Source organism: Pantherophis guttatus, chromosome 9 (assembly GCF_059756535.1).
Source record: "Pantherophis guttatus breed Tessera chromosome 9, ASM5975653v1, whole genome shotgun sequence".
Lineage (NCBI taxonomy): Eukaryota > Metazoa > Chordata > Lepidosauria > Squamata > Colubridae > Pantherophis > Pantherophis guttatus.
In genome coordinates, this window is record NC_142071.1 from 30503447 (window position 1) to 30574825 (window position 71379).

At 44.8% G+C, this 71379-nt stretch overlaps 1 protein-coding gene and 1 long non-coding RNA gene across 2 annotated transcripts; one reads left to right on the forward strand and one right to left on the reverse strand.

The window, feature by feature from the left end:
- Positions 1–7831: 7831 nt before the first annotated feature.
- On the reverse strand, positions 7832–15861 carry LOC117670237 (placenta-expressed transcript 1 protein-like). The gene is made up of 5 exons (XM_087875984.1): positions 15709–15861; positions 13274–13673; positions 11332–11539; positions 10207–10265; positions 7832–9740 (listed from the first exon to the last, which is right to left on the reverse strand). Exons 2-5 carry the CDS (start codon positions 13440–13442, stop codon positions 9490–9492), a joined length of 687 nt encoding a protein of 228 aa, XP_087732110.1. The 5' UTR covers positions 13443–13673; positions 15709–15861; the 3' UTR covers positions 7832–9489.
- Positions 15862–30254: 14393 nt separating this feature from the next.
- Positions 30255–32219, forward strand: LOC132712665 (uncharacterized). Its single transcript, XR_009623330.2, has 2 exons — positions 30255–30621; positions 31453–32219. It is a non-coding gene; the product is annotated as an uncharacterized LOC132712665 (long non-coding RNA).
- Positions 32220–71379: the final 39160 nt, after the last annotated feature.

Consider the following 71379-nt stretch of genomic DNA (forward strand, 5'->3'; position numbering starts at 1 on the left):
CCTGGCAATGGGCAAAGTTAACCTGCAATACTGCATTCTAACCACTGCACCACCACGGCTGGAAGAGAACTGGACAGGTGCTACCATAGTGCAGTTTCCTCAAGCCACAGATTGGGGACGCCGAGGTGCTGGAGTTGGAAATAAGAAACCTTGGAAGTTTCATTTTTGGCTACGGTGACAGGTTATGAGTCAAGTAATAAACAGAGAGTTCCTTAGGCTGTCTTCTCTGCAGGCCTGGCAAGGTTCATTCTGGCCAGGAACCGGCTGTTGATTCTTCTTGGCCTTTGAAAGTAGACGCTTACAAAATAATCATTGCTCTAGCCAAGAGACTATGCAGAAGAATTTCATGCCGCTTGTTCTTTTTCCTGCCCTTGTTACAGTCTTGGACTTCATTTATTAATCACATTTGTATGGTTGCCCATCACAGAAAGTGATTTACAACACAAGCAGTGTCACAAGGGCCCAAGGACAGAGTGGATTGTGGAGTATTGGACTGCAGGATGGATTAAAAAACAAAACAAAACAACTTCTTTTAACATCAGCCAGAGGCCCACTTCATGAAGACACATGATTAAAAAAAACAGAAGGATGGATAGGGAGTTTTGTCTGGGTCTAGGACAGTGATGGCTAACCTTTTTGCCGTTGTGTGCCAAACGTGGGAGGAGCACGGGGGGGGGGTTGTGTGTGTGCATGCCCACACCCATAATTCAATGCCCCCCGCCCCCCCATGCATGTGTGCGCAATCCCCCCGTGGTCCCCCCACCACACGGTGGTGCCAGTTGGAACCTGGGGAGGGCAAAAACAGCCTTCCCCACCATCCCGAGGCCTTCCCGAGGCTGGAAACGGCCCCTTTCCCGACTTCCGGTGGGCCCAGAAGGCCCAAAAATTAATTGGCTAGCGCGTGCATGCATGCTGGAGCCGAGTTAGGGCAATGCTCGCGTTCCCACAGATATGGCTCCGTGTGCCACCTGTGGCACATGTTCCATAGGTTCACCATCACGGGTCTAGGACAACTCACCAGGGTGTGTGTGTGTGTGGACACTCACCGTGGAATGGGAGCTCTGCTAATATCAAAGAAGTGGAATAGAATCATTAAAAGAAAGGATGCCAAAGGAGGGACAAAACGAAATGTGAATGACAAAAATTAAAACAACCTTTCGATTATTTTAAATAATTACACTGAATTTTGAATTGTCCCACGGTGAGTTGCCCCATCCCATCCTGCCTTGCCTACCTTGGGAAGTCCCTGGCTTGAAAAAGCAGGAGAACTCGTTGTGCTAATGGGGAAAGAAGGAAATGTTGAGCAAGCACACCGGTCCCGTTCTCCAAGTCCTTTGGAGAACCTCCGGGATGAAGGTGTCGAGCCCCGTTTCAACCATTCGAGACAGCGATCCTCCTCAATTCCAAGGTGTAGTTAAAACTGAACAGGGTTTGGTTTCCAAATTTTTTTGCCCAAACATTTGGAAACAGAACCCCAAAACCTCATTGATTAAAGATTACATAGCGCAGTGATGGTGAACCTTTTTGCCACCGAGTGGCCAAACCGGCACGCGTGTGCATGTTATGTGCACCGGAAACCCAAAGATCAGCTGGCTGGCATGCACATGCCTGCTTTGGGGCTGTTTTTTGGGTGGTTTTCAGGCCATTTTTCAGGCCCTTTTTGACCCAAAAAACAGCCTGAAAAATGCCCCCCAAAACAGCTTAGAAATGGACAGAAAAACAGCCTGATTTTTGGCCTTTTTCAGGCTGTTTTCAGGTGCTCCAGTGCCTGCGAAGACTGCTGGAAACCAGAAGGGCAGCTGGTGATGGCATGCGTGCCCACAGAGAAGGTTCTGCGGGCCACCTCTGGCACGCGTGTCATAGGTTCGCCATCACGGATATAGCATCTACCGTCATGGACACATACCCAGAGTATGAAAACTCGGGGGAAGCCTAGTAGATGTTTGAACTAGGCCCGTGTTGGTGAACCTATGGAACAGGTGCCACAGGTGCCACGCGGAGCCATGTTGCCTGGCACGCCAGCTCAGCTCCGGCGTGCATGTGCGCACCAGCCAACTGATTTTCAGGCCTTCTGGGTCCACCAGAAGTAGGGAAACAGGCTGTTTCCTGCCTCCGGAGGGCCTGGGGGAAGGGTGTGGAAGGCCCGTTTTTCTTTCTCACTCCAGATCCTCCAGATCCTCTCTATGCATCTGGGGAGGGAGAAAACAGCCTTCCCCACCCCCTCGGAGGCCCTCCGGAGGCCTGAAACAGCCCGTTTTCCAACTCCCCAGATGCATAGACAGGATCTGGGGCCAGGTGAGAAAGAAACACGGGCCTATTGGGCTATCACATGCCAGGAGCATGGGAGGAGAGGGGGTCGCATGCACATGCATGGGGCACATAGAATTATGGGCGTGGGCATGCGTGCGCACGAACCTTCCCCGCTCCCCTCCCCTTCCTGGCACACGATAGCAAAAAGGTTAGCCATCACTTCCCAGCTTGGGAGCGCATTGCCACCCAGCTGAATACCAGTGATGTGTGTTTGTTGGGGTAGGAGTGATTGCTGGTGAACAGAGAGAGAGAAAGAGAGAGAGAGAGAGAGATCTTCATGATGGGAGGATGAGCGTGGAGGGAGGATGCCTTTGAAGCTGCGTTTGAGCAACACGGGAGGGGAAATTGAGCAAGGAGGAGAAGCAGCAAAGGAGGAGGATTGGCAGCTGGCAATCCCAGGATCCAGCCAATCTAGGGCCTCCGTGTGTGTTGGTGTTGACCTAGATTTTCGCAATACGGCTTCTTCGCTGTTTACCTTTCTGGTCACACTCCCTGTTGTGAGAAAGAGGCTGAACCTCTGGAGGGAAACTCGTTCATTCATTTGCTCCTTTGGCTCATTGGGGGTGGGTGGAATCTCTGCCCACCCACGCCTGAAATCGAGCAGCTTCCTGTGGTTTAAAAAGCAAGTCATGAACCCCCTTCTCATTCCCATCTGGCAGCAGTGAATTTTACGCTAGCACAAACTGGCAGCAGTGGGTAGGTGAGGGGACGAGCCTTGCCTGAAGGCACAGCCTGCAGATCGAGGGGCATCGCTGTAACCCCTGCCTGCCAGGAGGTAGCTTTGCAGGAGGCATCTCTGCGAAGGCAGAACTACAAGGATCAGTTGCAAAAAAAGGAAAAGAAGGGGGGGAAAAAAAGCTGGGAGCAATCCCTGGGTATGTTGAGCTGACTTTGTTGAGGTCCCATGTTGAGCTGACTTTAGAGACAGGAAAGGATGGAGGGAATCAGTAAAGGGAGAAATAGAGTAGAGTAGAGTAGAGTAGAGTAGAGTAGAGTAGAGTAGAGTAGAGTAGAGTGGGATGGGATGGGATGGGATGGGATGGGATGGGATGGGATGGGATGGGATGGGATGGGATGGGATGAGATGAGATGAGATGAGATGATGAGATGAGATGAGATGAGATGAGATGAGATGAGATGAGATGGGATGGGATGGGATGGGATGGGATGGGATGGGATGGGATGGGATGGGATGAGATGAGATGAGATGAGATGAGATGAGATGAGATGAGATGAGATGAGATGAGATGAGATGAGATGAGATGAGATGAGATGAGATGAGATGAGATGAGATGAGATGAGATGAGATGAGATGAGATGAGATGAGATGAGATGAGATGAGATGAGATGAGATGAGATGAGATGAGATGAGATGAGATGAGATGAGATGAGATGAGATGAGATGAGATGAGATGAGATGAGATGAGATGAGATGAGATGAGATGGGCTGGGATGGGATGGGATGCAGAATAGAATAGAATAGAATAGAATAGAATAGAATAGAATAGAATAGAATAGAATAGAATAGAATAATAGAATAGAAAATTAGAATAGAATAGAATCAAAACAAGAATTAGAATAGAATAAAATAAGGAATAGAATAGAAATAAAATAGAACAGAATAGAATAGTTGGAAGGGACACCTGACTAGATGGCTCAGTGGCCACCTAGAGAGTCTCAACATCTTTATATGGTGGTGACCAAACTTGGACAAGAGTTCATAGACTTGGGATGCAAGAGACAGAAATTCCCCATAACCCCGCCTCGGTTGGGTATAAATAGGACCAAGTGAAACTTGGCTAGGTGTTCAAAACGCTGTTATCCTTCCTTGCCCCAATGCAGAAGAGATTCCTGCCATCCTTGCTCTGCCAGTTCCTTGGCCTTCCCTGGTTTGAAGGGATGGCACAATCTTGGTAGCCTGTTCAAGTTTCTCTCTGCTTCACCTGCTACTAAACGAAATCAAGGCGGGGTTACTTCGACTTTCTTCCTTTCTCATTCTTAAGACTTATGGCTTACTACTCCTTCCTTGCTTCATCCCTGAAACTCTTCTAGAAATTATTCTTCTGTCTGCTCCAAAGCTGTGATTGCTCACTTCGTTGGAACTCGGAGCTGCAAGCATGCTGCCTCTGATTTTGATCTGCGAGCAGAAAGACAGGCATACACACACAAGAGAACCACAACTAACATGGGATGTGGCTTAAAGCCAGTGCGTGCTCACAAGCACCTTCTCTTACTTGGGTAAACAAATCGGAGCTTACTCTCTGTCCATCTCCTCCTTAAAAGGTGAAGGTTCCCCTTGCATATATGTGCTAGTCGTTCCCGACTCTAGGGGACGGTGCTCATCTTTGTTTCAAGGCCGAAGAGCCAGCGCTGTCCGAAGACGTCTCCGTGGTCATGTGGCCAGCATGACTCAATGCCAAAGGCGCACGGAACGCTGTTCCCTTCCCACCAAAGGTGGTCCCTATTTTTCTACTTGCATTTTTTTTTACGTGCTTTCGAACTGCTAGGTTGGCAGAAGCTGGGATGAGTTACGGGAGCTCACCCTGTTACGCGGCACTAGGGATTCGAACCGCTGAACTGCCGACCTTTCGATCGACAAGCTCAGCGTCTTAGCCACTCCTAAACTCCACTTGGGGCATGTTAAACTCTCTGAGCTGCGGACGGCCTCATCATCCCAATGGTGAAATTCAAATTTTTGTCATCCAAGATACATAACACCCCTGGCTAACTGGATTCGGTGCCTCCATTCCTGGTCGTGTGCGCTGAGCAGGGAAACCCAGCTCTCTTTCCATAATTCATGCCTGAACGTTGTAAATAGAAAAGGAAGGATTTAAACATTTATGTTCTTGCTTTCTGGGAAAAAGTCCCATTCACGAGCGCTCTCCCGGAGAAATATAAATCAGGGGGGAAAAAAAAGAGAAGAGCAAGGAAAGGAGAGCTAATGCCCGATCCTAAAACGGCATCCTGAGAAGAACGGCAAGCCTTTTGCGAATTCCACCCCTGGTGTCCTTTGCAGAGTTTTGTGACCGTGTATTTCTTCCGTGTCAGTTTCATAGAGTCTTTGAAAAGCGGGCTCTTCAATTCCAGCGCCCGCAGACGTTTTTCTAGCAAAGTGCCAACAAACAAAATATGGCGAGAGGAACAGGCCTGTTCGTGTTTTGTTATCTTGGCTGCTGCAGATTTTGGGCTCTTAGTGCCAGGGTGCTTGAAAAAAGCCACAATTTCTGATGTTCAGTTCACTGGCGAGTGACTAATTGGAGCCAGCTGACTACGACAGAGGTCTCCCAAATTAAACACGGGCGCTCCAGACAAAATGAGATGGTTGGGATGACTCAGCGCGGATTTGATCCCCGGACGAGATGTTTCCGACTTGCATATCACACAGAGACACACGGTTTAGAACAAAACGTCTTAGCCCAATCCGGGAGTCTTTTTGGCACGTTGAAAAGCGTTTCCCAGAATTCCCCAGCCAGCATGGCCATCGGGGGTTGAAGGATGATGGGAAATATGCTCTAGCGCAGTGTTTTTCAGACTTGGCCGCTTTAAGACGTGTGGACTTCAACTCCCAGAATTCCACAGCCAGCCGTTTCCCCATGCTGGCTGGGGAATCCTGGGAGTTGAAGTCCACATCAGAGGTGGGTTTCAGCAGGTTCTGACCAGTTCTGGAGAACCGGTAGTAAAAATTCTGACTGGCCCCGCCCCCATCTATTCTCTGCCTCCCAAGTCCCAGCTGATCGGGAGGAAATGGGGATTTTGCAGTCACCTTCCCCTGGAGTGGGGATGGAATGGAGATTTTACAGTATCCTTCCCCTGCCACGGCCACCAAGCCATGCCATGCCACGCCACGCCCACCAAGCCACACCCACAGAACCGGTAGTAAAAAAATTTGAAACCCATCACTGTCTTAAAAATAGCCAAGATTGAGAAATTTAGTGGTAGCTTCTGGGAGTGAGGCTCTACAGCCTCCTTGGCATCTATTGAAAAATGTTGCATATTAATTAATTAATTAATTAATTAATTAATTATATTTCTATACCGCCTTTCTCCCGTAGGACTCAAGGCGGTGTACAGTCAAGAAAAATATAGATACACAAACATACGAAAATTGGAAGCCAAACCGTCAACCATCTCCTCTAAACTCTACCTCTGCTGTTTCCAAATGTATTTCTCAAACTATTTACAAACCTTATCAATGTTTTGCAGAGCGGACCTTGGACAACGAACAGAAAAGGACAAAGGCAAATCTCAGCCAGCGAACAATTTCAACATTAGACTAGGAGCAAACAAGAAAACCGAAAAAGTTTCTCATTTCATTCAAAGACTTTTGGAGAGGTGGCCTCGTTTGCTAAAAGATTTATTAAAAGTTTTAAAAAACTCGGTTGGACAAATTTGTGGGCGAGGTGATTCAGCAGCTTGTCATCTGGGCAGGGATGGTCTGATTGTGGGAGGGGGCTATTGTCATGCTTTGTGGCAGGAGATGGTCAAAAACGGGACATTAGAGCCCCTGAGCCTGGAAAGAGGCCTTTGAACCACTTAAAGACTAACTTCAATGTACAATCGAGGACATCAGGTGCCAGAAAGGAGTGGTTTGTCATTTGCAAAAGCTGGGGAATTCTGGGACTTGAAGTCCACACCTCTAACAGTGGCCAACTTTGAGAAATCCTGATCTCAATCAAGCCTGCTGGTTTGAATGCTAGCGCTGTCCAAATCAAGGCAGTTGCTTCAAAGGAAACGATGCACAGGATGTGAGAATTAGGGGTCCTTGGTGCTCTCTGAGCTTGGTTGTTTTCTTGCTAACGTTTCTAGGACATCATCAGTCCTAGAAGGGAGTGGGGTTTGCTCTGAGTTTATATTCTAGTGGTTTGCCCTGTCTGTGATAATTGGGTGGTCATAGCGGTTCTTTGATTGGCTGTTTAATGTTGGCTTGTTTGGCAGTTTCTTGTTTGGGGTACTGGTTACTTGATTGTTGGTCTGATGTTAATCTTGGAGTTCATCTATGTTCATCTGGGCACTGATTGCTGGTGGAGAAGTGCTTTGGTCTTTCCCCCCCTCTTTTTGACTTATTGTCTTGTCTTGCATAGTAGATATCTTGCATATGTAGATATTGTTAATGTCTAGGAGTCTGTTGAAGGCTAATTGTCCAGAGTTCTTGGCTTCTAGACCAGTGTTTCTCAACCTTGGTAGCTTGAAGATGGGTGGACTTCAACTCCCAGAATCCCCCAGCCAGCAGCGCTTAAAGTCCACACACTTTAAGAGTTGCAAGGTTGAAAAACACGGCACTGGATTTTAAATAAGATGAGAATTTAAGCTTAGGAGGATCCAATGTTCAGCTAGAGAAGGTCCCAGGTTCTGGCTAACCATCTGTCTCCTTTGCTGGCCTGGGAATTCTGGGAGTTGAAGTCCACACAACTTCGAGTCACCACAGCTGAGAAACACCACCCTAGAGACAGAAGTTGGTCCTACCATCATTCCCCCTTCCTCTACACCCCCACCCCCCACCGGACACCACAATTGCACCAGATCTTATGAATGTATTTTATTGGCTTTGGAAAGCACAGTGGAGTTTCAAAATACGTTTCCCAAAGATACAGTATGTACAAAAAAAAAAAAACATCAGTAACACACAGAACTTTTGGAAGTCCAACCTCGGGACTCCCGAGCTTCCAAAATCCCTTCTTCTCGTCTGTTTCTTCTGGCCTCCTCCAATTTCTTTTCTTTTTTTTTAATCTCTCAAGACAAGTTAGTTCTTCAGACACATAATAGTAATAGTAGCAGCGAGCGGCTCCCAAGTTATTTTTGGAGAAAAGAAAAAAAAGACTTTTTTTCTTTTTAACACAGGAGAATGCCTTACCAGCAGGGGATTTAAATAGCAGAAAGTGTTAAAAAAAAGGGGTGGTGGGGGTGGGGAAGATTTTTTTCCAGTCTCGCATTTGTGAAGGATGCACAGTCCAGATGATTGGTCACACCAACAGATGAAAAGAAGCTAATTTAGCTTGAGAATTTTTCAAATTTCGATATTTCAGTTGGCAGTCAAGCCCAACCGTCCCAGAGAAGCTTTTGAGCAGTTGTGTTGTCCGATTGGGCCTGTGTTACAAAACGCTTCGGTCAGCATCTTTGCAGGATTGAGGAGTGGGTGGTTGGGTGAGAGAAGAATGCCAGTTCTTCAGTTTGTGACACTGATTTCACCCTTTTAGTCTGATTATCCGGGCCTCGAAGGCCCTCGTGTGCCCCCTGTTCCCCTCCCCCAAAAATCAAACCCTGGAATTCTTCTTGCTATGGAGAATGGAAACACGCTTTGCAAGAGGAAGCTGTGTGTGTGTGTGGGGGGGGTGTCTTACTTTTTAAGGAACAGTTTTTGCCTAGATTGTAGTCCTATACATTTAAAATTTAACAGTTGCATCTTCGTACTTTTTGGACCCAGAACAGTCTTACTATTAGGGAAATACACAATCTACCTCAGGCAGCTGAATTGAGGCAGCAATTGGTTGAGTTTATTGCTATGCCTTGAAGTCATAGAGAGAACAAACACGATGGAAGCTGGATTACCCCCCACCCCCAATTACTATACAGTAGGACAGGGGTGTCAAACCGCAGGCTGGATGTGACTCATGGGATGTTTAGAGCTGGCCTGCGGGACCACCCTGGAAACAGCAAAGGACCAGCCTGCGGTGCCTCTGCCAGTGAGTCAGGGGTCATAGGAGGCTGTCACAGCCGAAAACGGAACTCACGAAGGCCGCACGTGGCCCTCCCGAGCTCCGTTTTTGCTGGCAGAGGATTGCAGAAAGCGGTCACAGCTGGAAACAGAGCTCAGGAGCCCATTTTCACTGGCAGAGCGCTTGGGCCACCACAGGCTCCTCCCCAACACGAGTGACATTGAACTGGCCACGCCCACCCTAGTCTCCCCAAGGTCAAACACAACCCTGATGCGGCCCTCAATGAAATCGCGTTTGACACCTGCAGTAGGACATTTCTCTTCGGATTGAGGCAAGGCAAGATGCCGAAACGGGTTCTGGAATCAGCCTCTTGAGTTCAGCAGGAAGGAGAGATTGGGAGGGGGACGGGGAAGGAAGGGGCTTTTGCAGGAGGGATATTGGGTCCCCAAGAAAATCGGTCCGTTAGTTCTCAAATTCTGGTTGTACGCAAACATGGAAGGTGTGCTCCTGATACCTGGGTCAGAGTTTAGGCCAGGAGCTTGTATCCCAGAGAGATGGAAAGAAACTGCAGGATGGCGAGAAGGACCGAGCTAGCTTGGGTCACCGAGACCGAACTGTGTGGTCCTTTGGTGGATTGGTGGGAAGATGCTAAATTATGGTGGAATGAGGTGGAGTTGATGTGGCGGTGACCATCGGTAGGGTTGCTCAGATGAGTCGGCTTGCCGGTGCTGCTGGTTGGCCGGGAGACGGAAGACGATGACATTGAGCTGACCGCCTCTGGAAAGAAAAATGGAAGCAAGATTAGCCACATCCTTTTGCTAAATGGAGAAACGGGGAGTCCTGTTGTGGTTCTGGTGATGCCAACCCAAACATCTTTAGAAAACCCTCACGAGGGATGTCGAGGTGAGGTGAGATGGAAGCTCTGCCTGGTTTTTTAGGTGCTCTGAAGCATCAATTGCACCCTTACTCCCGCCATCTTGACTATTCTGATGGCCTCCTAAAAATGCACCTGCCTCCCAAGCTTTCTTGGGGAAGGATAGCAACAAAGCACAAATTTTGCGTACTCTCTGAGCATCTCTGGAGTTTGAGGCAGGATGCTAAGAGGATGCAGCTTACAGCTGGCCTCATGGTTAGTCTGCCTCCACTGAATTACGTTCTAGCTTTGCTCAGTGCTTTGAATCGCCTCCAAACCAAACCATTGTTGCAAATATCCATTTTCCCCCCAGGAACCTACGAAAATTACCTTTTGCCAGGGTCCTGGTCTGGAGCAGGGTAGTTCCATTGATAAAGGTGACGAAGGCTCTGTTTGGAAACAGACAAGCAGAAGAGGACATGGTTGAGAAAAAAGGAGAGAAGCTGGATCCATAGAAGGTCGATTGTTTTTTTTTTGCACAGAATTTAGGAAAGCAAGAACCACTGTTTAATTTCAATTTCCAGTGTCCGGCTTCCTGTCATGGTATCAGAATGAAGCAGAACGGTTTAGGAGAGCAAGTTTGATCTTAACCAATATTCAGTTATTTGTAGGATTCTTACAAGACCTTTCCTGGTGATCAGAGCCAGAGTATTAAAATGCTGATTAATCATAAAAGGAATGAAACAATTCCATAGCTGGCAGGTGGTATTAGCTAGTCTTGGATGGATGGATGGATGGATGGATATAGGAAGGGAAGGAGGAAGGAGGGAAGGGAGGGAGGGAGGGAGGAAGGAAGGAAGGAAGGAAGGAAGGAAGGAAGGAAGGAAGGAAGGAAAGGAAGGAAGGAGAAATATAGGAATGAGGGAGGGAAGGAGAGAGAGAAGGAGATGGGAATGGAAGGAAGGAAATGGGAATTGAAGGAGGGAGGGAGGGAAGGAAGGAAGTAAGAGGAGAGGGAGGGAGAGATGGAGGGAGGGAGGGAGGGAAGGAAGGAAGGAAGGAAGGAAGGAAGGAAGGAAGGAAGGAAGGAACTGGTGAAAAACACCAGGTAGATCATCTGCTGAATGGCCAGCCCTGAGAACCTGAAAAGAACAGTCCGAAGAGGTTACTTGTCTGTCTTCAGTTTCTGCTCTTGTAAGATATACTTCCCTGCCATGTGGAAGTTTTATTTAGCACTTGGGGCAGAAAAATCAGCCTCCATGTTTTAACGTTGGCCCTCGGGACTTCCTTCTTTCAGTCTCACTTTCCACACAAAATTATGGCAAAGATTTAAATATAATAATAATAATAATAATAATAATAATAATAATAATAATAATAATAATAATAATAATATGCCCACATATGTATTTATGTGCATCCTCCTTTAAAGATGGAGCACCTGAGCATTCGAAGCCTACGCTGCCAGTTCCTCGGAGGGATTCCTCTCTTCGCCCCACACCCTGGACCCCTCACCTGATTTCTGCCGATCCAACGTTGAGGCTGCTTGAGGAAATCCAGCGTGTCCGGATGCCGGACCCCGAGATGTTTTTCTGCATGAGGCTCTCAGAGGGGCTGCAACGGACCAGTCGGTTCCCCTCTTCCCACAGCCCCCCACCGCTGTTCTCCGAAGGCAGAATTTGGAAGATAACGGAAGAGGCGTTCTCTGCACCGGTGATCGATACTGCCAAGGAAAGGAGGAAGAAGAAGGAGGAATTTTTTTTTTTAATTCGGAAGGAGAAGCAAACGCGCCTCGGGGGGGGGGCCTGAAATGCCAGAGGAAAATTCCAGGTGGCTTAAAAAAAATCCAACCTTGGTTTTCCAGCATCCCTCATCTGTGGGCTGCCTCTGACTCACAAGGTGGAGCTCAACCCAGGTTGCGTTTCGACCGACAGCGTGGCTGGCATTAGAGAGAGAGCGAGTTGCGAAATGGGGAAAACGCCCATGGGAAGCAAGAGCAGGCCGAATGTTTCGTAGCTGGCCTCGGTGTTCAGTTCTGCAATCGGGGTATATACTCTTAAGCCAGCCAACCTGCCTCAGTGGTGTTTGGGAAACCTTCCTTTCCTCATTATTCCCAATCTTACAGCTCTCTTCTGAAGGAGATGGATGCTTTGGGATAGATCTAAACATACAATTGTCCTTTCTAATGACTAATTTTTTTTTTGCCAAAGAAAAAGCTAAGAAACCTTCCTAGGCCAGCTGCTCTTCTTCTTTACCTCCATACCGGTCACCAATAATTTCTCCTTTGACAGATTGCACAATGAACCCTGCATTGCTGGAGAGGCCATTGCGAAGAGTGTTCCTCGCCTATTCCCCACATTTTTTAAAAAAATTTGATTTATATGCCGCCCTTCTCCGGAGACTCAGGGTGGCTTACAGTGCGTTAAGCAATAGCCTTCATATCTTTGTATATACTGCTTAGTAGGGCTTTTGCCCCCCCCCAAGCGGTGTTCTATTTTATACAAAGTCAGCTTATTGCCCCCACAATCCGGGTCCTCATTTTACCTACCTTGGAAGGATGGAAGGCTGAGTCAACCTTGAGCCTGGTGAGATTTGAACTTACTAATTGCAGACAGCTGGAGTTAAATTACAATGCATTAGTCTGCTGAGCTATCCAGGCTAAGTAATTGTTCTTGCTGTTCCTGACAGCGAGAACAATTAACCAGTGGAACAGCTGGGTGCTCTGGAGGCTTTTAAGGAGAAACTGGACAGCCCTTTGTCCAGAGTGGTATAGAGTCTCCTGCTTAAGCAGGAGGTTGGACTAGAGACCTCCAGGGTAATGGGAATGGCAATGGGAAGTGTGATTTCCTTCCCCTCCTTTCTCGAGTCACTGCATGCCTCAAAGTCCGCTTAAGGTAAAGGTTCCCCTGCTAGTTGTTCCCAACTCTAGGGGGCGGTGCTCATCTCCGTTTCAAAGCCGAAGAGCCAGCGCTGTCCAAAGACGTCTCCGTGGTCATGTGGCCGGCATGACTCAACGCCAAAGGCGCATGGAACGCTGTTCCCTTCCCACCAAAGGTGGTCCCTATTTTTCTACTTGCATTTTTTACCTGCTTTCGAACTGCTAGGTTGTGCAGAAGCTGGGACAAGTCACGGGAGCTCACCCTGTTACGCGGCACTAGGGATTCGAACCGCTGAACTGCCCACCTTCCGATCGACAAGCTCAGCGTCTTAGCCATTGAGCCACTGCACCTCTAAACTCCACTTGGGGCACGCTAAATTCTGGAAAGATTCTTTTAAAAAAAAAATAAATAAATCGGAATGATTCTACCATTAATTCTCGGAGCAGCTGCTGGAGTCAGAAGGCGGATACTAACAAGGGGGAGCTGAATTAATGTCGAGAGAACTTAATACACACCAAAAAAACAAAAGACAAGACAAGGAGAACGGCCTCTAGGCCCAGACGTGAATATGCACCTACCTGTATAGATGTCGTTGGGTGTATAATCGCGAGGCTCCACATCTAACCGGAAGGAGCCCTGTGGCACCGTCTTCCTGACCACCTCGCAAGGGGCTTGTTGGCAGTAAGCCGGCAAAACCAGCAGGGCCCCCAGGAAGCAAAGCGGCAACGTGAGCTTGAGCCAAGCCATCTCCCAAGTCTTCTCCTTCCTTCCTTTTCTCCTGGCCTCCTCCTCTCTGTAGGCTTCACCTGGTCTGCCCTCGAGATCTTTTGGCAGGCGGGCCACCAGCCAAGGTCTTATATACTCCTCTGGAGGTTGCACATTCCTTCCCTCTCACACCCTCCCTGGTGGGAGGTTTCCGATGGTGACACATTGGGGTGCTCTACCTGCCCGGCTGCTGCTGAACGAAACTCACATGACCTATGAGAGTGCGGGACCCCCCCCCCCAGGGGGGTGGGGAGTGGGGAGAGGTAATGATGACTGAGATTGCCTTCCGGGCGTGGTCTTTGGAGAAGAGAAGAGCAGCTTCCTCGCTTGTCCTTCAAGCAACCCAGCTGGTTTCCTCCAAGAGTTTCTATTTGGGTTTCTGTATCTGGGTCTCCATCTCCAGAGTGGAAAGATCTCTAGATCAGGAGTCTCCAACCTTGGCAACTTTAAGACTTGTGGACTCGTGGAACTCCCAGAATTTGTCAGCCAGCTTTACTGGTTCTTTAGATCAGGGGTCTTTTCTGGCTGGGGAAGTCCACCAGGCTTAAAGTTGCCAAGGTTGGAGACCCTTGAGAACCTCTAGATGGATCAGGCATCCAGCCTTTTCTTGCCTCTCTCCAGGAAAAAATGGAAAATATTTGCCAAGGAACGTGTCCAAGAGAGTGTTCGAGGAGGAGAGATTGGCAGCCAAGAATCTGGAGGAATTCCATAGGAGCTCCTCTCCCCACCCCCACCTCCAATTTACACATTTTTATGGAAAGGTAACCTTCCCCCTTGGCCAGCTACAGGCAAGGTTTACTGCCTTGGGGGCTTCTAGCCTCACCTTTCCCGAAAGCGAAATGCAAGCAGCATTTCTTAAGGTGGAGATTCCATCATTTAAAAAGGGTTACCTTTTGGGCATGCTAAACACACACACAGACACACACACACACGTCATAAAGGCTCAAATTCCTTGAATCGGGTAATTCTGATAAAACAATCTCCTTCGGGGTTAAAAGCCAACCGGAGAAGACAATGGGCAAGTGTGTCACTGCGCAAGAAGTTATTTGCACAGCAAATTCCCTTTGCAGCATTTGGCCTTCGGGAAGGGGACGTACTCGGCCAGCTTCAGGTCTCCTTTCGTGCCTGGGAGACCCGGCTGCCTTTGATTGCTTTTTCAGGCCACTTGCTCTCCAGCTCCCATCAAGTCCAACACGGGTGTTGTGGTCCCAAAATAGATCTAGGCACCCAAGGTGCAGGAGATTGGATCGGTCCAGGGTGCTGCAACGAAGTTGGTTGGACCAGGCTGATTTTTAAACGTTGCAGTGCCTTTTGGAAATAATCTTGGCCAGTGAACTGGAAATGCTTTATAGAGCTTTTGTTGAAAAGAGAAATAAATAACTTGGGATTTAGGGGTCAGATGGTTAGCATAGTGGAAAAAGGGATGTGTGTGTGTGTGTGTGTGAGAGAGAGAGAGAGAGAAAGAGAGATGCATTTATAACTGCTGTAAAGAAAACATCCTTCCTTCCTTCCTTCCTTCCTTCCTTCCTTCCTTCCTTCCTTCCTTCCTTCCCATCCATCCCATCCCATCCCATCCCATCCCATCTTCCTTTCCTTCCTTCCTTCCTCCCTCCCTCCCTCCCATCCCATCTTCCTTCCTTCCTTCCTTCCTTCCTTCCTTCCTTCCTTCCTTCCTTCCTTCCTTCCTTCCTTCCTTCCTTCTTTCCTTCCTGCCTCCCTCCCTCCCTCCCTCCCTCCCTCCCTCCCTCCCTCATTTCATTTCATTTCATTTCATTTCATTTCCATTTCTTATCTTTAAAAAATGCCTTTTAACAATTTTTTTTCTAAAGGAAAAGACCTTAGTCTATCATCGATACTTTGATCCATTTGGTCTGGGCGTGAATCTACCTGTGGCATTTGCAAGCAGTTGCCTAGGAATGAAGGACCATGATTTTCAAGAAGGAAATCTTAACTTCAGTCCAATCTTAAACCGTAAAGAGATGTTGCCAGAGGCTTTCAGGGGTGTGGGAAGCCTCGGGGCATTTTCCAAAATTAAAACAGCATCTCTGTCTTCATACAAACACTACTCCATTCCTTTCTCCTGTCTCAAGTCTCATAAAATTTGCAAGCCCGAAAGGCTTTCCTTTTAAGACTGCACCAAGAGGGAGGGTCTTTCTTGCACCTGAGAGACAGACCGATCCCTTGTCCTTCCATACAAACTCACTAGAATTCATTTTCCAGATAGAAATCCTTCTGCCTTCGTGCTTACCTTTGTTTATGGACGAGATTTACCTGCTGTCTGACATCTAACAGGGTCTGGGTGGCCTACAGAAATTAATTACACCGTAAAATGCAGGAAAAACAAAAGTCATATCGTAATTCATCACGAAAATCGTGAAATCCAAAATCCATTTCCCTAAATGAGGCAGGACCACGAATGAGCTGAAATTTATAACGAATCCCCCCCCCCCAATAATGACAGCAAATATTGGAGTAATCAGAAGTTCTTTTTTTTTAAAGGATGATTAAGTGCAGAACGTTAGGGTTTTTTCTGTGCTTGTTTTAGGATTGCAAGATTCCTTCCACCCACCCTAAGGGATGATAAAATATATTCTCTGCCAAAGAAATGCAACTTCCACACTAGCTCATCTCTCTCTCTCTCTCTTCCCCCCTCCTTCTTCTCTCCTTTTCTGTTTTTCTCTTCTCACTGCTCTTGTGTAAAAAACAAAAAATATTACATAGCTTATGCATATTCCATAGTTTCCAGCAGGAAAACTGGAACTGGCTCAAAATTTCCATGACGTCACCGCAGTTCACGCGTGGGCTGGACGAATGCCGGGTGTCAGCCGTGTAACCAATGATCATCTGCGTGTTGGAACCTATCCTTAAAACCAGGCTTGGCGTTGAAGTATGCAAAAAGATAAAAAGCCTAAATATTAGGGCAGACTTTTTGATCTGTGGGCCGCTGGATTGGCAAGCAGCACCTCCCAGACTCGTAGAGTAGCCATGACTTCCTCCCAGGTGTAAATTGAATCCCCTTCCGGCTGTTCCTTGAGATGGGTCATTAATATTTGCTCTCTCCGGCCCGTTTCTGCAATCTGCCAAGGCTGTTCATGACACACCGCTCACTCTCTGCTCTGTGCCATGGCAACCGAGCCCGGAGGTGGATTGCGGCATCTCAGGTGAGGCAAAGGTGGGAGAAGACACCTTGCCTACTCCCAGTGGAAACCCTGCTGCTTCAACATTCCTGGTCTTGAGTAGGCAGGGATTTGATTTTCTGGCTTCCTGTGCTTCAGCTCTGAAGGCTTATGTGGGTTTGAGTTTGTTTCGCTCCACTGAAGGGGAGTCACTGCGCGTCGATGACGCAGTGGTTAGAGTGCAGTACTGCAGGCTCCTTCTGCTGACTGCCGGCTGCCTGCAATTTGACAGTTCAAATCCCACCAGGCTCAAAGTTGACTCAGCCTTCCCTCCTTCCAAGGTGGGTAAAATGAGGATCTAGATTATTGGGGGCAAGAGGCTGACTCTGTAAACCGCTTAGAGAGGGCTGTAAAAGCACCATGAAGTGGTATATAAGTCTAGGTGCTATTGCTATTGTCCTTCCTTCCTTCCTTCCTTGAGGTTAGAATGCAGTATTGCAGGCTGACTCTGCCCACTGCCAGGAGTTCGATCCTGACCAACTCAAGGTTGACTCAGCCTTCCCTCCTTCCAAGGTGGGTAAAATGAGGACCCAGATTATTGGGGGCAAGAGGCTGACTCTGTAAACCACTTAAGAGAGGGCTGTAAAAGCACCATGAAGTGGTATATAAGTCTAGGTGCTATTGCTATTGTCCTTCCTTCCTTCCTTCCTTCCTTCCTTCCTTCCTTCCTTCCTTCCTTCCTTCCTTCCTTCCTTCCTTCCTTCCTTCCTTCCTTCCTTGAGGTTAGAATGCAGTATTGCAGGCTGACTCTGCCCACTGCCAGGAGTTCGATCCTGACCAACTCAAGGTTGACTCAGCCTTCCCTCCTTCCAAGGTGGGTAAAATGAAGACCCAGATTGTTGGGGGCAAGAGGCTGACTCTGTAAACCACTTAAGAGAGGGCTGTAAAAGCACCATGAAGTGGTATATAAGTCTAGGTGCTATTGCTATTGTCCTTCCTTCCTTCCTTCCTTCTTTCTTTCCTTCCTTCCTTCCTTCCTTCCTTCCTTCCTTCCTTCCTTCCTTCCTTCCTTCCTTCCTTCCTTCCTTCCTTCCTTGAGGTTAGAATGCAGTATTGCAGGCTGACTCTGCCCACTGCCAGGAGTTCGATCCTGACCAACTCAAGGTTGACTCAGTCTTCCATCCTTCCAAGGTGGGTAAAATGAGGACCCAGATTGTTGGGGGCAAGAGGCTGACTCTGTAAACCATTTAGAGAGGGCTGTAAAAGCACCATGAAGTGGTATATAAGTCTAGGTGCTATTGCTATTGTCCTTCCTTCCTTCCTTCCTTCCTTCCTTCCTTCCTTCCTTCCTTCCTTCCTTCCTTCCTTCCTTCCTTCCTTCCTTCCTTCCTTCCTTGAGGTTAGAATGCAGTATTGCAGGCTGACTCTGCCCACTGCCAGGAGTTCGATCCTGACCAACTCAAGGTTGACTCAGCCTTCCCTCCTTCCAAGGTGGGTAAAATGAGGACCCAGATTATTGGGGGCAAGAGGCTGACTCCGTAAACTGCTTAGAGAGGGTTGTAAAGTACTGTAAAGTAGTATATAAGTGCTATTGTTATTGCTATTCAGTGGAGGCCCAGACAACAGGTAGCCCTTCATGAAGGGAAGGTCTTGAGGTCGAAGGGGAGGTAAATTAGGGATCCCACCTGCTCCAGGAAGAACAAAGCATCAACTCCCTTGTTTTCAGCAATCTGCTTGTTCCTCTTTTGGAACAAATGCCCCAGGCTGCTAGATGAAACCTTGGGTAAGCTGTAAGTCGCAGAAGAAGTGGTAGACATGCAAAAGTTTGCTTTCCTTCATTTCTTTGGGACTTCTGTTGGACTGTGTCTTGGCTAGCTAGTCCAGAGAATATCTATCTATCTATCTATCTATCTATCTATCTATCTATCTATCTATCTATCTATCTATCTATCTATCTATCTATCTATCTATCTATCACATTTATTGGTTTCCCATCTTACCACAAGATAACTTCCCAGCTATTTGCACATAACATAACAGAATAAGAAAAACCAGAAAGTCTTCAAAGAAAAACCAGAAAGTCCAGTTGCCTCTTAGAAAAAAAAAGAAAGAAAAAAGCACATTTGGGACAACAGAATAAGAGAATAACAGCGTTGGAAAGGGATCGTAGAGATCTTCTAATCCAACCCCCTGCTCAAATAGGAGGGAGACCCTCTACCATTTCAGACAAATGGTTGTCCAATTGCTTCTTAAAAACCTCCAGTGTTGGAGCATTCACAACTTCTGGTGGCAAGCTGTTCCACTGATTAATTCTCAATGTTAGGATGTTTCTCCTCAATTCCAGGTTGCTTCTCTCCTTGATTAGTTTCCATCCGTTGCTTCTTGTCCTGCCTTCTGGTGCTTTGCAGAATAGATTGACACCTTCTTTTTTGTGGTGGCTTCTTATATACATAGGAGTTTCTTCTACACCAGGATGCCAAACTACAATCCGATTATTTTTTTCCCCAACCATGTTCTTTTTTTAGTATTTGGTTGGGTTTTAAGGCAAAATAAGAGCAGTAGAACATGAGGAAGTGGAAGTAGAAAACTGGATTTACCACCGATTACCCATTTTCACTAGGGTGTACTTGACTAGATGGTAATGGGCCTTTAACTTGGCATTTTCCATATCTATTGTAATTTCATCCTGCAGCCAGACCATGCAAAGCTGGGTGGGAGTGGCTAGATGAATAAGATCAAAGGAAAGTCAGGTCTTTGTCGAGTCCAAGTGGCTAATCAATCAGTAACACAATCCGATATAAATTTCTTGGGTTTTAGACAGAATTTGTGTTAAACGCAACTTGTAATTGCATCTGATGTAAGCACGCAATATATTAGGGATATTTGGATGGGATGAACTTCTGGGAATATCGTATCTCCTATTGCCAATGGAAGGAAGGGAGGCCCATTTTGACAGAAAAAGAAATTGTCCCTTCATAATACTTTCTCAGGGACGCGGTGGCTCAGTGGCTAAGACGCTGAGCTTGTTAATTGGAAGGTCATCAGTTCAGCGGTTTGAATCCCGAGTGCCGCATAACGGGGTGAGGTCCCATGACTTGTCCCAGCTTCTGCCAACCTAGCAGTTCGAAAGCACGTAAAAAAAAAATGCAAGTAGAAAAATAGGGACCACCTTTGGTGGGAAGGTAACAGCGTTCTGTGCGCCTTTGGCGTTGAGTCATGCTGGCCACATGACCACGGAGACGTCTTCGGACAGCACTGGCTGTTCGGCTTTGAAACGGAGGTGAGCACCACCCCCTAGAGTCAAGAATGACTAGCACATATGTGCGAGGGGAACCTTTACCTTTAATACTTTCTCAATGGACTTGAGAGCCACCTTTTATCCGAAGTTCATCTGCTCTTTCTTCTCCTCCTTCATAGTCCCCATTAGCTGATGTACACCCGGGGAATCCTGGGACTCAAAATCTACACATCTTCAAATGGCCCAGGTTGGGAAACAACGCATTAAACTAATTATTGATTGACTGATTGAGGGCTGGGCGTGATCCTCAAATGATAGGGAAGTAGAAACCTGGTCTGCTGGATGCCCTGGCTTGTCCATGCCTCCCTTGCCTAATTGCTGGGAGACTCAACGCGGAGGAGGTGGAACAGGTTGGCGAAAGAGGGCAGTCAAGACTTCCTCTAGCACCAGGGGAAGGAGGCAGATGTGATTCCGATCCAATTCTCTGGACGGTTTCGTTGGGTCCTGACGTTGCAGCCTCGCCCCGATGGAATTGGAAAGCGCCTGGAGCAAGAGGGAAGGGTGGGGCATGCAGGCAGGCAGGAGGGGAGGGAAATGTTCTGAGCTAGGCTTCCCGAGAGCATGAAGCAGACTCCTTGTCCCGACAAAAACCCCTTTTTATTAAGTTACTATGAATTCCTCTTATTCAATCCAAGACAGTCTTTCAAGGAAGAATTTACGGTCACAGACCTTGTCTGGCTTGGAGAGCTGCCAGGCCGATATCTTCAAAACTTGGCAAGGAGTCTTGGAGAGTCACGAACCAATTAGGTGGAACTAATTGTCTCCTGCGAACTCCCCTCCCCTTTTGCTCCTCTTTTATTCCCTCTGGGAGGGGCCGTTCACCGTCCACCTGTGGCTTTACTCCTGAGTCGACCCTTGTTCCTTAGCTGTTCCCTTCTCCTGGCAGCTCTGTGCATGCGCACAGTGGGAACAGGCTCCAGCTGTTCTCCTGCCCCACTGATGTCCGACTCCGAAGGCAGCTGACAACTATCAGACGGCCCTGGCCCTCTCTCTGCCTCCGACGCAGAGCCCTCATCCGAGCCTTCCCCAGACTCCAGGACTGGCCCATGTTCCTCCCCAACCTCTTCACTGTCTGAGTCTGCCACCAGCTCTGCTGGCGGGCCACGACAGGAAATTGGAAAGGAAGATCTGGTTGAGAGGTGTCCAGACTGGGGCCTTTAGGAAACGGAGCTGGTGGTGGGTTGCCCACACAAGGGTTTGGACCAAGTATGACGAACTAATGAGAGGAATCCGTAAAGTTCAGGAAAGCAGGGAAATCAAGGTAGAGGCAAGGAAAGCCCAAGATTTATGGCAGGAAGTTTTGTTTTCCCCTGGCATTGTGGATCCTTGGTGTATCCAGGTATCGAAGACGTCCAACTGGTGCCTGCAATCATTGCAGTTGTAGCCTCGTCTCTTTTTTTTTTTATTGCAAAAGTTTTACAATTACATTTTCACCCCTTTTTTTCACCCCCCCACCTCCCTCCCCAAACTTCCCGTCCTCCCTAACCCTCCCTAACCCTCCCCCCCCCAGACTTCCCTATTATGTACTCATAACTAATAACACTGATATATATACCTGAACCCATCCCTCCCCCTACATAATTTTCCCTCTTTGTCTCTTTATATTAAAATATTTCTAATACATTGTTTTCAAATAAAAGCTATTTGATACTTTCTAATTTGGTATTTGTTCTGAACATATTCTATCCACCTTTTCCATTCCCATTCATAAGTCTCTTGTGAACAATCTTTTAAATATGCTGAAATCTTCGCCATCTCTGCAAAACTAGCCATCTTCGAAGTCCATTCCTCGATAGTAGGCAAAGCTTCATTCTTCCAATATTTACCTATCAACAATCTTGCTGCTGTTATCATATACAATATTAATTTTGTTTCATCCCGTGTAAAACCCTTAACTATGCCCAATAAAAACAATTGTGGAGAAAATTGAATTTTTTTCTTCAAAACATTCTGCATGACCCACCATATTTTTATCCAAAAAGCCTTAACTTTCCTACAGGTCCACCAAACATGATAATACGTAGCATCCAAACATTCACATCTCCAACATTTTGGCTGAACATTAGGGTACATACATGACAACTTTTTAGGATCTAGATGCCATCTATAAAACATTTTATAAAAATTTTCCCTCAAATTCTGCGACTGTGTAAATTTAACATTCTGAACCCAAATTTTTTCCCATGTTTCCAACATCACTGGTTCTTCAAAATTTTGTGCCCACTTAATCATACAATCTTTAACTAATTCCGTTTCTGAATCCCTTTCTAGCAAAACATTGTAAAGCCTTTTAATATGCATTGGACCTTTCTCTCTTATATGTCTAACCAATTCTTCCTCATGCAACATAATACCAGTTTTTTGGTCCTCTTTCCATCTCAATTGTAATTGATTATATTGTAACCAGGTTAAATTAATCCCTTCGTCCAACAGTGTCTGCAATGTCTTCAACTGCCATCTGCCCGCATCTGTAAAAAGAACCTCTTTGTATAAAAACCCCCCGAGTGACATTATATTTGTATTCCACAAGGTATGACCAAGATCCAGCCATAGCGGTATTTTATAATCCCATTTGAGTCGGTGCTTCTTCCAAACTCTCATCAAAGAGTCTCTAAGTATATGACTTTTAAATACTTTATCAACTTTGTCATCATAAAATAGGTAAGCATGCCATCCAAATTCAAGATCAAAACTTTCTGCATTCAATATTCCAGCCTTTTTACTTCCAAACCAATCACTTGTTAAAGTTAAAGCTGCTGCATCATAGTATAACTGTAGGTTTGGAAGTTTAAGGCCTCCTCTTTCTGGAACATCTTGCATAATTTTCAATTTCACTCTCGGCTTTTTCTCGTTCCAGACAAACTTATTAAGTCCAGTTTGCCAAACTTTCAGTTGTTTATCACTTTTAAGCACCGGAATCATTTGAAACAAAAACAGAAATCTTGGCAAAATGTTCATCTTAACTGCTGCTATTCTTCCAAGTAAAGACAGTTGCAGCTTTTTCCAAGTCCCCATGTCTTTCTGAACCTCTCGCCACAACACCTCATAGTTATTTTGAAACAATTTCATGTTTGATTCTGCAACCTGAACTCCAAGATATTTTACCTTAGGTACAATTTCAAAACCTGCCCTCCTTTCAAACTCATGTTTACGATCTTGTGTCATATTTTTGACTATCATTTTAGTCTTTTTTGAGTTCACTCTGAAACCTGAAACTCTACCATAGTCTTGTATAATGTCGTTCATCAAGATTATTGATTCCATTGGTTGTGATAGGGTAACCACCAGATCATCTGCAAATGCCTTTACTCTATAATCCTCTTGCCTTATCATTATGCCTTTCAAAATTTTTGAGTCCCGTATTGTATTTAGCAAGACTTCCAATGTTAAAATAAATAAAAGTGGGGACAACGGACATCCCTGTCTTGTTCCTTTTTCAATTTTAAACTCTGTCGTCAAACTTCCATTAATAATAATCTGTGCTTTTTGCTCTTGATAAATTGCTGAAATTGCCTGTGTAAACTGGTCCCCAAAGCCCATCTTTTTTAAAGTCTTTAGTAGAAAATTCCAATCCACTCTATCAAAGGCCTTCTCCGCATCCAAAAAGACCAGCACTGCAGAAATCTGTTTATTCTTATCAAGATATTCCAATAAGTCTATTACTTGCCTTACATTGTCCTTCATGTATCTACCCTCAATAAATCCCGCTTGGTCCTCATGAATCACCTTTTGGATTACTGGCATCAACCTGTTGGCTAATACCTTCGCGTAAATTTTATAGTCTGTGTTCAAAAGAGATATTGGTCTGTAGTTCTCTGGTTTTTTAGGACCAACTTGTTCTTTTGGTATCAAAGATATATAAGCAGTTGTCCAGGATGGGGGTATTTTACCCCCTTGTTGAATATTACAAAATAAATCTCTAAGTTGTCCCACCATTTCAGCTTGTAAAGTTTTGTAATACACTGCAGTCAAACCATCCGTGCCAGGAGCTTTGGCTGTTTTTAGCTGTTTAATTGCTGCTGTTATCTCCTCCTCTGTTATAGGATAATTCATTCTTTCCTTTTGTTGATCAGTAATTTTTGTAACTCTCTTATCCTTTAAATATTTTTCTATAAGTCCATTCTGCACCTCATCTTTGGCATATAGTTTAGTATAATAATCCACAAAAGCTTCTTTAATTAGTTTTTGTTGAAAGATTTCTTTCCCTCCAATATCAATACTATCAATAGTCCGTATACTTTGTTTTTTCCTCAATGTGTAAGCCAACCATCTGCCCGGTTTATTAGCATTGCAAAATGTATTATGCTTCGCGTATTGTAAACTTGTTGCAACTTGTTCCGCCATAAGCATTTGGAATTGGTCTTTCAAAAGTTTTATAGCACTTCGTATTCTTTCATCTGTTGGGTTTTTAATAAGTAACTGTTCTTTATTCTTTATTTCCATTTCCAACTCAGATCTTTTCTTTTGTCGGAACAGTCTATGTTTAGAATTCATGTAGATAAGTACCCCTCTCATATAAGCTTTACTTGCATCCCAAACAATTTCAACTGGGGTACCTTTATTCAAATTTATTTCAAAAAATTCTTTCAAATGCTTTTTAAGTTCTATTATATTTTTTTCATATCTAAACAGGTTCTCATTTAATCTCCAAGAACGTCTCTCAACCTTATCCATCTCGATTTCTATCCATACAGGACTATGATCAGTCAAAATTCTTGGAAAAATCTTTGTTCTTTTTGTCTTAACAAGTAGATCATTTGACAACAAGATAAAATCAATCCTAGAAAAAGATCTATGTCTATCAGAAAAAAAAGTGTAATCCAATTCATTTGGGTTATGTATTCTCCAAACATCTTTTAGTTCCATATCTTCTTTCATATCAAAAAAGGTCTGTGGTAATCTAATTCTAGACTTTGCCAAGCTCTTTTTATCTAATTTAGAATCAATTACTCCATTCCAATCTCCCATAATTAAAATAGATCTGTAGTCCCATTGCAATATTTTAGTATGTAACATCTTGTAAAAATAATCCTGTTGTTGGTTGGGAGCATAAATTCCAATCAAAAGAATTTGACCATTTGCTGTAAACAATTCAATTGCTACAAATCTACCATCTTGATCTACTTCTATAACTTTTGCTGTTAATTTTTTATTTACATAAATAACCACACCATTCTTTTTCTGCGAAGTTGAAGATATATAATGTGCTCCTAGTTTTGAGTTTATCAAATATTTTTGATCTTGAGTTGTAATATGCGTTTCTTGTAAACATATTATATCATTATTAAATTGTTTCAAATATGTAAATAATTTTTTCCTTTTCTGTGCTGAATTCAACCCATTGACATTCCAAGATAAACACTTAAAGGTCATTAGCCTCTTTCTGGAGCGCGGAGCAATATGCTTGAAGTTCATCCGCGAGCTTCGATCTCGCTCCTCCCATAGCGCCAATCTCTTGTGCAGTGCTCTTAACTGCCTTCTTGTCTTGTCTTTCCTGTTGTTGTTGTTGCTTCTGTTTAAGTAGCTTGGATTGAGCTCTAGTTATACGTTGATCTTTAACTTCAGTCAACTGAATCAAATCCAAAATTGGAGAAGAATCCAGCGATGGCTCACTCAGAATACCTCCTTCTGCACCTTGCACGTTTTCTAATTCCTGCTTAGACTGTTCTTTCAATTGCCTCTCTTCACTCTCCTTAATCTCCAGAACTGTAGATGTACGTGGAGATGGTGTTCTTTCCATAAGAATAGTACTGTAAAAGTGTTGCGCCTTCTCCACGGTATTCAACCGATATCCTTCTCCCTTATATCTGAAAATTACCCCAGCTGGTGCATCCCACCGGAAGGGTATCTGTAAATTTTTCAATTCCTTAACAAGAAAACCAAATTCTTTTCTAGCTTTCAGCATTTTAGGAGGTAACTCTTTAAAAATTACAAGCCGTGAGCCCCCCACTTGTATAGAAGTGTGAAAAGATTTTTGCAGGATATCATTTCTAATTTCTCTCTCAGTAAAGTATATGACCACATCTCTGGGTAATTGTCTTTGCCTGGCCACCCAAGAGTTCACTCTGTAAATTTTATCTATTTTATGAAATACCAAATCAGGATTAACTTGTAAAATCTTAGCCAGGGCTTCAGAGCAAACTTGTCTCAAGTCCTGTCTTTCCTCCTCTCGAATTCCCCGAAGCCGTATGGCAAATTCCATCGCCCGGAATTGTATCATAACAATCTCATCTTCAATTCTCTGCATTTTATTGTCAACTTCATCAATTTTATAATCATTGTCTTTCATCCTAACATTAACTTCTGATTTAAATTCTTCAACTTTAAAATCAACTTTCCCAATAAAATCTGCCAGGCCAGACGCCACTTCTGATATTTTTTTGGTCACCATAATTTGATTCTGTTTCACCATGTCTTTAACTTCATTAATTTCCTGCAAAAATTCCTGATGTGATTTTTGAAGTTCCTGTTGTGATTCTTGAAATTTATCATCCAAAGTTTTAGAAATAAATTCTTTTAAATCTGCCACATCAAATTCTTTTTTCTGAGTTTGTAACTGTTGAGCAGGGGGAAGTTGCGTTTGCTGTTTGTGTGTGGGGGATCCCCCCCCTAATGCCTTCCCTTCCTGCTTCTTTGAAGCCATCCTGGCTCGTGATCTAGTTTTTCTAAAGAGGGAGGTTCCTTTTCCTTTCCCTCCTGCACAAAGACTTCTAAAAAAGTCCCCCAGATTTGATCAAACAAGGGTTAAAATAAAGCAAAGTCCAATATTGAAAAGGGAAAAAATTTCCCAGTTATTTCTCTTATAACAAGCGAGGCAGCTTAGTAGCAACTTGGAAACTTTGTAGCAAAACAAAGTAACTTCACCAATCCACACTCGCTGGCTCGTTAACTCTGAAGCTAGGCGCCATGTTTTTTCAAAGCACTTTCACTCATTTGCATTTTCTCAGATTGAAAAGTCAACAAAGTGCTAATACTTGCGTTTCCAAATTTCAGGATTCAGGTAGTTTCGCTGTTTATTAAAGCTAGTTCTTTCGCTTTAAGTTTCCTGCAGCCGGCTTGTTCTGCAGAAGCAGAATCGTCCCACGCCGCCCGGTGTCTCAGCAGGTTGGAAGGGAGCCGCGCCTGTTTCCTCCCCAGAAACGATTCCCTGGGGGGTTACAGGGGCTCGACCTGTGCCCTGCTATCTCTCCTCCAACAATCCTCAGGATTTTGAAGTTTTCGAGCCGCTTCTCGATCGCGAAGCGGCTCTACAGGCGGCGGGGCTGGCGGAGCTTCAAAGAGCGCCGCCGTCGCCGAAGACAAGGAAACCGGAAGTCGTAGCCTCGTCTCTTTATCCATGCTTCACATGTGCATCACGCGTAAAAGAAGACGGTTTTTCATTGGGCAGTCTCAGCTGTGATCTTTTCGAACACTCCCCTCCCCCCCGAACACCCCCCAAACCCTCACTTTCATTAGGCCTCCTTGTGGTCTGGCCATTACTGATCCTTCTACCAAACTCCCCTGGCTTTAACCTGCCTCGCTCTGTCTGGATGAAACCGAACAGAATTAGATGTGAGACTGGAAGAAGTGCCTTTCCCCTTTATCAGTGGGGATGGAAAGGTCCTCCTGGTTGCAATTGTGGTGCTGAAATACAAACTATTAAACATCTTCTTCTTGTGCCTTAGCCGTCATCGGACGCTGGCAATCCTTTTTTTTTTTTTTTAATTTGATTTATATGCCGCCCTTCTCCGGAAACTCAGGGCGGCTTACAGTGCTTTAAGCAATAGCCTTCATCCTTTTGTATATTTATACAAAGTCAGCTTATTGCCCCCACAAACTGGGTCCTCAATTTACCTACCTTAGAAAGGATGGAAGGCTGAGTCAACCTTGAGCCTTGGGGAGATTCGAACCTGCAGTAATTGCAGGCAGCTGTTCTTAATAACAGCGTGCTTTAGACCACTGTACTACCAAGGCTCTTTTTATCAACAGCTGCACAAAAAAGTGCTGCTGAGCTTTGTCCCTTAGATTTTGAAGCCATGATATTCTTCTTCTGCCTGGACCTCATTTCCCTTCAATCTTTCCCCGGAGGGTTAAGTGAAGCATGCCGCATTTTCCCGGGTGTTGCATCCCATATCTGAAATATTCTAACTTTCGCTTTTTAATGGCTTTAATGATTTCCCTTGGCTTTCCCCAGGCGGCTAATCACCTCCTCGTTTCTGATTTTGTCAACCCAGCTTATACGTAACAGCCGCCTGTAAATCCATTTTCAAACGCTTCTAGTCTCTTCAAGTGACTTTCTGTCAGAGACCAACTCTCCACTCCGTGGAGCAGGATAGAAAGGATGTAACATCTGACAAGCCTGATTTTCAATCTTAGGCTTATGTCACGACTGCGGAAGACTGTTAAACATATTGTGCAAAATTGCCCAGACCTGCGTTCTCTTGATTCCCTAGGAAATCTGCATGAAGCAACGCCTCAGGCAATCATCTGGGTAGTTGAATTGGGCATCCACTTATCAGACCACTGCCATATCCCCCTAGAAGTGTCGTATATAATTGTGTGGATTGTGTTCATATGTTTCCTTCTGAGGTGTACTCACCACACACTAGAGTAGAATAAAATATAATAGAATTCAGAACAGAACAGAACAGAATAGAATTCTTTATTGGCCAAGTGTGATTGGACACACAAGGAATTTGTCCTTGGTGCTTAGGCTCTCAGTGTACATAAAAGAAAAGATATGTTCCTCAAGAATCATAAGGTACAACACTTAATGATAGGCATAGGGTACAAATAAGCAATCAGGAAACAATATCAATATATCGGTAAATCGTAATGATACCAACAATAAGGTTACAGTCATACAGTCGTAAGTGGGAGGAGATGGGTGGTGGGAACAATGAGAAGATTAATAGTAGTGTAGACTTAGTAAATAGTTTGACATTGTTGAGGGAATTATTTGTTTAGCAGAGTGATGGCGTTCGGGAAAAAACTGTCCTTGTGTCTAGTTGTTCTGATGTGCAGAATTTATAGCGTCGTTTTGAGGGTAGGAGTTGAAACAATTTATGTCCAGGATGCGAGGGGTCTGGAAATATTTTCCCAGCCTTCTTTTTGACTCGTGCAGTATACAGGTCCTCCATGGAAGGCAGGTTGGTAGCCATTGTTTTTTCTGCAGTTCTAATGATCCTCTGAAGTCTGTGTCCGTCTTGTTGGGTTGCAGAACCAAACCAGACAGTTATAGAGGTGCAGATGACAGACTCAATAATTCCTCTGAGGAACTGGATCAGCAGCTCCTTGGGCAGTTTGAGCTTCCTGAGTTGGCACACTAAACAATAAGTCAAGAAAGGCAATGAAGAATGAAAAAATACATTGGCTCAGGATGCACAGAGAAGGCCCATATCAAGTTCAGATGTTAGTTTCCTCTGAACCTTTACAGGGTCCTTCTTTACTTTCCAAGTCAAGGACTCGATGCCAGCCTTGTGCCAGCTGATGCCATGCTGAATCTCAGTATAGAGTGGGTGGGGGGAAAGAGGAGGAGGAGGAGGAGGAAGGATCCCATGCGCCAAATGGAGTCTTTAAAGGAGAGATAATGGCAACATTATTCCAAAGGAGAAATAAATTCACCCATTATCCCTTTGCGATGATGGCTGTGCTTCTAATTGATGAGCATATTTAGAACCTGCTTTGCAGATCCTGTCAGAGAGGTGCCCAACCCACTGACAATAATCGTCTTAATTAACGATTAGAAAAAAGAGCAATGGAAGAATTCCCCCCAGAAGGAGAAGCAATCGTGTTCCCCTCATCAATTCTCTTTTATTTCCAACACTATTTTTGGGGCCGAACAATTCAGGTTAAAAACACTCCCATCTGCATCTGAATTAGAATTCTTTTGTTAAAATTTTTCCTGTTCTACTCCATCCGATCTGGAGGACGTGAATCCGAAGATTCATCTGCTTCATTAAATTAGAACTGGGTAATTTTGAAAGGTGGGGGGAAAAAAAAGAAAAGATAGATGCACCAGGAAATCCCAAGGGTGTATGCATTTGTCAAATTCCCTAATGTACGTAATTGTAGGACTTTTATTCCACATCCTAGTCGTATTATTGATTTATTGTTGCTAAGTTTTATCTGTTGTCCTCCCCTAGCAATAGCTCTTCGGTGAGTTATAGCAGTGCTTGCCATTAGCCAAGATGAACCTGAGTATGGAGTTTTTAAACTTCTTCCAACGACAGAACACACGGTTTTTTTTAATGATTTCTTTTTTAAGTTTGAAACTTCATGGGCTGTGCCATAAACAAGATGGTTGTACCAACAGAAGAGAGTATTTGTAATTCAAGGGTTGAACCATTGGGTCCTTGGTGCTCTCTGAGCTTGAATGTTTCCTTCCCCACATTTCATTACCAAACTACTAACACCATCAGCATTGATGACATTACCTAGCTGGGTAACGAAATGTCTACAGGAAAACAACCAAGCTCAGAAAGCATCAAAGACCTCACAAGATGGAAATGCTGAGAAGATACTCCCAGTTACCTACAACAGAGCAGTATGACTCATATTCCACACGTGTTTTCTAAAATGGGTCAGGATAAGAAAGCACAATGCTTCAACCCAAGAGGTTGTCCTCCATGTAGGGTCTCTATCTATGGACTAACTTCCATTCCATTGTCAAAGTTCATTCCAGAACTTCAAAGTCAACCAGAGAAGGACAACAGAAGACCAGAAGATCAACTGGTGGAGATACAGATTCATGAGCTGGAAGAAGAGGGTATGACGAAGGGGTGGTGGAGGGAATAGATGTTGTGTCAGTGTGTTTCTGTTGGTTTGTGAAGCGATTTGTGAGGGCACCTAATTACCACAGGAAAATCTGCTCGAAATTTTCTGAAGCATCTGGGCCAACTTCATTTCCTTCTGCTGTTTTCTTTGCCATCTGCTGGACATTCAGTTGACTGCAATGCGATTTTAATCTTTTAGGGCAGAGTTTTTCCAAACTTGGCAATTTTAAGATGTGTGGCTCTCAATCAACCAGGGGTGAAATCCAGCAGGTTCTGACAGGTTCTGGAGAACTGGTAGCGGAAATTTTGAGTAGTTCAGAGAACCGGCAAATACCACCTTTGGCTGGCCCCAAAGTGGGGTGGAAATGGAGATTTTGCAGTATCCTTCCCCTGGAGTGGGGAGGGAATGGGAATTTTGCAGTATCCTTCCCCTGCCACGCCCACCAAGCCACGCCCACAAAACCGGTAGTAAATTTTTTTGGATTTCACCACTGCAATCAACGTCCAGAATTCTGGGACTTGAAATCTTAAAGTTGTCAGGTTTGAAAAACGCTGGTCGAAGGGGAGGGAGAATGCAGACATCGGTTTGGGGAAGCACAATGCCAATCACAACACAAATCCCTTGCGTTAAATTTTGCAGCGCGACTCTTTTTCAAATCTGAAATTTTTTACTCCCATCAGTGAAAAAGCAAAAGGTATCCCAGCAGAATGCCGAAAGAGATATTGGTAGAGCACAGTTTCAAAAATGTTGTGCGTTTGAAGGTGTATTTGGGTTCCCTCTGCCTCCCCCACCCCCAGCTTACTTTATTTCTGATTGATTCTAGGAACAAAGCTTGAAGACTTTCAACAAGTTAATGAATCAATCCCAGAAGGGATCCTTGTTGCTAAAATATGGAGCTTCTTACACGATACTATCAGAAATACTGACGTGAGCTATAATTTGGTTGACAAGTCTGTTGTGTCAACAATGACACTTGATAGTGGAATGTTTACACTCACAACGACATGGAGTTTGGAAGAGAAATTGTTCAAGAATCTGAAGAAGATACTCCTCCTTCAAGTCAACCTTGACTCCTACTGAGCTGGATGGCCAACCATCTCCTTAACTAAGAAGATGGAAGCTGTTTGTCTTTGTTTTCTTCTGGATGCGATCTTGACTTCCCAGCCTAGTCTCCTTTATTTATTACGGATTTATGTCTTGAATTGATTAAAATTCCAAAACCACTTGATAGTTGAAGCTGTCTGGGCTGTTCACAATACTAAAAAAGTGCAGGAAATAAAAATCTACCAATAACATGCAAAATAATAAACCCATACCATACACACGCTAGACAACTGCAAGGCTTCAAAAAAAGGAAAACAATGTGAGTGAAAACGCCATTGAAATAACTAGAAATTAGTTGAACGGTTAGTTCTGGGGGAGTCTCTGTAACAGCTACATTTGTGGAATTTTCTGATAGTTTCCCACCTAAGTAGAAACCAGGCCCAGCTGTGTTCGGCTTTTGAGGAGACACAAGAGATACCCAGTCCTAAATCCACAGCTTTCAACATAAGGCGGCTATTTAGAATAAAAAGGAACAAATCCATTCAATTTTCTTGGAACAATATGGAAGTCTTTCGTCCTTGACTTATTTCTTCTTCTTGTGCCATATCCATCATCGGACGTTGTTGGCGATCCTATTTTTATCAACAGACGCATGAAAAAGTGCGGCTGAGTTTTGTCCAAACCAGTCCCTTAGATTTTGAAGCCATTATGTTCTTCTTCTTCTTCTGCCTGGATCTCGTTTGCCTTCCATCTTTCCCTGGAGGATTAAGTGAAGTGTGCCGTATTTTTCCGGGTGTCGCATCACATGTCCAAAATATTCTAACTGTCGCTTTTTTGACCTACAGTATTTAACTTTTTTTTTTTAAACTTCCCAGTCCAACTCATTGCTCTGGGATCCCCTCCTGCTCTAACTCGATCAGTTTCTGCTTAGCTTTCTCGGAAGCAACCAGTTGGCTCCTTGAAAAAGATCAAGGAAGGGATGAGCTCGGAAGTGTTGCCAAGAAAAGGCATGGTGGTACTCAAGTGATCACCAGGAGATCAGTTGCTTTGTTTGAACTCCATGCTTTTTTTTTTTTAAGGAGGCCAACTCATGGGGAATCACCTCTAGTGTCAGAGGTCGACATCGAAACCTGACATCTAGAACATTAGTTTTTCCTTTTGACCAGTTCAGCCTTGTTGTCAATGAAGATCTGCAGCCATGGCAACAGCAGTTCGATGAAGGAAAACCTGAGGATCAAACTGAAGGGTGGGGTAGAAATGGGAGGAAGGATGTATAATTGGAGGGCTGATCCTTGAGATCTTGATTTGCAAACCTGATGATGAATCATCCATAGTTCCCAATCGGAGTAGGTTGATGACCTGTCTATTGTCACAGCTTGCTTGGTAATGGTCCCTTAACAAGCACCAACGGAGGCAGGAACCTGCCTGGTTCTCTGATGCCCTAGAATGGGTTGAGGATGCCAAGTAGGCTGGGCTGCAGGGATGCTGGTCCATTGCCATGGCAACCCACTCTTGTGATGCAGCTGTTAAAACATCACTGAGCCTGCTGAGGAAGAGAGAGAGACAGGGAGACAGAGACACACAGAAAGAAACACACAGAGAGAAAGAGAGACAGAGAAACAGAGAGAGAGAGAGAAACAGAGACACAGAGAGAGACACACAGAGAGAAAGAGAGAGAGAAAGAAAGAGACAGTGAAACCCAGAGAGAGAGAGAGAGAGAGAGAGAGAGAGGGAGAGGGAGAGGGAGAGGGAAAGAGAGAGAGAGACCCACAAAGAAAACCCAGAACAGAAAACCACAGCTCTGGAAATGCTAGTACAACTGACTTCATTCTTTCCACTCAAAACTGTTTATTGCAGGTAGGAGTGTCTGTTTCACCAAGGCAAGCCCTAAGAACATTTCTGCCTCGCGGCCCAGAAGAAGTTGATAATAAGCGAGAGAATGACGAGTAGCTTTATCACAAGGCCCTACTTTTCCCCAGGATGGGAGTTATGCAAATAGTTGAACTTCGGGACTGAAATGTATTTTTCCTTGAAGGCATCTCAGGTTTGCATGTCTGCTGAACTGCCACTGGTGGAAATCAAATTGGGGGAAAAAAAAAAAGAAGAAGAAGAAAAGAAACATTCACAGCTGGGATCAGAGTCAGCGTAGAATTCCCCTCCATGACTCAAGCAAGCTCTGGAGTCGCTCGGCTGCCAGTCAGCACCCATCTCACGTGGGCCGTCTCAGTTTTTATGGTCCTGTCTTTGGGTGCAGCTAAGTGGTTGGCACAGACCGTTCCTAGTCTTGTCTTACTGATCCCTCGTTCTGCCGGAATCAGTAAATCTCTTTTTTTGGTGTGCGGTGGGTGGGTTAGATACTCTTTAATTCTGTAAAAGCAATGGATTGGGTGAAAGATGGGAAGATACAAGGATGCACACACACCGTTGGTTAACATAGTTCTGAAGAAACTTCTTGGATGAGATGAGAAACATTTTCAAAGGGAAAAAAAAAACCCGCAAGAAAGTCCAGTTGTGGATTTTTTTGGGAAAAGCACTTTTGGGAGAACCATGACCTGGATGGTTGAGATTCTGCATAGATATTGGTTAACATGGGAATAAAGGGAAGAGATGGACTTTTTGATGACTGCAAGAATTATTTCTATCCTAACTTGGCCCTAAATAGTTCCTGGTGGGGAGCTTCTCCAAGACTTTAGAATAGAATAACAAGAGTTGGAAGGGACCTTGGAGGTCTTCTAGTCCAACCCCCTGCTTAGGCAGGAAACCCTATGCCATTTCAGACAAATAGTTATCAAATCTCTTCTTAAAAACCTCCAATGTTGGAGCATTCACAACTTCTGGAGGAAAGCTGTTCCATTGATTAATTGTCCTAACTGTCAGGAAATTTCTCCTTAGTTCTAGGTTGCTTCTCTCCTTGCTTAGTTTCCACCCATGGCTTCTTGTCCTGCCTTCTGGTGCTTTGGAAAATAGGTTGACCCTTCTTTGGGGCAGCCGCTGAGATACTGGAAGACTGCTATCATGTCACCTCTAGTCTAGTCCTTCTTTTCATCAAACATACCCAGTTCCTGCAACCGTTCTTCATATGTTTTAGCCTCCAGTCCCCTAATCATCTTCGTTGCTTTTCTTTGCACTCTTTCTAGAGTCTCCACGTCTTTTTTACATTGTGGTGACCAAAACTGAATGCAAGATTCCAAGTGTGGCCTTAGCAAGGCCTTATAAAGTGGTATTAACACTTTACATGATCTTGATTCTTTGACTTTGAGATCCCTCAGAACAGAACAGCCCTTGGCCACCGGTATCCTCAAATCCCTCCTCCTATTCTCTCTTGCTGATGGAATACTATCCAGGAAGAGGTGTTTTCCCCTCTTTGATTGGCTGTTCCATCACTCAAGGATCACCCAGGAAGAATGTGGTTTTAGCTAATTCTTATCCTGCTTGCTGACCTCTCCCAGACGAAGATGGAACTGCTGAGTAAATGAACACAACTGCACTTCCAATGCATGTCACGACACCTGTGTGCAATTAATCAAGTGTGTGCGTGTGAAGACCCAGGATTAATTACACATCAAATTTGTATTAAAATAACGAGAGGGAGGTTATTCATAGCGTTTAGCAAGCTGTCGGCTATTATTCATTCTTTGGGATGACACTGCTTTGGAAAGAAGGAAAGGGAAGGGAAGGAAAGGAAGATGAAGGCTTAGGGAGGAAGGCTGAGGGAGGGAGGGAGGGAGGAAGGATGGAAAAGGAAGGGCAGGGAGGGGAAGAAGAGGAGGAAAGAAAGGGAGGGAAAAGGAAGAAAGGAAAGGAAGATGAAGGCTTAGGGAGGGAGGGAGGAAGAAGGCGGAAGGAAGGAAAGAGGAAAAGGAAATAGGAAAAAGGAAAGATGGAAAAAAGGAAGGGAGGAAGGGAATGACTGAATTTATTGGGTGCAGTTTCAATATTTCCATCTCTCTTATCTCCTCAGGTTTTATAGGTGAGCCACTGCAATTGTTTTAAGGCTAGTAATAGCCTAAGTAACAGGAATTAGAGGAGGGCCGGCTTTTAATTTGGAAATCAAATGGGCAATTGGATGGATTTCAGGAACCGAATCGGTTTACCAAACCCAGTGGGGTTTTAATGAATCCGATGATTGAGTTTGGATTGATCCAGGCATCCGAGCCAAACAAGGCCAGTTCCTGTATCAAGTTATCTGTCCAAATTAGATCAACGGAATCCGATCTTGCCGCATTTCACAACTCCAGTTTGAACATTCGGTGAGCGCAAAAGATGTTCTTGGGGGGCAGAATTCTAGAGCTGGAGAAGACCCCCGACATAAAAAACGATTACACTTTGTTTTTATGACAGGGGAAATGCAACTCCTGCTCCCCCTCCACGCTTCCAAAAAAAACGTTTCTACATTTCGCCGCACTGTGTCATTGTCAGTTTTGATCAATAGCCTTGTGAGAAGGTAATGAAACCGTTTTCCCAGACCAGCATCCGTCGTAAGTTACGAACGCAAGTCTTTCAAAGTTTAGCCCTTCGAATTCTCTTGGAGCCCCTTGTCCTCCCATCGTGGCTGGCTGGACCCCATCACTTTCTCCTTTGGGGTTTGTTTTCCATCGTAGGGTTTATTCCTCCTTCTGCCCTGGACTTGCCTGTACCTGACAAGGTTGGAATCTGGCGAGGTTAAAAGTCTTTTCTGGATCTTGTCCCCCAATTCCTAGATCTTGTCCCCCCAACTTCCCCGTGGGGGTGTCCCATTCTGGAGATCGCTAGTAGATTAGATAAAACCCCACCTCCATCCATGCACGCTTCGATCCTTTCGTCTGCTTTGTTGTTAATGGTCTCGTTTTAATGCTTAACGTTTTAATATTTCTTAACTTTTTAATTGTATATATTATTTATGACCCCATAAGCTGCCCGCTAGTGCTCGCTAGTGAGATGAACAGCGTATGCATTTAATAAATAAATAAATATAAACCCCTTTGGGCAGAGCTTTCTACCATGAGGTTTTTTTCTTTCTTTCTTTCTTCTGGATGCTTTCTTATTCATTGTCTTCTTCTCTTTGGAACAGAAGAAAAACTTAATGCTATTATCAAGAGTCGACTTCCTCTTGTCTTTCCACATTAACTGGACGGGATCAGCAAAGGAAAAGATGGCAGCTAGGATCGCAACCTAAGCCCTTGCCTCCCACTACAGCTTTTTAGGTGCATGGCATAAAACAGGATGCATTTCACCTAATTTTACCAAAACGTTTCACTTGCTTGAATATTTTACTCCCAATAGCAATGAAGCTACAGGGACCACTCCTTTGCACACACAGACACATCTTCTGGCTGTGAGCCTAATTCAGAATAACACAGTAACAGAGTTGGAAGGGACTTTAGAGGCCTTCTAGTCCAACCCTCTGCTCAAGCGGGAGACCTTCTACCATTTCAGACTACAGACTAAAAAAATTGCAGACTACAGGAACCAGAAGCATTACTCGGGTGACCCTGAGGACACAGATAAACCCCCAAGTGCTTCAATGACCCTCTAAGGTAGAATAGAATAGAATAGAATAGAATAGAATAGAATAGAATAGAATAGAATAGAATAGAATAGAACAGAATTCTTTATTGGCCAAGTGTGATTGGACACACAAGGAATTTGTCTTGGTGCATACACTCTTAGTGTACATAAAAGAAAGGATATGTTCATCAAGAATCATAAGGTACAACACTCAATGATAGTCATAGGGTACAAATAAGCAATCGGGAAACAATATCAATATAAATTGTAAGGATACAAGCAACAAAATTACAGTCATACACTCGTAAGTGGGAGGAGATGGGTGGTGGGAACGATGAGAAGATTAATAGTAGTGCAGACTTAGTAACTAGTTTGATGGTGTTGAGGGAATTATTTGTTTAGTAGAGTGATGGCGTTCGGGAAAAAGCTGTCCTTATGTCTAGTTGTTCTGGTGTGCAGAGCGTCGTTTTGAGGGAAGGAGTTGAAACAATTTTATGTCCTGGATGCGAGGGGTCTGTAAATATTTTCCCAGCCCTCTTTTTGATTTGTGCAGTATACATATGGAAGGATGCAACTGACTAGTTGTCTGCAAGGAATATCAATCCTTCCATTCCCCACCATCCGGTCAGAGCTGAAGACTCATCTTGGATGAAAAGCGAAACGCCTTCAAAGAAAAAACAAGAAAGTCCAGTTGCCTCTTGAAAGAAAGCATCTTGGGGACAACTGTGACCTGGATGATGGAGAATCTCTACAGACTTTTACCATTTCAGTCCAATGGTTGTCCAATCTCTTCTTTAAAAACTTCCAGTGTTGGAGCATTCACAACTTCAGGAGGCAAGTCGTTCCACTGATTAATGGTTCTCACTGTCAGAAAATTCCTCCTTAGTTCTAGGTTGCTTCTCTCCTTGGTTAGTTTCCATCCGTTCCTACAAGAATACATCTGCAGAGGAGTAAAAGAATAATTCTGGCTGAATAATCTTTGCGATTTGCTTCTGTAGTTGTCTATTTATTTGATTCCTTTGCAGTTGTAATCTCCAGAGTCTTCTGCAATCGTTGCTTCAAAGAAAATGGGATCGTGTTTTCTTTTACAAAGACGAACGATTTCTCGTTCCCGTCTTCCTTCCTCGGTTCTCTCTCTGTATCGTGGCTTTTCTCCCTTCCACCCCGAACCCCGCCAGCTTCTTTGGGGTTTGCATCCTCCGTGCAATCCCCCACTGCCCTCCCCCCACACTCCTCCCCCAGGATTTATAGGAAGTTTGACGATAAATTGCACCGAAGTTGTGGAATTTATATTGCTCAAAGCAACCCATGAAATAAATCACTCTATAATTTATATCAATGAACTCTGATCGTGGAGTCGGGGAGATATCGCTGGAAAATCAATCTGCAAGGTTCGTAAAAGCAGAGGCAGACCCGAGTCTTGTAGTATTTCAGCAGGAGGAGGAGAAAAATAAAATATGAGGGCAATTTACATGAGGAAGGAAGACCACTGCCTGAAGCTGATGCCCCAAGGAATAACTGTACTTTCTTTGGACGGAAGTCATGCGAGAGATATCGTGGGCATTACCTTCCTGCTCACTCTGGGAAGACAAGGGTGGTTTTGTTTCCTTCTGGACATGGAGGACCCCCTAAGAAAGGAGCCTTGGCTTTATCTTGTTACCATCTCCCCATCCATCCTGCGCCTGCTGAGTAGGAAGGAGGGCCTCTCCATGGCCAAGTTATAATTCCAGGTGGCTGCAGTAAGGAATTGGTTTAGAACAGGGCTCTCCAGACTTGGCAACTTTAAGACTTTTGGACTTCAACTACCAGAATCCCTCAGCCAACCTTTCAGTCCAAAAGTTGTTTAGTTGTTTTGGACAACTAAAAGATCTCTGAAGTCTCTTCCAACCCTATGATTCTATCACAAAGGCAATTCTTCAGAAGGTTTCCCTTGAAGAATAGAATAGAATAACAGAGTTGGGAGGGACTTTTGAGGTCTTCTAGTCCAACCCCTTGCTTAGGCAGGAAATCCTACACCACTTCAGACAAATGGTTGTCCAACATCTTCTTAAAAACTTCCAGTGTTGGAGCATTTACAACTTCTGGAGGCAAGTTGTTCCACCGATTAATTGTTCTGTCAGGAAATTTCTCCTTAGTTCTAAGCTGTTTATCTCCTTGATGAGTTTCCACCCATTGCTTCTTGTTCTACCCTCAGGTGCTTTGGAGAATAGCTTGACTCTCTCTTCTTTGGGGCAGCCCCTGAGATATTGGAAGACTGCTATCATGTCACCTCTAGTCTAGTCCTTCTTTTCATCAAACATACCCAGTTCCTGCAACCATTCTTCATATGTTTTAGCCTCCAGTCCCCTAATCATCTTTGTTGCTCTTCTCTGCACTCTTTCTAGAGTCTCCACATCTTTTTTACATCGTGGCGACCAAAACTGGATGCAGTATTCCAAGTGTGGCCTTACCAAGGCCTTATAAAGTGGTATCAACACTTCACGTGATTTTGATTCTATCCCTCTGTTTATGCAGCCTAGAACTGTGTTGGCTTTTTTGGCAGCTGCTGCACACGGCTGGCTCATATCTAAACGATTATCCACTAGGACTCCAAGATCCCTCTCACAGTTACTGCTATGGAGCAAGGTACTACATTTTGCTTCTCATCCAAGAAGCTTCTCCTTGTCTTCAAGGAAAAACGAAGTCCAGTTGCCTTTTGAAAAAAATCAATTTTGGGAGGAAACCATGACCTGGTTGACTGAGAATCTCCCCAGACCTGTGATTCTATGTTCTACTCTCTCTCTCTCTTCTCTCTCTGGCTCACCCAGTTTACTCCTCCCTGGGAAACAGAGCTGGAGGAAGAAGACATCACAAGCATCAAAGCAAGAAGCCTCTCCCCCTTCCCAAGTCCTACAAGACTACAAAGAATTGTGGTGTTGCCACTGATAGCAGCTAAGTTTGCCCAAAGAAAAGGACCCAGACCTGGGCTGATGGCAGAGAGATCAGAATCATCATCATCTCTCCTGCAAATAACGTAGTTTGAGCCTTTCTCTCGCCTGGTTTCTTCCTGCCAGCTTGATTGCCGGAGAGGCGGATGACGTAAACCCTTCTCAGAGTAGAATTTGCTTGTTCTTCGAATCTGGTCAAAAGAGCCTTGTAAGGGGATATTCAGGCTATTGTTCACCATCCTGTAGTGAGTTCATGTTCTCTACCTCCGATTTCTGAACAGTGGGTGAAGGTGGGTTGTTTCTTTTGGGAAAGGGAGGGGGGAAGATTGTGTTTAAACCTTTGTTGGAAGAAATGTCCATCTGGGTTCAGTTCCAAGTGGGGAAAAAGACGCTGGAAACATGGAGACTGCTTGGAAAGATGGTTTAATGGTGGACAGGAGTCACATGGTTTGAGTTCCTGAGCCGAAAAAGGGGCGAGATGCTGAGTGTGCCTTAGTTTTATGCCCTCTCTGAGCTTTGAACTTCCTGGGGCACAGGAAGAGTATCCTGATTGGTTGTCAGACTCCCAGAGGGTGGGGGATTTAGCCAGCCTTGCTGGCTGATGTAATTTTCCCAGGTGCCATGTGGGGAGTTTCTGTTGCTTATGGGTCCTATTGTGTTGCAGATGATGGTCCATTGACAAAGGTGGGGGGAAATGAGTGAGCTTGGCTGAGGCCTTAATGGCCCATTGACAAAGGTTGGGGGGAGGCAGGAAGCTGCTTGGTCTTTAAAACATGTTTCTCCATTTCTCATCCAGGGAAATATAATATTCTGCCTTTTTAATATTTCCCAAAATATTTCATTCTTCTAGGAGAGGGGTGGGTGCTAACTTCCTACACTTTGCAACAGCAGCATCCAGGCAGCCTAAGGGGAACCAAGGGGTAAGTGGGGTGCTTGTTGGACGTTATGATATCTCTCCTTCCTGTCCATCGGGGGAAACTTTAATTGCGATAAAATTAAAAAAAATCACCTCCCAGCCTTGGGAAGCTGAATTTGGAAGCCTCCTTTATAATTCAGTCCTTTGGTTTTGGCTTTTCGTTGAATCTCCGATTCAAAATTTTGACCCCCCTCTTTTTTTTGAATATAGGGTGTTTCTAGGGGTCCTGGGTGAGGTGTCCTCCCTCCCCTTCTCCCCCTGGATTTGTCTCTCCTTCCCCCAAAAAACTTTCTCCTCCTCACAACTTTCTTCAAGTCACACATGGAGCTGAATGTGAAGGCCTTTCAGTCGTGGATGATGGATTTATTATACCCAGTGGTACAACGATCTTAGGAAAACCACTGCTTCCCCTTTAAAACAAACTGTGAGTAGATGTGGCTGTACTATAATAAGCCCCTAGTAGGAATGTATAGGGATGTGGTGGCTCAGTGGCTAAGATGCTGAGCTTGTCGATCGAAAGGTGGGCAGTTCAGCGGTTCGAATCCCTAGTGCCGCATAACGGGGTGAGCTCCCATGACTTGTCCCAGCTTCTGCACAACCTAGCAGTTCGAAAGCAGGTAAAAAATGCAAGTAGAAAAATAGGGACCACCTTTGGTGGGAAGGGAACAGCGTTCTGTGCGCCTTTGGCATTGAGTCATGCCGGCCACATGACCACGGTGACATCTTCTTCAGACAGCGCTGGCTCTTCGGCTTTGAAACGGAGATGAGCACCGCCCCCTAGAGTCAGGAACGACTAGCACATATGTGCGAGGGGAACCTTTCCCTTTACCTAGGAATGTATTTAGGGCAGTGTTTCTCAACCTTGGCCTCTGGAAGATGTGTGGACTTCAGCTCCTAGAATTTCCCAGTCAGTAAAAGGGCCTGATGGTTCAGCAGACTAATGCATTGTAATTTAACACCAGCTGCCTGCAATTACTGCAGGTTCGAATCTCGCCAAGGCTCAAGGTTGACTCAGCCTTCCATCCTTTCTAAGGTAGGTGAATTGAGGACCCAGATTGTGGGGGCAATAAGCTGACTTTGTATAAATATACAAAAGTATGAAGGCTATTGCTTAACGCATTGTAAGCCGCTCTGAGTCTCCGGAGAAGGGGGGCATATAAATCAAATTAAAAAAAAAAAGTATGGATGGCTGGGGAATTCTGGGAGTTGAAGTCCAGACATCTTCAAACGTCCAAGATTAAGAAACACTGATCTAAGGCTTAGTAACCATTCTTATATCTCCCAGATCCTGGTTTTCTACTGATATCTTCAGAACATCCATGAATGAAGCATCGTCTCAACATCTGTTGAGTTTTAAAAGGACATTTGCATCACGTCCTTCTACCCCATCACCGGACAATATACCACACAGTTTTGTCTCTTGAAAAACCACGTGGTCCCTACAAAAGCGAATTGTCTTCCAGCGGGAATCGTCTAATAAAAATAGCGTCCCTGCCATGCATTTTTAATATTTATTGAAGCAGCCTCCTTTGGTGAGTTTCTTTTCTGGTGAATTAAAGTGCTTTAGAACCTCTGTAATAAAGGCATTGAAAATGTTACATCCATTTTTTTCTTGCAACCCCTCAAAAATTAATTTCATGAGTCTAGGTGAGAAAGCAACGTTTTGAAATGAAGCGCAAATATACACATTCTTTTGGGTAGGAAGATCCCCATGGAAACAGCCAAAACAGAAATGGCTCTTCGGTTAAAGAAGAGCACCAAAACAAAAAGAGTGCAATTAACTTAAAACATTAGGCAGGACGATCGCATGATTAAACCAAGCGAGTGAAAAGAACGGCAAACGCATAAATCACGTTAGGCTCCCCTAAAATTATTCTCTTTTTTTTTTCCAGGCAGGTGTGTCTGCACATTAACGCATGCAATCTTCTCCTTGGATTTTAAAGGACACAGCAAAGGGTTCTGGTTTAGGAAATGCGATCCCTGGGAAATCAACCTCTTGTGATGGTCTAAATGAATGCAAAAAACCCGAAGGTTCACTTAGCAAAGTGCTAATTGAGCTCCTTGTTTGGAATAGTTAGCTAACCTCTCTTCTTCTGGACCTTTCTGCCCCTGGACTCATTAAAAAGGGTGCCAGGAAGCGGGAACAGAATAAAGCTAGGCCCCGTTCGGAAATTGTCACATCCTTAATACTCCCACCCCGACAGGAAAATCGTTCTCATTTTTGGGCTGAGCTATCATATTGCAGGTTAGGCCAACTTTAATGCTGCAATGAAAGATAAAAAACTGAAGTGTTGCTTCTCTGGCTCAGCTCAATGACATCTTAGTCCATCTTCCTTTCCTTTCCCCCTCTTCAGTTCTTCCTCTCCCCTCCTCTTCTCTCCTCTCCTCTCTCCTCTCCTTTCCCTTTCCTTCCCCTTCCCTTTTCCTCTCCCTCTCCTCCCTTTCCCTTCTGTTCTTCCTCTCCCTTCCTCTCCTCTCCTCTCTCCTCTCCTTTCTCTTTCCTTCCCCTTCCCTTTTCCTCTCCCTCTCCTCCCTTTCCCTTCTGTTCTTCCTCTCCCTTCCTCTTCTCTCCTCTCCTCTCTCCTCTCCTTTCCCTTTCCTTTTCCTCTCCCTCTCCTCCCCTCCCTTCCTCTTCTCTCCTCCCCTTCCCTCTCCCTCCAATCTCCTTTCCCTTTCCTTTCCTTCCCTTCCCCTTCCCTTTTCCTCTCCCTCTCCTCCGCTCTTTTCCCCTCCTCTTCTCTCCTCCCCTTCCCCTTTCCTCTCCCTCTCCTCTCCTCAATCATGATCATGGTTGTCCCAAAACTGCTTTTCCAAAAGGCAACTGGACTTTCTTGCTTTTTTTTCTTTGAAAACATTTCACTTCTCATACAGAAGTGAAGAAGCTGGAGAGAGAGGGAGAGAGCGCGAGGGAGAGAGAGAGAGGGAGGGAGAGATGGAGAGGGAGGGAGAGAGGGAGAGGGAGGGAGAGGGAAAGGGAGGGGGAGAAAGGGAGGGAGAGAAAGAGGGAGAGAAAGGGAGAGAAAGAGGGAGGGAGCAGAGAGGGAGGGAGAGGAAGAGGAAGGGAGAGAGGGAGGGAGGGAGAGATGGAGGGAGAGAAAGGGAGGGAGGGAGCAGAGAGGGAGGGAGAGGAAGAGGAAGGGAGAGAGGGAGGGAGAGAAAGAGGGAGAGAAAGGGAGGGAGGGAGCAGAGAGGGAGGGAGAGGAAGAGGAAGGGAGAGAGGGAGGGAGGGAGAGATGGAGGGAGAGAAAGGGAGGGAGGGAGCAGACAGGGAGGGAGAGGAAGAGGAAGGGAGAGAAAGGGAGGGAGGGAAGGAGAGAAAGAAAGAGGGAGGGAGAGAAAGAGGGAGGGAGGGAAGGAGAGAAAGAAAGAGGGAGGGAGAGAGATGGGCTGTTTTAAAATAAAATAAAATGGAAATCTCTCTCTCTCCCTTTCTCCCAATGTTGTTCCTCTGGAAGTAGTGCGTGGAGGTGGGTTGCTCCTAATCCGGAGATAATATTGAGTCCTCATGCCTGATTGCCTTGCTCGACCTGTCTTCCAGGACTCTATCTAATCCTCTTCAAAAGCCTTCCAAGTTAGCAGCCACATCCCATTTTATGGTAATGAATTCCACCGGTTAATTACGTATGACGTGAAGAAATTCTTGTGCCTGTCCTACATCTTACAATCGGTGTCATCGGGTGCAGCAACGGAGAATAGCTTTCCATGGGGTTTCCCCCCCCCCTTTCTTTCAACAGTCCTGGGGTTGGTACCTCCTCTCCTCTTTGGCCTTTGATTATGCAGTGCAATATTTTGCAAGAACAAAGCTTCCCCCCACCCCCCCCACCCCAAGGAATTGGATTAATTAGGAAGACACTGATAAAAAATACTGCTCACTTCCAGCTGAGTTCCTGTGGCAGTTGGGTTGGCCTTGCAAACTAGAGAGACTTAGCTTGATAGCTTCCACGGAAACCTCAGACAAGCCAAGATAGAGTTTCTGGCTGAAATAATTTTTTCTCTTCTCTTCTCTTCTCTTCTCTTCTCTTCTCTTCTCTTCTCTTCTCTTCTCTTCTCTTCTCTTCTCTTCTCTTCTCTTCTCTTCTCTTCTCTTCTCTTCTCCTCCCCTCCCCTCCCCTCCCCTCCTCTCCTCTCCTCTCCTTCCTCTGTTGGAGTCCTTGGTCCTCTCCTCTCCTCTCCTCTCCTCTCCTCTCCTCGCTTCCCCTCCCCTCCCCTCCCCTCCCCTCCTCTCCTCTCCTCTCCCCTCCTCTCCTCCTCTCCTCCTCTCCTCTTGTCTCCTCCCCTCCTCTCCTCCCTTCTCTTCTCCTCTCCTTCTTTTGCCTCCCTTCTCCTCTCCTCTTCTTCTCCTCTTCTCCCCTCCCCTCTCTTCCGTTCCTCTTTCTCTCCTCCCTTCCCCTCCCTCCTCGCTTTTTATTTATGTGCCACCTATCTCACGATCAAGCAACTCCGAGTGGCTTACAACATCGTAAAAAACGAGAATATAAAATGTTAAAACATTGAACGCTAAAAGTTAACTTCCCTTCCCTCCCGGTGCCCGTTTTCTTCCTTGCCTAGTTGGAGAAAGGAGTCCAGGTGGGGACGGTTCCCCTCTTTGCTTCTAAACCTGGAGTTGGGCAAAGGCCCCAGCCTACCAGAGGGCAGAGATGCAGTAGGAAGCCCTCTTAAGCTGCAGAAGGAACTGCAAGGAAGTGGGGGAGGGAGGGAAAGGAGAGAGTTTGCCCAGAGGATCCCACCCTGAACCCTTTTAGGCCCCCCTCCCCATCCCAACAGTTGGCAGTGAACTGAAGAGCCATTTCTCTTATTAACTTTTCAGCGCCAGCCCTGCCAGGGAAATGCCGCAGAGGAGACATAAATTATGCATGAAAGGCATCCGGCTACCATCCAAGCGACTTACAGCAGATTGTTGGCTGCAGCAGGAGAGGCTTTTAGTGCGAGGGGGAGAGACAAAGTTGATCTCCTTCCTTGCCTTTTTTTCTTTGCCTCCCCTCCCCACTCCATTGTTTCTCTCTCTCTCTCTCCCTCCCTCCCTCCCTCTCTCTCTCTCTCTCTCACACACACACACACAATTCTCAGCTTTTGCTCTGAACATCGAAAGCCACCCATGGAGTTGCAGCCCTTGCATTCCAGAAGCTGCTGTGGAGGCAGGCTCCGAACGAGGAGTTACATGCATTCTGCATGACGCAGTTCAGCCAGGAGGGTGCACACTGTGGACATGTTCGGAGTCTCTGCCATTGTTTCGTCACGTAACGGGGATGGGAGAGGTTGAAAGTCTTTCGAGCCAGAGAGTTGGCTTCTCCTTGCAGGAGGCTGAGCTCGTGTCCATCCAGAACCAGGAAGTTTTCTTTGAGGAGCTGCTACCAGAATAACAATCACAGAGTTGGAAGGGACCTTGGAGGTCTTCTAGTCCAACCCCCTGCTTAGGCAGGAAACCCTACGCCACTTCAGACAAATGGTTATCCAACGTCTTCTTAAAAACTTCCAGTGTTGGAGCATTTACAACTTCTGGAGGCAAGTCGTTCCACTGATTGATTGTTCTCACTGTCAGGAAGTTTCTCCTTCGTTCTAGGTTGCTTCTCTCCTTGGTTAGTTTCCTTCCGTTGCTTCTTGTCCTGCCTTCAGGTGCTTTGGAGAACAGGTTGACTCCCTCTTCTTTGTGGCAACCCCTGAGATATTGGAAGACTGCTCTCATGTCACCTCTAGTCCTTCTTTTCACTAAACTAGAGATATTCTTCATATGTTTTATCCTCCAGTTCCCTAATCCTCTTTGTTGCTCTTCTCTGCACTCTTTCTACGCTCTCAATATCATTTTTACATCATGGCAGCCAAAACTGGATGTAGTATTCCAAGCGACATCTAATCAATCCATCATAAAGTGGTATTAGTACTTCACATGATCATCATTCTGTCCGTCGGTCGATGCAGCCTAGAACTGTGTTGGCTTTTTTTGGCAGCTGCAGCACACGGCTTGGTCATAGTTAAGTGATTGTCCAGTAGCTCAATGGATCAACATTTTGAGTGATCCAGGAGTATCCCAAGCCTGATCTGATTTAGGCCAATGGTCTGTGGGTTTCAATGTTGTCTATCCAGCAGCTAGTCAGGAGTTTGTAAGGATTCCACTTAGGAATGGAAACCAAGTTCTCATCGCTAAGCTAGACCATGCCCTACATTGACCCAACAATCCTTGGTCAATGTCTTCCTCTCAGGCTCCATCAATTGCCTGGCTCTTCTTGAGTCTCCTTCTTTGACAACTCCCAATTAGTTTTCCAAAATTACTGAAATGACAGAAGGCATCGTTCCTCGTTCCCAGCAAGTGAGTTTTGCATACATTTGGGGAATAGCCATCAGATCTAGAAGAGATGCAATGAACGATGGAACAAACAAAAAGAAGGAAATTCTACAGTTCTTTGAAGTTACACCAGGGAACGGAGAAGATCTCGTTCTTGTCCAGCAGTCACGTAGCTTTTGATCCGAAGGAGAAAGGATTGCAATCTAAGCTCCAACAGGAATATCAACTGCGGTAGGTATACGGGTTGGCGAAGAATCCTGAAGAATTTCACAGTCTTGGAGTCCCAGATTGGGGAGGACTGAGGACCCACACTTTTGCCTTTGTTTTTCCCCCCAGGAAAAAAAATAATAATCCCAGGGCCTTTGCTCTTTTTGTGGGTACCTGGTGCTTCCTTGTGTGCCCCACCTCCCTTGTCAGAAAACAATTTTCCTCTGCTCTGTGAGAGCATCACGGCTCTTTGATAAGTTGGTTTCCAAGGCAACCTTTTTCCAAGATGAACATTGCTGGGAGACTAACAGAGAATGTCTCAATTTGTCTCTAGGAGTTGAGGATCACAATGGCATCAACGTGTTTCCATCGATGGCCCGGGCTTCCCTGGAGATTGGGCCTCTTCTCAGCCGAGCAAATAACAAAGGAAAGGCAGTGGATACCCTCTTTTCATAGGCAAAATAAAGATGCTCGCAACACAAGGATACCTAGGAGGCTTAGCCAACCCTTTGAGGTTGGGTTGATCTCAAAGTGAGCCATCATTTCTCCCAGAGTAACCCTAACCCTACCTTCAATTCTCTTGAAGCCTAATGTTAACGAACATGTGGAGACACCGACTCACAAATTTTCCCCCTTCTTTTTCTCATCAGAAGTCCATTTTCAAGGGGTAGTCCACAACATGTTTTAGGCAACCCTATCATTATGGGATGGCTTCAAAGGGCAAGAAGGGAGCCTTGCAAACGGAGAAGAATAATTCAGGGTAGTCCCGAAGCATCTTGGCTGCTTGCCAAACACAGAATAGCCCAAAGTCCTTCCAGTTTCTTTCAGGTTCCGCTTACATTGTTAGATTTATATCATTGTTTTCCATCACTGTGTGGCAAGAGATTGTAAAATACCACCGTTGGCCTAAGAGGAAGACGGATGAGGTAGGAGAAGACCTTTTAGCTAAGCAGGGATGTCCAGAGGGAAGAGCCGATGGCCTTTTCACCTAGGAAGAAAACAGATGCTTCCACTGGGAATTAATTTCACATCTTTAAAGAGGGCAGATTTCTCCTAAGCGGCGATGACTATTCTAATGTCCAATTTGTTTGTGTATTTCTTTATTCTGAGCTTCTAGGAACTCGAATATGTTGTTGTTGCTGCAAGCAAAAAACTCATCTGGTTAAAAAAAAAATCCTGTGGACAAAGTGCCACTTAAGGAGCAAAATATCAGTTATTTTATTTCTCTAGGTTCCTCGCCTGACTTTCTCTTTCCTCAGTTGACTCCCTGGGTCATATATATTCTGCTTTGAGCCTTTTCCGCTTCTATCTCTTCGCTGCCCCCCTCTCACAATCTGTCCCACCCCAAATTACATCTTCCTTAAATACAACTGAACGAGAAAGGCTGAAAGGTTTTCTTTGATAACTCATGAATCAGGAGGAGTTTGCTCCGGGGAAGACAAAGTCACCGTAGGAGGTCACACAATCTAGCACTCTTCCAGCTTTCGTTCTCTCCCCCTCCCTCATCTCACCAAGCTTTGGAAAGATGCAGAAATCACAAAGCATGAAGGACTGATTGATCAGATTCCCTCTTGTGTCCTGAAAGAAAACCCACCAAAATTCTTAACCAAAGATGGAGTCTAGGCATCGATTTTCTGCTCATCCAGCAATTACACGAAGAAGCAATGGTGGTGTCAGGATTCCAAGTAAGACCCCCAACGAAAGAAGACTCCGAGGCTAAAAGTTCCTCAAAGTTCAATTTTATTAGAGATGTCATATTGGCAACATCTGGGAAAACCCGAATCTGAAAGCTTCCAGGTTTTCCTCACCCAAAGGAGAGTCCAAGTCCCTGCCCAGCACTCACATGTCCATCACATGGTCCAATCAAAGCACCATCCCAGCTGGAGGTGCCTCCCAGTCACACCACTCCAGGTGCAGGCCGAATGTCCTTGGCTCTCAGAGAAAGGAATGTTATTATGACTACATATCACCCATGTTCCATAAAATCCCCCCTCCCAGTTTCCCACAGTAGTAAATGTGGCAGGCCTGAAGATCCAAAGAACAAGATGGCCTCCAGGGATGACAGGTGAGAACATTGAAGGCAGAAGTGGGTTTTCAGCAGGTTCTGACCAGTTTTGGAGAACCGGTAGCGGAAATTTTGAGTAGTTCGGAGAACCGGTAGTAAAAATTCTGACTGGCCCCGTCACCATCTATTCTCTGCCTTCCAAGTCCAAGTTGATCAGGAGGAAATGGGGATTTTGCAGTAACCTTCCCTTGGAGTGGGAAGGGAATGGAGATTTTACAGTATCCTTCCCCTGGAGTGGGTGGGAATGGAGATTTTACAGTATCCTTCCCCTGCCATGCCCACCAAGCCATACCACGCCCACCAAGCCCCACCCACAGAACCAGTAGTAAAAAAATTTGGAACCCACCACTGATTGAAGGGGACGTTTCTCTTCTGTAGGGTCTATCTAATTCCTCCAAGGAACTCAGGATGGCCAACATGAGTCCATCCTATGTTATCCTCCCCAGATAAGGACAGAATTTATCCTTTTTCTCCAGACAATCATAACTACAACCAGGATTTCATGTTGGAACTCAGAACCCTACTGCTACGGCCCTTTTTGGCTGGTGGAGCTACAAAAGGGGGTATTTTGTGATATCAAAACAAGATGTCAATGAATGGGCTGACTAGTAAGAGACTTCTGGTTACAGAAGAAACTTTGGGAGGAATTTTATTTCTGACAAAGGCCACAGGAACATTAATTTTCTTGGCTCTTGCCAGCTTGATCCATCATTTTTAAAGTGACAACCCATGGCAGGGCTTCCTTGTGGGAGAGCAGTCGTCACCCCCATTACCTTATCATAAGATATTTTCTTTTTATGCAGGGAAACCAAAGAGGGAGGAAGGAAGAAAGGAACGGAGGAAGATAAATCCCAGGGCCAAGGACAAAAAGAGCATTAGAAATGACAGGTAAAATCCATTCCAATCGAATTAGGCAGGAGGTGCCGTGGGATCCTTTAGGAGATAGAGGCTGAAATGATTGGGCCATCCTGAAAATAATTAAGCTTTCTCCTTCCGTCGGGCATTGCAGGAAATTCAATACTGGGTCTAATGGGTCTTGATGAACCAGACACGGCGTGCCTTCATTCATCCCTTCTCAAACCAGGTTCCAGGAGCTCCCATCTCCCCAGCATGGTTACTACTCTGTTGCAGAGCAGCTACTACTGCTGGGAGTGGGGGCAGGAAGGTGGGGGAGGTGTAAACCTGGTAACCCGAGGGCAGGTCCATGCTCCAGGGTGCCAAAACTACAAGGGGGGAAGAGAAACTCCAACTCTTAGCAATAGCAATAGCACTTAGACTTATATACCGCTTCATAGTGCTTTTTACAGTCTCCTCTAAGCGATTTTACAGAGTCAGTCTCTTGCCCCCCAACAATCTGGGTCCTCATTTTACCCACCTCGGAAGGATGGAAAGCTGAGTCAACCTTGAGCCTGGTGAGATTCGAACTGCCGAACTGCAGCTAGCAGTCAGCTGAAGTTGCCTGCGGTGCTGCACTCTAACCACTGCACCACCGAGACTGTGAGGTGGTGCATTAGTCTGAATGTTGCATTCCACCTTGTGCAGACACAGAGGCTCCCTGAGATATTTATCTATCATAAATAACTCATGTTCCTTTAGGCAAAACTGAAAAAAAACCCCTCCTGCTTCTGGAACTGGTGCACCGGAGCCAGAAGAGCTGATAAAACCAGGAGGTCCTCTGTGGCTCTGAGCAGCATCACGCAAGGTTTGAAGACTGCTGGTCTGGGGTAACGGATGGAGGGACAGTTCCTTGGTGCCCAAAATTCTCTCTTTCCTTCCCAGTCTTTGCTCAGAAACATTCTGTCTGTGTTTTTCTCTCTGTGCTTCAGTCTTCTTTCCTGCAACTGAGGAATAAGTCAAGTTGATCAAAAGACCCATCCCTTTGAACGTGTCTTATGGCCCATAATGCCTTGGTTGATGACTTGGTTGATATCTACCAAAGTGGGACATGAGCCTGTCTGTTGGTTCCTCCTTGGATATTCTGAGAAGTTTGAAGTGAAGAAAGGCCAACCCAACTCCTATCATTGATCATATTATTTAATTAAGCCACTTCCCACCAATGACTTAACTGGTGTTCCTGCACATTGCAGAGGGTCAGGCTAGATGATGCCAGGGGTCCCTTCCCAGTCTACAGGTCTATCATTCTGCTTTGAATAAAGCCACGCTTGTTTCTTGGGAAACAACATCTTGAATGGGGGGGGACCCCTGTTTTCCCCATAAACACACATGCAATTACATTTTTTCCCCCTGCCATCCTTTGGGAGAAATGAGGTGTTGTTCTCTTATTTCTTTTTTGCCTTCTCCGTCTTCTAACTTGATGTGAAAGTGCTAAATCACCCACTTAGCAAATAGCGAAGGCCCGTCCCTTCCTTCTTCTTCTCCGTCCTCTGTTGTTTTGGCACCTTTTGAACAAATCGGGGGGATATTGATTCATCAAATGCCTACGGTGCCTTTCCCCCATCCTGAGCTCTCCGAATCAAAATCATCAGCAGGCAAAAGGGGAAGGAGGAGAGATCTAGTTTCCACCAGATCTAGTTTTTGGAAATCAAGTGAGCTTTTCAATCGTTCACCCCACGTCTTAGTTCAATCAGAGTGAAATCGCAGGGCCATTTTCACTTCTCAAAAAAAAAAAAAAAAACAGAAGCCTACGAGAGGTACATTTTGTGTCTTGGAAAAAAAAAAAAAACCTTTTCATTTCTATCTCCAATATTTTCTCACCTATTTATGTGCCGCTGTGTTGTAGAAGCCGCAATTCAAATGCCCCAATGGGGGCTTTGATTATATGCACCTTCGCTGTCAAATAACCGATATTTTCTCGCTTTTGGTTGTCTTGCTCTCTGGAGAAAAGGGGAAAAGATAAACTAGCTTGAATGCAGGTAGACAAGAAAACTTCCTTCTGTCTTGAAAGCTTGTGGAAAGCCCAATCCCTGAATTGAAATCCCCTTTATTTTACCCTAACAATAGACCTGCGAGGTAGGTTGGAACCGAGACTGTAAAATTGATCAGAGATGCAGTATTCTTCCCCTGCCGCGCCCACCAAGCCACGCCCACAGAACCAGTAGTAAAAAAAATTGGATTTCACCACTGCTTGGTAGGCACATACCGGACAGGCAATCATTCTTCAACTCTACACGGAGAACTACAATGCAGGTAGAACACAATGAGGAGAGTGATACATGAGGAGAGAAAGAGACGCCCTCTAATGGCCTCCTTTATATAGACAGCTTCTTAAAGGGCAATAACCCTGCTGACTCATCCTCAGTCTTAAAGGGGCTGGTCAGCTTTAAATCTGCATTACCCTGACAAATCTACCTCACAGGGATGTTTTGAGGATCAAAAAAAGGCCACCTTGTAGAAGCCACGGAAAGGCTAGAACTGCCGTGAATGAATTTTTGGGTTCATCGTAGACCGATATGGTCAGACGTGACTCTGGAAGATGAGGAAGGCCTCTGCTCTTGGTGGCCCTTCTCAAAGTCTTCTGATGCCACCTGTGTTGGGGTTCTTCTGCAAGTGGGCCATTGATCTCTGCTAGCTGCAGCTCAAGTTGGAATCCTTCAAAGAACCATTCTGGCTGGGGAATTCTGGGAGTTGAAGTCCACACTTCAACCGAAGTGGCCAAGGTTGCATTCGATCATCCATGAAGCATCTCCAGGGAAAGGGGACATTAAAAAAAAAGAAAAAGAAAAGATGGTCGTCCTAATTGGCAGTGAGGGTCCACAATGGAGGGCTGTCGAAGAAGGCAAGATGGCGGCCAGAGCTGCTTGATCAAGGACCCGCCCTTTTTTATGCAAATGAGCACACCACCTCAAGAGTCAAGGCTCAGATCGTGCAGCGGTGGCTGAAATTTAGACCTTTTTTTTTTGGAACCACTTCTTCCCCTAAACATTAACAAATTGTTTGAGGTGCATTGAACAGGGCTTGGTATCAGGTGGCGTCAGCTTCCCTTAATTTGCCAACTAAACACACACAGAGAAAGCGTCTGTGGCATTCCGTGTTACTATTAAGTTGCAGTTGTCACAACGCATAAATTTGCACCCCAGATGGTGCAAGGCTCCTTTGACGCTTCCTGGATGTTCAGCAATGTGACTCTATGCGCTGATGTGGCAGATTTCCTGGGCAGCAAAGTGTCTCCTTCAGGGGTACCTCCTGAAGACCAACATGCCAGCTAGTCCTCAACTGACAACCCAAACAGATGGCAGTCCAGTTTCTTCTTGAAAGCCTCCAGGGATGAAGCTCCCACAACTTCTGAAGGCAACTTCTGGTCCATGGGTTGATTGCTCTCACTTGTTCAAAGCCAGCTGGGAAGGTCACCAAAGATGATCACCTGATCACATGTGATCACAAAGGTGACCACATGAACCTAGGGATGCTGCAACCATTGTAAATACCTGTGAGAATATAAGCAGTGGCCTGCTGATCAGACTCTTGGCCCATCTAGCCCAACCATCTGTTCTCCCAGCAGTGGTCTTCTGAGGGGGGAGGGCATCTGTGACAATTTGCCACACCCAACTCACCACGGCTAACTCACCACACCCAGCTCACCACACCCAACTCACCACGGCCAACTCACCACACCCAACTCACCACACCCAACTCACCATGGCCAACTCACCACACCCAACTCACCACACCCAACTCACCACGGCCAACTCACCATGGCCAACTCGCCATGGCCAACTCGCCAGGGCCATCTTGCTGCCACCAACTCACCACGGAGCAACTCCACAGATCCTGCCTTGAGTAGAAAGTCAGAAACGGGAGTCATATGGGTCTCATCCAGCTCAGAGAATTTCCAGGGATTCTAAGTTGGATAAGTGGAAGAAGGGAAGGGAAGAACAAGAGGCATCTCAAGGGACAAGGTGCATCATGAACTGCTATCTTCCCTTCACTGAGCCAGAGGCATTAACCTCCATCTCTTCCTCCTCCTCCTCCTCCTCCTCCTCCTCCTCCTCCTCCTCCTCCTCCTCTTCTTCTTCTTCTTCCTCCTCCTCCTCTTCTTCCTCCTCCTGCTGCTGCTGCTTCTTCCTCCTCCTCCTCCTCTTCTTCTTCTTCCTCCTCCTCCTCTTCTTCCTCCTGCTGCTGCTGCTTCTTCTCCTTCTCCTTCTCCTTCTCCTTTTCCTCCTTCTCCTTCTCCTTCTCCTTTTTCCAACAGGTTTATTTGCCAAGAGTAAATATTGTATGTCAGTGGAAATGCCTAAAGACGTTATATATCCATTTTCTCTTCCGTTTCAGGATGCGCCATCAATATAAAAAGTGATCTGTAACATCCGTCATCAGGCAAGAATTTGCTGGTCTGCAGGATGCAACATTAAACTCGGAGAGATTGGGCTAATGACAGGAAGTCCATTTTGCGGTAATGAATTGTTTGTTATAGAGCACCGTAAAGCCCACAAGTTATCTATCACTTCGCCAACCCAGAGCTTGTGTGGAAAAATTTTCTCCCAAGAGGTGATAAGGAAGGAAGCCAAGCTGTTGACCGATCACTGTCAAGAATCGGCCCCTTTGGTCAACATGCCCTCACGTTATCTGTCTCAACAATTCCACAACAACTCAACTTCTACCTCACATGCCCTCATGTTATCTGTCTCAACAATTCCACAACAACTCAACATCTGTCTCGCCTACCTACACCAGGAGTATAATATTTTAGGGGATCTTTGATAGCCAGAAGATATAAAATCAAATCTCTGGATTAAAAATCTCACTCTGAACATCTCTAAAACTCACCACACCATTCCTGCTCCCCATCTTTCATAAGACAGTGGGATGCTGCCCTCAGCTTGTCTCACTTCAGTAGACCTTGAGATGCTGAGAAGACACCAGAAACAAGGGAGTCAGTGAGACAGAAAAAACAGAACAGCAGAGTTTGAAGGGATTTTGGAGGTCTTCTAGTCCAGCCTCAAGCAGGGGACCCGCTACCATTTCAGACAAATGGCTGTCCAGTCTTTTTTTTAGAAACCTCCAACGATGGAGCATCCAGAACATCTGAAGGCAAGTCGTTCCACTAGTTAATTGTTCTCCCTGTCAGGAAATTTCTCTTAGTTCTAGGTTGCTTCTCTCCTGGGTTAATTTCCATCCATTGTTTCTTGTCCCTCAATGCTCTGTCTCTCTACTTACTAAGAGCAGAGTGGTCTGTAGAGATTCTCAGTCATCCAAGTCATGGTTGTCCCAAAGGTGCTTTTGGGCCATCCATGACCTGGGTGATTGAGAATCCCTACAGACTTTTAACTATACAATTTGAGATGGATATGCTTGGAATGGTGTGGGAGTAGGAATGGATTTCCAGAGGAAAAACTGCAGACTACAGGAACCGGGAGCACCACTCGGGTGACCCTGAGGACACAGAGAAACCTCCAAGTGGCCTCAACGACCCTCTAAAAGGATGCAAATGACCAGCTGTCTGCAAGGAATATAAATCCTTCCATTCCCCACTGTCCTGTCAGAGCTGAAGAAGCTCTTTGGGTGAGAAGCAAAACATCCTCAAAGAAAAAGCAAGAAAGTTCAATTGCCTCCTGAAAAAGCACCTTTGGGATAAGAGCATAGTGCAAAAAATAAAAATAAAATGATAATAATAATCCTAGTGGCGCAGCAGACTAATAGCCTGTTATTAACATTCAGCTGTCTGCAATTACTGTAAATTCGAATCTCACCAGGCTCAAGGTTGACTCAGCCTTCCATCCTTTCTAAGGTAGGTTAAATGAGGACCCAGTTTGTGGGGGCAATAAACTGACTTTGCATAAATATACAAAAGTATGAAGGCTATTGCTTAACGCATTGTAAGCTGTCCTGAGTCTCCGGAGAAGGGCGGCATATAAATCAAATTTTTTAAAAAATAAAATAATCCCATCCGTGTCCTGTTCCTGAGCTAATCCTCAGCCTAGAGGAACAAAAACCCACTTCACCCAAAGAAAAGAAACACAAATTCCAAATTTTCAGTCCGGGTTGGATGCATTTGATCGGATATTTGCAAATTTCTCCGTCTCTCTGATTACCTGAGTAGCTGCTAGGAAGGCAATCAGCTTGGGAAGACAGGTTCCTCTTAGGTTTACCGAAGAAGGCTTGTGCAAACTGGGATGGTGAAATGAGACCATCATGTCAGCATTTTTTGCAATTAGGACTTTTTTTCCCCCCAACAACTGTAACCATAGTTGCAGAGTCTGGAGTCTGGAGTAGACAAAGGGACAGAGATATTCCACAGAAGGCCTACAGACCGGCCGATTGGTTGATTGATAGATTTTAATGCCATCAATTTGTTGATTCCTAGTGGCAGAAGGTAGAAGTTCTCCATGGTGATCTGTCTGCAACCTGATCCTTCAGGTCTTCCAAAGGTGTCTCCATGAATACTTTTCTGTCTTCCCTGCTGCCTTTCCCAGCATCAGAAGGTGAGCAAGACAGTGCTCCAACAAGGGAGGTTTTTAAGAAGAGATCAACCATTTGTCTGAAACGGTATAGGGTTTCCTGTTTGAGCAAGGGGTTGGACTAGAAGACTCCAATGTCCTTCCCAACTCTGTGATTCTGTTCGTTCCTTCCTTCCTTCCTTCCTTCCTTCCTTCCTTCCTTCCTTCCTTCCTCCCTCCCTCCCTCCCTCCCTCCCTTTCTTCTTCCTTCCTTCCTTCCTTCCTTCCTTCCTTCCTCCCTCCCTCTCTCCCTCCCTTCCTTTCTTCTTCCTTCCTTCCTTTCTTCTTCCTTCCTTCTTTCCTTCCTTCCTTCTTTCTTTCTTTCCTTCCTTCCTTCCTTCCTTCCTTCCTTCCTTCCTTCCTTCCTTCCTTCCTTCCTTCCTTCCTTCCTTCTCCATCACTGGAAATTTTTAAGAAGATATTGGTCTGAAATGGTATGGCAAACCTATGGCATGGCTGCCACTCAGCTGCCGCTGCCGCAGAGGGTAATCCTCTGGCTCCAAGGAACCTGCCCATTCCTCTCGGCCGACCGAGGGGTCCCTCTCTTACCCCCTGTCCCTCCAGGACAGGGTAGGTCCGTAGACCTGCCGGCGGGGGCTTAACAGATGGGGTTTTCGCAGGGCTCCTTGGAGCTCCGCTATTCCCCCGTCAGGATCGCCGTGATGCCAACCGGAAGTCTCTTCTTCCTTCCTTCCTTCCTTCCTTCCTTCCTTCCTTCCTTCCTTCCTTCCTTCCTTCCTTCCTTCCTTCCTTCCTTCCTTCCTTCTTTCTCCATCACTGGAAATTTTTAAGAAGATATTGGTCTGAAATGGTATAGGGCTGTGATGGCGAAGCTATGGCATGCGTGCCACAAGTGGTACACAGTGCCCTTTCTGATGGCACTCGAGCCGCCGCCCCAGTTCAGCTTTGCTGTTCATGCATGCGTGCCTCCCACCGACCAGCTGGTCTTTGGGTCTGCACAGGGGGTGGGGCACATGCGCAGGGGCCATGCATGCATCGCATTTTTGGGGTTTGGGCACACGCACGCACATTCTCGTTCACACACGCGTGCCTTGGCCACTCGGTCCGGAAAAGGTTAGCCATCACTGGCATAGGGTCTCCTGCTTGAGTAGGAGAATTGGATTAGAAGATCTTCGAACTCCATGATTCTGTTAAATAGCAGGAAAATGGCCTTGAATTCTGGAGCCACAATGGAGGTGAAACCAGGCTTATTGACTGCAAGATTCCCTGGCTGTGATTCGCTGAACAATCACTGCCAAAACTCCAGCATGGCTCCATTAACAACTGGCTTCCTGAGCAATGGAGAAATCTGGTTCCCCATTGTGGTCGTAAGTCGAGGACTCTCTGAAACACAATATTTTGGAATAGAGTCCGATGATACCGTTGACGCTTGCTACCCGAAACAATTAGCAGAGCTCAGCTTTGCTGAGCCGAATGACCCTTAACTCCGGCAAATGGGCTTATCCACCGCTGAGTAATTGAGCACGGCTGGAAACTTTCAACAATGAAAGACAAAGTACCGCAAGCATTCAATTCCATGACAACTTGAATTTTTTTCCCCCCAAGAGTTGCACTACTCCGTTGTTATTTTCGTTCAGAAGGGAGGCGAGTAGAAAGTTGTTTGTGTTGTGTTGCTTTGTGGAGGTGTTTATGTTCTGGAGACTTTGGTGATCTCCGTCCTTTTCGCTCCCAGGGGGAATCTGTTGCTGCACAAACCTCACAGGGAAAGTTCAGTTGTCCTCATCACTCTACCCCCGTAAAGAAAATTATGACTTATGCCTGGAATAAAAGTGACCATGTGGGGTGCTTTGGGGCAGGAGAGCTTCATGGTTTAGATACTTTGGGGAATGAAAAACATGAATCTGATGGAGTGAAAGAAAATAACCCAGAAACGTCTCCCTTTGCTTTTTTTAAAGGGCCTAGTAGGGTGATAAAATCTGATTCACGGCTTTTGGAAGGATGTTGATTAACCTGGTGCACAGATGTTCAGATTGCCAAGGAACTAATAAAGGGAAATATTTGTGCCTCAGGGTTGAAAAGAGGGATCCTTGCTTCTCCCTGAGCTTGGTTGTTTTCTGGCAGATCTTTCATTACCCAACTAGGTAACATCATCAGTGTAGAAGGAAGTGGGGTTTGAAGAGGAGGAGGAGCAAGAGGAAGAGGAGGAGGATTCTAGAATTCTTGGCGCAAGCTGAGCTTGGTTGTTTTCTTGCAGATGCTTCATTACCCAACTAGGTTGCGTTATCAGTGCTAGAAGGAAGAGGAGGAGCAGGAGGAGGAGGAGGAGGGCGACGACAACGACGATGATGACGAATCTAGGGTTCTTGGTGCTCTCTGAGCTTGGTTGTTTTCTTGCAGATGTTTCATGACCAACTAGGTAACACTTTCAGCTAGAAGGAAGGAGGAGGAGGAGGAGGAGGAGGAGGAAGGGCTCCTTGGTACACTAATGACCTCCTGCAAAAAAACCCCAACTGAGCTCAGAGAGCACCAAAGACCCCTCATGTCAAGGCACATGCAAGATTGCATGTTATTATGATGCAATCTCCATTCCTTTCATTCTCCCTAAGGTTCAGCGTTGGCTGTTTCCACAGGAGAGGGCTCCAGAAAGCCCAGCCAGATCCTGCCCAAGGAGGAGCCGAAGTCATATCTGGATGCAAAGAAAGACAGTGAGAAATATTGGGATCCAGTGAACGAAACCCTTCTGAGGTAGGGCTGGAGGAACTGGGCATTTCTAGCCTTGAGCCAAGACGATGGAGCAGGGAGTGGGCAACCTTTTTCAAAGAATCATAAAGAAGAAGACCGAGATCTTTTCATGGCCATCTCAAAGTGCAGGATATGGAATGTTTATAGTCAGCTTAATGGATTCTCATTATGGTTTGCCTTAATGGGTTGCCATTTTAATGTGTCGATGAAGGCTCAAGTAGAAACTTGCTAACAAGGTGGAAACTAAGCCAAGAGGATGGAAAGATGCTGAGAAGACACAAAACAGCCATGAAGGTGACAAGGCTATGCTGGAGATCCCTGTCTGGATGGGAATGAAACTGGCATCCCAGTCTATTCTGAGAAATTGGGAGGCAGACGGGGAACACAACTGGAATGGCCAAGGACATCTGAAATGCATTCAGTCCTGGAAAAGGCACTGACCATGTTCTGGTCAAACAAAATTCAAGCGACCACAACTCCAGAGATCTACCTGTCAATAAAATTCCTCTATGAGATTATTGATTCATTACTTTATTTATGCGTTCAAATTTATGTAGCTCATCCAAGGCAACCTTGGACAGTGTGTTTTTTTTCAATACTGTTGCAACTTTGGTCACTAAGTGAAGTGTTGTAAGTCAAGGAGTTAACTGATTTGGTCTCCAAACAGTGTGTCCAACCTGCTTTTGGGATCAATAAAGAAGGATATTCAGTAAGCTAAATATTAGACCAATACCAAGTCTGGTACAATACTATTTTATTGTTCCATTATACATAGAAAATTGCCCAATACAAAAGATTATTAAATATAAATGTGTTATTGATTTATATAGAAAATTGCTTAATATAAATGCGCTATCGATCTTCTGTTTCTCCCTCTTCACGCTTACCGTTGCAAGACAGATTATCCTTAGAGCATTACTGATATTGCCGATTGGTAGAATAGTTGCATACGGGAGCCTGGAAATTCTCTGGTGTTTTTCTATAGCCGTGGCTGTAATCGTGGCTACCTGAAGAGGTGTGGGCTTCTTTTCCTCCGATGAGGCTGCCGAATTTCAGTGGCCCACTTCTTGAATATCGGAGGGAGGGGGGGAGGTTTTTCTGCTCTGAGAAATGAGAGTGTCCTCATTTTGATTTCACTGGGATCTGACGGATTGCATCAGAGGTGGGTTTCAGCAGGTTCTGACCAGTTCTGGAAAACTGGTAGTGGAAATTTTGAGTAGTTTGGAGAACCGGTAGTAAAAATTCTGACTGGCCCCGCCCCCATCTATTCTCTGCATCCGAAGTCCCCGCTGATCAGGAGGAAATGGGGATTTTGCAGTATCCTTCCCCTGGAGTGGGGTGGGAATGGAGATTTTACAGTATCCTTCCCGTGCCACGCCCACAAAGCCACGCCCACAAAGCCACACCATGCCCCCAAAGCCACACCCACAGAACCGGTAGTAAAAAATTTTGATTGCCTCCCAGAGTTTGGAAGGAGTTGGCAAACATCATCTCGGAACCATTGAACCGTATCTTTCAAAGAACCTGGAGCACCAAGTTCTTCAATTCTTCACCTGGAGAGCTGAAGTGGTCCCCATCTTCAAAAAAGGAAAGGAAAAAAGAAAGAGATCCAGGAAATTACAGACCGATCAACCTGACCTCAATACGTGGGATATATTTACATCTGGGTAAACACTGCATTGTTACTTCGTAATGAGAGGTGGTATTCAGCCGGTTCGTACATATTTGGGAGAACCGGTAGAGGAGATTCCAGTTTGGCTCGGCCACCTGCCCCGGCTCTGTGCCAGCCTGTTTGAAACTTGACAATGGGGGACAGCCACTTAGGAGAATAGAATAACGGAGTGGGAAGGGACCTTGGAGGTCTTCTAGTCCAACCCCCTGCCCAGGAAACCCTACACCACTTCAGAATCCAAGTCAGTTCAGAAGAACAGCAATTATTTTCTGAATTTTGCATCTTGAATTGGTTGACCAGGCCTTGTGGCTAATAATGATTTGATTTTCATTAGATTTCCCTTTTTCTTTCTTTTCTTTTTTAAATTTTTTTTATTGAAATTTATTATAATACAATACAATGCAATCAGTCAGACAGTGTTATTTTTCTACACAAGTTAGACTGATTCTTCCTTTACATTTCATCGTTCTAAATTCTTATATGCATCTTAAAATTTGTATTAACTTTTATCTATTCTTTATTCGGTTATCAATCCACCTGTACCAATCATCCCACACAGTATAATATTCTGAGTCTTCTTTCTTGTTTAATTATAATGTTAATTTGTTCATTTTGGCACATTCTAGAACTTTCTGAATAATATGTTCCTCTGGTAGTGTCTCCTTTCCTTTCCAATATTGGGCGTAGGCTATTCTTGCTGCAGTGAGTATATGTATGATTAAATATCTTCTTTTTTCCCCATATTTCGTCTTTAGTATTCCCAGGAGAAATGTTTCAGGTATCAATTCAATTTTTTCATTGGTTAATTCTTGTAGCCAATTTTGAATTTTCCTCCAATACCTCTTCGCTTCGGGAAAGGACCACCACATATGAAAGAAGGTACCTTGGTGACATCCACACTTCCAACATTTGGGGTTTACATTTGGATAAATTTTTGCTAATCTCGTGGGCACTAGGTGCCATCTGTATAACATTTTATATTGGTTTTCTTTGTATGTTGCTGCTTTTGTTAATTTATAGTTTCTATTCCAAATTGTCTCTTTTTCCCTTTTTCATGCCATTCTTCAAGACAGCTAAATAATTTCCACTAGCGGCCTATTTAAAAAAAACACACACATTTACACCTGGAAAAAACCATTATTGCACATGACTTCGTAATGTTTGGTAAATGCGCTTGAGCTGATTTGCCCCCTCAAAAAATCCACACGCCTTCCACAAAAAGGAAGGAAGGGACCATCAACCCCCAAACGGGCTCAAACACTTGACAAAATGGGTTTTAAATCAACAGAATGAAATTAGATACCTGTCAAAATACATTTGTCCTCCAAATAACTATTCATACATTCTCTATTTCTGCATAAATAGATAGTCATCTGCTCGCTGAAGCTTATCATTTGTGGCTCACGTTCCAGCATCAATGAAGGATCGGGGGTGGGGGGTGGGGGGTTATGAAGAATTGAGGAAGACTCTTCCAAAAGCGATAATCAGTTTGGGTTTATACCATTTTCTCCTGACTCTTCTAAGTCGCTTTCATTTCATTAGCCAAAAGCAGGGAAACGATCTATTTAAAATCAATCCAATAATATGACGTTCCAAAACATTAATTTCTGCCTACAAAATTCGCTGTGACTCAACCGAACTCTTCCGTGCTGTGGCCTCTTCTAACACTAAGTCCTCCAGCTGTGCCTGGTGTGGAAAGAGTGGGCATGTGGGTGGGAGTCTGGAACAGACCTGTGTGACACTTTTTTGTGTTTATTTATTTGTAGAATTTATAGGCCGCTTCTCTTACTTCAAGGTAAGTGAGGGATACAGTCAGGGTAAAGGCTTCTGGCACTTCTGGTGTCCTCATCCCATGGATTGAAAGGACAGAGAAGAATAAAAGAGTTTGGGGACAAATCTAGACGGTCATCTAGTCTGGCTCTTTGTCTCAAGCAAGGGCAGTCTGGTGTGTGGAAACAGCCAGTTGTGGACGAATAGAATAGAATAGAATAGAATAGAATAGAATAGAATAGAATAGAATAGAATAGAATAGAATAGAATAGAATAGAATAATAAGTAGAATGGAATGGAAGAATGGAATGGAATGGAATAGAATAGAATAGAATAGAATAGAATAGAATAGAATAGAATAGAATAGAATAGAATAGAATAGAATAGAATAGAATAATAAGTAGAATGGAATGGAATGGAATGGAATGGAATGGAATAGAATAGAATAGAATAGAATAGAATAGAATAGAATAGAATAGAATAGAATAGAATAGAATAGAATAGAATAGAATAGAATAGAATAATAAGTAGAATGGAATGGAAGAATGGAATGGAATGGAATGGAATGGAATGGAATGGAATGGAATGGAATAGAATAGAATAGAATAGAATAGAATAGAATAGAATAGAATAGAATAACAGAGTTGGAAGGGACCTTGGAGATCTTCTAGTCCAACCCCCTGCTTAGGCAGGAAACCCTACACCACTTCAGACAAACGGTTGTCCAACATCTTCTTAAAAACTTCCAGTGTTGGAGCATTCACAACCTCTGAAGGCAAGTTGTTCCACTGATTAATTGTTTTCACCGTTGTTTCTCGTTATTTCCAAGTTGTTTAATAACTGCTGCTTGTGATAGAGAAACTTCCTAACAGTGAGAACAACTAACCAGTGGAACAGAAGTTGCCTCCATCACTGGAGTTTTTTCAAGAAGAGATCAGACAGCCATTTGTCCAGAGTGGTATAGGGCCTCCTGCTTGAGCAGGGGGTTGGACTAGAAGACCTCCAAGGTCCCTTCCAACTCTGTGTGATTCTGTTATTCTGTTTGGACCTTGGAGAAACAGCCACCCTGTTGCTAATACGAGATCTTTTTGTTGTGTTTTGCAATCTGCAGAGCAAGCGTGATTATTTTTCCGAAAACGTGGTAGGATTGGGTCTCCCAATGAAGGTTCTAGAAGGGTTTGTTTGCCCTCCTTCGTACAACACCGACGGGCCCCGTCTCTCGAGCGAAAAGCAGCTGACGCCACCGGATATTTTGCCAAGCCACAATCAATGACTGCCTTTTAATTTGTTGATTGCCGCTCATTGCCGTGGAGACGGCTTCGTATCCTGTCAAATCTCCTTCTTTTCGCGCACAATTCATCTCCAGGAATTTGCAGACAGAAGCCTGTTTGCTACCCACTCCCTTTAATTTCCTCTGAAAATTTCCCATGACAAGGTGAAGGAAACTCACGGCAGTTGCAAAACATCAAGATGCTGACAGTTGACTGTCTTCAAGGTCATCTTTCCCAGAGAAGAACGTGGGCTCCAGAGACAACATCGGAGCTCCCTGATGACAGATAACCATCACCTTTTTATATTGAGGCAAACCAGTTGTCAAATCAGCCGTTTGCTAAGTGATGGATAACCTGCTATGAGCTGAGGTGGCGCAGTGGTTAGAGTGTAGCACTGCAGGCTACTTTCGCTGACTGCTAGCTGCAGTTCGGCAGTTCAAATCTCACCGGCTCAAGTTTGACTTAGCCTCCCATCCTTCCGAGGTGGGTAAAATGAGGACCCAGATTGTTGGGGGGCGGCTGACTCTGTAAAAACCATTTAGAGAGGGCTGTAAAAGCACTATGAAGCGGTATATAAGTCTAAGAGCTAGTGCTATCTTCCTTCCTTCCTTCCTTCAGCCAGGAGTTCAATCCTGACCGGCTCAAGGTTGACTCAGCCTTCCATCCTTCCGAGGTGGATAAAATGAGGACCCAAATTGTTGGGGGGAAATATACTAACTCTGTAAAAAACACTTAGAGAGGGCTATAAAAAGCACTATGAAGCGGTACATAAATCTAAGTGCAATTGCTATTTGTAGGCCTCAGGTTGCAGTTGGCTGAGCTGTCGTTATGTAAGAGAAGCCTGGGACAGGCCGGTGAACCTCTGCCTACCTTTGGTTGAACTTCTAAGAAGCAGGTATGAGTCAACAAAGGGAAGGCAGGACTTGTGAAAGCAACAGTCAAGGAACTGTTGGAGGTCCTGAGCAAAAATTGAAGAAAGAGGTGATGGTCAGACTCCTTCTAGAGAGCCAGCAGATCCAGGTGTCTCTTGGAGAAGATCCAGGTGAACTCAAGAGCTCCTGCATGGTGGCCATCACTGCACACCATCAGCAAAGGGGACTCTTAAAGCTGTGAGCTCAGCTGCCCCCAATGGTTCGAAATACTTCGAAGTGCATATTTAGTTAGTCTACTTCCTTGTCTCAAAAGCTTTTAATTGCAGCTGGAATATAATTGGACCTGTCAGAACAAAAATAATCTTATTTGCTGAATATTTGCAGCAAATGCATTAATATTTACTTTGCAAAAATTGCATTTTGGAAGACGATCTCTCTCTATATGAAGTGGCTTAGTTGCCACTTCAGGGTTTTCTACATAAAACTATGAAATGTTCATTTTTTAAAAATAGTTGACAGTATAAACGTTTCTTGCTTACGTGATGGTGATAGATGACTATTCCACATCACTTTCAAGAAGAATTGAGCAGTTTGTTTTGGAGAGTGGAGTTGGCTAAGACTTTGATCAGGAACTTAATATAAAAATTAAACAACTAAGCTGCATATTGAATTCACGTCAGAAGTAGAAATTCATGTTGAATCCATGTCAGAAGTAGAATGGAAGATATTCAGGTTCACAGTTCCGTTTCTCAGCTGCTGTTGGACATTTAGCCTTTTAATTATTATTTTTTTCAAATCAGTTTTTATTTTCTCCCGGAGAGGCAATGATTACAGTGCCTCTAATCTCGATGTGAGAATTCACTCCTGAGGAGAACAGGAGAAAGCGAGAGTTGCACAAGATGGCTTCTAATGGAAAAGGTTTTAATAATTATTATTCAGGCAGGCTCCAGATCCATCTCGGGCGGCTGAGGCCAGGGATGGGGAATTTTCATTATTTAAATGGGAGGTGGGAATAATGACCGGATCCAAATAAATCCAAATGAATATGAAGAACAGTTGCAGGAATTGGGGAGGGCTAGTTTAATGAAAAGAACATGACATGATAGCAGAGTTTCAATATTTGAAGGACTGCCCCAAAGAAGAGGGAGTCAAGCTATTCTCCAAAGCACCTGAGGGCAGGACAAGAAGCAATGGGTGAAAACTCATCAAGCAGAGAAGCAACTTAGAACTAAGGAGAAATTTCCCGACAGTGAGAACAATTAATCAGTGGAACAACTTGCCTCCAGAAGTTGTGAATGCTCCAACACTGGAAGAGATTGGACCACCATTTGTCTGAAATGGTGTAGAGTTTCCTGTCTGAGCATGGGTTGGACTAAAAGACGTCCAAGGCCTCTTCCAACTCTGTTATTCTGGATCCCAGCTGCCTTCAAGATAGGACTGCAATTATGGGATCACAAAGTCTCTAAAAATAAGGCTGTTGTATCCGTGTCCATACATATATACCCAAAGAGAAAATGAGATGAAATTGGTGCTTAAAAGGAAAAAGCTGCTCTCCGAGCCACAAGGATGCCACAGAAAACACACAACATCAAAGCAGCAGCGAAGAAGAACCTAAAGTCACAGAGAAAACACTGGTGGTGGTGGAAGAAAGATTTCGGTGGCTGCAGCCGGGCTCACCATCAAGCAGAACAAGAAAATTTATAAAAAACAATTAGTGCTGGGAAGGGAGCCAGCTCACAAATCGCAGAGGCTGCAGGGAGAGTTGGGAGAAAGCAGGTGGAGTCTGGAGCTTTTCTTCAAGATGGCTTGTCGGATGAACTTTTCCAAGATTTTGTGAAGTCTCTTCTGGGGCTGGAGAAGCAGGCATTTAATTATTGTTTAGTGTATGCCCATCAAGAGTTTAACTCTCGTGGCTTCCTTTCAGAGATCTCGGGAACTTTCATTTAATGAGGCTGAAGAGCTGAAGAATCTGTCTACCATCGAAAAAGTCCATGGGGGTTTTCTGAAGAGAAGAAATCCCTTTTAAATGTTCAGGACAGATTGACTGGCTATTTGAGGACTACCTCAATCTGGATGACTACCAACGGGAGCTAGGAATAAATGGATTTTACAGGCGAGGTTTTGGATATACTTAGCCTAAAAAAGGGACAAAATTGCAGCCTTCTAATCTCGATCTAATGTAATACACATTGCATTACTTATTTGAGAAATTACTTTAATCTCATTTTTTTCTTTTTCTCCCCCCCATGAAATCATAGATCTTAAAGATGCAATGAAAATCAAATATTGCTGCTGTGCATAGTTCCTGGAATGAAAAACAGAGAACCCCAGAGAGCTGCAATTCCAATTAAGACTTTTGGGATTCCCAAGTGGTCAGAATGCCTTATTCTACCTGGTGCACACAGGGCTTCCTATTAGCATGACCTTAATAAATCATAATAATTTTAATTCACAAACCAAATCAAATTAAAACTGCATTCATTTAAGAGGATGCATTGGTGAGATTTAATTAAAGCGGTTAATTAAAATTAAAATTAAAGTATAATTTGTTGAATTACACATATTTGCATTCAGCACGTCCTCACTAATCTAATTAAAATTAAATTCAATTTGGGTTAATTTCATTTGAAATTAATTACACGTACACACGCACATCTTATTCTTATTTGAAGCTTAAAGTTTTAAAGGTTGATCTCAGGAAGGGACCAAAAGAATAGTTAAATTTTGCATTAATATCGATCCCATTTGCTTATAAATACGTTACTCGCTTATGAATAGAATATCTTAAGCACAGATTATAAGAGCTTGAATTTTGATATAATTCCGTGCAAATATTTATTAGACTTATTGAAATGTTACATTTCCCCCAACTTTTATTTTGTCTGCCCTATCGGTGTGTTTGCAGAACCAATTTTGCTCCTGGCAGGATTCAAACTCACGACTTCTTAGTTAAAGTTCTATACTTCTCACGCCATTCTGCTCCTGAAGTGCATTCTGCTGCCACATCACACCTGCCACCAGGTGGCAGCAACCACCTTGCTTTTAGTATTTGCTCTGGCTCCGTTAATTGATCGAATTGAGGATAATTTGCCAGGTTGGGTAGCCACAGTTCAAACTCCTGGAAGCTGCATGCATCTCTAACCATCAGGATAAAACACGGGGTCAGGTTTTATGAAAACCTTCCTGGCAATGATGAGAACATTTGCAAAATCGCTTTTACCTGAGGACAGGAGAACCTGGTGTCTCGATCTGCAGGAGCTTCAAATAGATAGATCTCTTGAAGGTTTTTCTTGCACCACTTGGGCATAATTGTCAGGAACTTTTGATTTAAAGTGACTTGTGACCCTGATGGTTTGAGATTTATCAGGATTCCATGCTTTGGTCTGAGGGGGGCTGCAGGAGAGTCAAAAAACCAAGAAGGCCACTGTGACTGCAAACTATGCATCGAAGCCCAGTTTTTTCCTATTTTAAAAACATGTGATGGAGGTAAACAAGGAAGACTTTGCACAGAAGTCAAGGCCACCATCTTACTATTTTTTCCCCCTCCCAAGTGATGCCTCCACAATTTATGGTCTAAAATGGACAGCTAACATCAAAAACGTCATCAAAAAAGCACAACAAAGAATGTTCTTTCTGCGCCAACTCAGGAAGCTCAAACAGCCCAAGGAGCTGCTGATCCAGTTCTACAGAGGAATGATGGAGTCTGTCATCTGCACCTCTGTAACTGTCTGGTTTGGTTCTGCAACCCAACAAGACAGACACAAACTTCAGAGGATCATTAGAACTGCAGAAAAAACAATGACTACCAACCTGCCTTCCATGGAGGGCCTGTCTACTGCACGAGTCAAAAAGAGGGCTGGGAAAATACCTACAGACCCCTCGCATCCTGGACATAAACTGTTTCAACTCCTACCCTCAAAACGAGGCTATAGAGTACTGCACACCAGAACAACTAGACACAAGAACAGTTTTTTTCACGAACGCCATCACTCTGCTAAACTCAACACTGTCAAACTAGTTACTAAGTCTGCACTACTATTAATCTTCTTATCGTTCCCACCACCCATCTCCTCCCACTTATGACTGTATGACTGTAACTTTGTTGCTTGTATCCTTACGATTTATATTGATATTATTTCCTGATTGCTTATTTGTCCCATATGACTATCATTAAGTGTTGTACCTTATGATTCTTGACGAATGTATCTTTTCTTTTATGTACACTGAGAGCAAATGCACCAAGACAAATTCCTTGTGTGTCCAATCACACTTGGCCAATAAAAAATTCTATTCTATTCTATTCTGGTTTGATCCCTGGATGACTCAGGGGCTTTCTTTCACTTGTTCCAGGCCCACCATGACTCATGCTATGGATGTCCACCTCCTCACCATTTATGTACGATAGTAGATGTACATCTCTCTTCCTCCAGAAGTCAATTATAAGTTCTTTAGTTTTTTTTGGTGTTAATCTCTGTGTATCAAGGTGTGGATTGCTGGTGCTTTGGTCTTGCTGTTTCTTTTTGAGCTCAGAGAGCACCTCACAATTCAACCCTGAGTTACAAATATTCTCGTTTATTGGTTATTCAGAGGTGTTGGGGAGTGGTGGTGAATAGCTGTGGATCCAGGACAGTTGCAAAATTGATGTGTAAAAGCAGAATCATTACAGAGCTTATTTTAGCTGCCTTGGTCCATGATCAAAACCACGGCATCGTTCGCAAACCCTTCAGCTCAAAAGCAAAGGAAAACGTGGTCATTTCATTGGTGAAAGGAAGCTGTTCATCATAAAATAGCAAACCATTAGGCTAAACTCTTGGCTCCTGGAGTGCTGAAAATCAATGTTGGTTGCTCTTGGCATTCTTTTTTTCGCCCTCTGCCTACTGTGTTTTCGGAGTGCAGATATTATTGCAAAGGGTGGTGTCATCAACAGAAAGGCCCATTTTTATCCATGCCTTCTTCTCAAGAGTTCTGCCGTCTTGTATATTGCTGGTGTACTCAGCTTGGTGTTTTAATGGTTGCTGATGGCCTGACAGCAGGGCGGTGGCAGATTAGAAATCTAAACACATAAATCCATATTATCTCCAACTGCAGTGTTTCGGGAATTGGTTTGTTCATGTCAATCACTGGATAATCAGAACAGCCCAGGGCTTTTGAGGGACTAAGCCACCTATGATATCACCTGATTAGCTCTGACGGTTGCACACATTCGGCCATTAGTCTTCAGAAATTGCAGCCTCTCCTGTTGTTCTCTCTTTCTCTCTCTCTTAGCTTTTTTCAGTCCAGATCTTTGCTACTGATTCCATCTCTGACCATCGGGTTTTGGTAGGCTGTGAATTCACTGGCCACCAGAAGACCCAGAACTGTTCTTCTAAAAGAAGCCACTCCTTGCTTCTGTCTTCTTTTCTCCAACGTATTTTCCTAGGTTGGAAATAAAAATGCATCGTATGTGGATGTTGCTATTGAGGACGATGATGAGCAAAGTTTCCAAGATTCTGTTTTACGTAAGGAAATGCCCACTTGAGAAAGAACAACAACAAAAGATAAGGTCTAGAAGATGGAACCACTGATGTCCTTCTTGGATTAAAAGCAACTCTATTGTGGATTTTCCTGGAAGCAAATTTGAGAATTTACTGCTCCGGGTTCATGAAGGTCCAGATAATGGTGGATTATCGAGGAGAAATATAACATTTGCAAAGAAGGAATGGAGTGGGTGGTCCGGGAAGAGGACCACACTGTTCTGTCCCCGTCCCACACACGGACCCCCACAGACGGCCTGGAGTTAATAAGCCACACGACAAAATCTTTGAAGATAAAGCTGGCAGCAACCCAGTGGCTAGCTGCCAATTCAGACTTTACTCACACAAAACAAAGATTAGACTGCAAGCATTCCGATAAAACAGGCAGAGTTTCAACAATACAAGGATTAATCCAAATGCAGTCCGACAAGGCAGGCAGAAGTCCAGTAACGCAGAGATCATGGATTATTTCTAGTTTTTGCTCGTCACAAACTGATCCAGCCACCACACCCACATTTATACCCTGTGGGGTGTGGTCCAGTGACTCAGCTAATCTCTGGCCCGCCTTCCCCTCTGCTGCGCACACTTCTCCCTGTGCCTCTGCCGAGGGTCCAGCCAGCACTTATCTC

Bases quoted from the DNA above. Each gene is read 5' to 3' on its own strand.
- LOC117670237 (XM_087875984.1), bottom strand. From the start codon at position 13,442: ATGGCTTGGCTCAAGCTCACGTTGCCGCTTTGCTTCCTGGGGGCCCTG. The intron at 11,540-13,273 runs GTAGGTGCATAT...TTTCCTTGGCAG, and splicing joins ACCCAACGACATCTATACAG to TATCGATCACCGGTGCAGAG. The intron at 9,741-10,206 runs GTAATTTTCGTA...TTTTCTTTCCAG, and splicing joins GACCAGGACCCTGGCAAAAG to AGGCGGTCAGCTCAATGTCA.